The sequence below is a fragment of the Nelusetta ayraudi genome, unplaced genomic scaffold (genome assembly GCF_046127955.1).
Source record: "Nelusetta ayraudi isolate G7.1 ecotype Tasmania unplaced genomic scaffold, CSIRO-AGI_Nayr_v1 ptg000136l, whole genome shotgun sequence".
NCBI classification, from domain to species: Eukaryota; Metazoa; Chordata; class Actinopteri; order Tetraodontiformes; family Monacanthidae; genus Nelusetta; species Nelusetta ayraudi.
The window spans coordinates 5,996,178-6,057,125 of record NW_027466186.1 but is presented as its reverse complement, the minus strand read 5'-3'; the positions used below and the strand labels follow the sequence as shown (position 1 = coordinate 6,057,125).

Here is a 60,948-nt window from a genome sequence, read left to right as displayed (position 1 = left end):
CCCGGTGTGTCTTTATCTGCAAACTCCTGTGTATTACACTAGATGTGTGCGTCCAAGGGTGTGTGTGAGAGAGTATATGTGTGTGTGTGTGCCCCACAGAGCCCTGCGGTTACGCAAAAACATCGATTCAAAACAAAAATAAAATGACGGCCGACTCAAAGGGTTTAAATGCAATCATATTTATTTTGTGTTGCCGTAAAAACAGGCTCAGATTGCAGTGGGCTCTTCACAGAAGAAGCTACATGCTTCACTAAAATGTGAAAACGGAGAATGTTACACACACAAATATAAAAAAATGTAAAAATCAATTCAAAATCTAAAATCAATACCTAATTTACATGATTGCAAAATTCTACATCACTACGGTTATTTTAAAAAATATATTCGAAAATCTTTTAGGAAATAAACTTACTTGGGGAAACAAATTCTCTGATTGGCCGGATTTAGAGTAGGAGGAAAAAAATATTTTTAGATTTAACAGGTGATTTTTAGAGCTCTAACCGTTAAAGTATTGCGGTAAAATAATTACGTTTTCCTTAAATAATTTTATTTTTAATAGTAAAAATATTATTTCTAATTTCACAAACAAAGAAAATTAAATTACTTGCTTTAAACAAAGACTTTTTTTTTCTCAATCGCGACTGTCAGTTAAGTGCTTAAAAAATTGTATCAATTAGAAATAATTAAATTTAATAAATTTGAACATAAATGTTTTTGCTAAAATGAAAGTAAAATGTTGCCAAATTCTGTCTTAGAAAAAAATACAGAGGTAAGAAAGGAAATTGATAATGAAATAAAAAGATTTTAAGCAGAAAAAAAGGAAAAATCGGAGCTTATCAGAATTTTACACTTGTGTCCTGATCGGTTACGACCCAGCTGTTTAATTATGTAGTTAATATAGTTTATGTTGCACAATATATTAACTGTAAAAATAAAACCTAAAATGAAAAGATGCATAAAAATGAATAAAAAAAAAAGCGCTAAAGAACAAAACTTGTGTGCATATCTGCATATCACGTTGGTCAACGGGAGGTCGACCAATCAGCCTCCTCAGTGGGTCTGCAGCGTTGCTCAGTGGAGCGCGACGAGCTAATGCCCCGCGTTTACCCATGAAGCCCTCTGTTGTGTGATTGACTGCGAGGCAGCTGGAGGGGACGGAGGCAGAACAACAGCAGGGGGTCCAATCAGAGAGGACAAACTCTGCTGCAGGTCCCTTCATTACCGTCCCGCAGCACCGACAGAAAAACACAAACCCAGTGTCCACTCTGAGGGTTCACGGCCAGCCCAGTCCAACTCCAGTTAAACCAGTTCAATCCCAGTAGGGGGCGCAGCAGACCTGCTCGGCTATTCCAGAATATGCCCAGCTTCCAAGAGAAAAAAAAAAGAAAACGACCAAATCTAATACACATTTCTAAAGTTTGACACAATAATTTTCTTCGCAGGTCACCGTCCAACAGTGATGTGAGCCCTGCTGGGAGACGGGATGAACTCAGGCGGCCTCCTGATTACCTGGTGGCTGCTTACTGGGAATAGCACCCTTGTGATTGGATGGCAATACGAAGCAGGGGTCAAAAAATAAGATGGGAGGTGTGACAGCCGTGGCAGACTGACTGGTTGTTCTCCTGTGCTGAGTCTTGAGGCTGGAAGTGCATGTCGCTGCTGCTGCTGCTGCTACTTACATAACAGGTGTGAGTGGAAAATAACAAGAAATGAATCACTGTGATTCGGCGAATCAGTCCCTGAGTCACTCTGGTCCTGTTGTCAAGAAGATACCTTGTGTGGGTTTTTTTTTTTTCCCTGTCCGTCTATGTGATACGAGTCTTTTGCAATAGCTTAGCGGTGTAGCTTTGTGTCGTGCTGTTATTCACAGTCTGAGCGTAGATTGATTGTGCCGCGTGCGTCCAAGCCTCATCTCCTGATCGTGCCAGCAAAAAAAAGAGGTTGGAGGTCAGCTTGGCTGAGCTGAGCTGGGCTGGGCTGGGCTGGGCTGGGAGCGTCATGTAGCCTGCAGGAGGAGCAGAAGGAGGAGGAGGAGGAGGAGGTGGAGAGGAGGCCCGGCTGTCTGCAGCGAGCCGGCCCCGCTCCGAGACTTCGTCCCTGCAAGTGGAGAGGAGACACTAGCGTGAGAGTGAACTAGATCACTGGGATCTGAGACCAGGGCTGGGCAAACTTTTAGACTGGTGGGGACACAATGGGTTCTAGAATTTGCCAGAGGGGGCTGGAGCAGCAGCAGGTGGATGGATGGAGAGTTTTGGTGACCCACGCTCGTAGGAGGAAAAATATATCATGGGATATGTTTTGAAAACGCGATTTAATGTCAATTGAAAATGAACAAAGGAGTTACAACAACACCTGCGTGTCTGCAGCTCCACGGTGTTTAACGCTTTACTGAAATGCCTCTTAAAACACTGGAAAAATGGATGAAACTCAGCTATTTTATGACTTACTAACTATCAGTATCACTTCTTCAAGTTCAGTGGACCGGATTGAAAATCTTAACGGGCCACATATGGCTCCCGTGCCATCTGGTTTAGTCCTAGACTATGAGGAAGTCCAACAGTCGTATTGCGCATCACAACTTTGTGGAAAGTCCCAACTTCTTTTTCTCTCTTTCTATAAACAATGTTTCAGAACACCGTGGGATGTTTTCCGAGAGATATCGGGAAATCCAGGTTTTGTTGCAGTAAGATGTAACGGGTGAGTCACGACTTCAGCTGAAGAGAAACACGTTTTCATATCAAGTATATTGCAGTGCAACAGACCTTAGGTCATTATTGCGAAACGGTGTTGCAGAAATTCACAACATTGATCACTTGTCGTACAGCTGCCGACACAATGGCATGTTTGTGTGGCTACAATCCTCTCATGCACACAGACGGGGAAGGAAACAGACAAACAGAACAGCCTCGCCGCACTCTTCATTTGCTCTCATACAGTTGCCACTTACCCTGGATCTGTTTTGAGCCCTCTGACGCTGTTATGGGGGAGAGAAGAGAGAGAGAGAGAGAGAGAGAGAGAGAGAGAGAGAGAGAGAGGGAGAGAGTGAGGATCAGAAAAAGTTGACGGCAAGTTGCTGATTGCACACTTTTCCCCACATTCAGCTTCCTCCGCTGCTTTGTGGAACAAAGGAAGCAAGAAACAGACAAATGACCGGGGGACGCATTTACCATTAGTCAAAGCCTAACGCCGTGAAAAATGAGCACTGACTGCCTGCGCAACCCCAAATCTGTCCCCTATGCAAATTCCCTTAAAGGTCGGCCAGAAAAAAATAGAAAAAGAGAGCTTGGGAAGCACGGCAACAGGAAAAGATAGTGTTATGGAAATTAGAAGGAGTGAGAATGATGGAGATTATACAGAGGAGGGATACAGGAAATGAAAAAGAGGGGACAGGGTTCGGGGTGCGTGTGTGTGTGTGTGTGTGTGTAGGAAGGAGGGGGGTGGGGGGGGCGGCACGAGAAAATTCAAAATGACAGGGCGAAACCACGGAGTGGACAGAAGATGAAAGGAGGAGCGGCGGAGAGCCGAGTGAGAAAGTACGGTTGGAAAGATTGAAACAAGGTCAGACAGACAGAAAAAGAGAAGCAGAGAAAGAGTCTGGAAACCCGGGGGAGGAGGAGGAGGAGGAGGAGGAGGGTGTTTGTGTCTGGGCGTCACTTTCTCAGCAGGGGGCAGGGCGGGGGGGCTAAAAGGGAAATAATGGAGGGAAGGGCGGATGGACGGACGGACAGATGGATGGAGGGATGTCGTGGATGGGGGGGGGGGGTTGGGACGGAAACAAGCGAAAGGTAACGAGAGGAGAAGAATAAAGAAGGGGAGGTTTTAGAAAATCCCTGAGAGAGAGAGAGAGAGAGAGACAGAGGGACAGAGAGAGAGAGAGAGAGGAAGGCGAGGCTGCAGCCGTTATTAAATCGATCCCGGGCCTTTAGCCCACCTCTGACACTGCACGACAACACACACACACACACACACACACACACACACACACACACACACACACACACACACACACACACACACACACACACACACACACACACACACACACACAGAAGCAGCAGAAGGCAGCGTGTATTGATGTCTCCAGGAAAACCACAGCCCACAGTGAGACGCTGCAAGATGGGAACCAGGAACTAGACACCACCGAGTCGCGCATTCCTTTAAATAATCTGAGCCGAGCGCCGAGAATTATTAGCATTATTTGTTTTTTTGTTTTTGTTTTTTCCAGGTGGAGTCTGCGGGAGCGGAACGCGTGGCGCCGCCAGACATGAGCCCCTAAATGACTCGCAGGTTCGGCACAACTCACAGCCGTCCAGGGCTTAACGAAGCATCAAATAGCGCGCTGGGGTTCCGGGCCGCTCGCCCAGCTCCCGGTTCCCTTCACAGAGCGCAGGTGGCTGCGAGTGGACCAGGCCAGGCACGGCAGAAAAATTCACCGAAAAAAAAAAATAAGGTCCTCGCGTAGTGAGGAAGATTTCATAGGAAAATGTAGGGGCGAAAAAATAATGAATAAATAAAAATTAGCCGCGAATCGAAGAAAAAATTTGTTGCGGTAAAACAAAGGCATGAAAAAGGAAATTGACGTTTTAAGAAAATCTAATAATTCAATAATTTAATTTATATAATTTGGAAATTTTCGGTGAGATGGAAATCAAACGGCGCAAAAAACAGTTTGCTCAACATTTTCTGTGTGCATTCTGAGTGTGTGTGTGTGTGAGTGCGACGCCGCGCCACTGTTTCCCACCCGAAAACCCAAAAGACGTTAAATGCCTGGTGTTTACCCAGCTGTGTGTGACACGTGTGTTGTGACCTGCCCGTAATCACATCATTTGCGGGGAGAAGAAAAAAAAAAAAAAAAAAGAGCCAGAAGAAATCGGACGTTTTTTCGCCCGCCGCTTCGTGTCAAAGTCATAATTTCGGTGCAGCTGAGCTTCGCCACAAAATGGCGTCGACGCCTCGGCGGCGAGGCTGCCAGGGAGCCGGCGAGCCTCGCTGCGCTGCACTGCAGTGCGCACGCACGCACGCTCGCACGCATGTGCACGTGCATGCGCCTCTAGTCTAGTCTAGTCTAGTCTAGTCGGCAGAACGCCCCCCCCCCCTCACCCCCGCTGCAGAGACAGACCCCCCCCCCCCCCACCCCCTCCCCCACCACCTCCTCCTCCTCTCGGCCGCCATTTTAACACATACATGTGCGAGCTAATGCTAACCAACTGCCAGCGCAAGAATTTCACGACGACGACGACAGCAAAACATACACAAAAGGAAACGGTGGCAAAAAAAGTGCGTGCGTGTTGGCCGCACATTGTCCAGGAGTCCGAACGGTTGACGCGTGTGTGTGTGTGTGTGTGTGTGTGTGTGTGTGTGTGTGTGTGTGTGGGGTGAAAAACCTCGGACAAAGCGGCCACGATTTTTTTGTCCTTGTGAGGAGGCGAGTTCAGAAGGTACAAAAGTGCTTCAGTCAGAGCGGAAGGAGGGGACGGAGGGGGTGGAGGTGAGGGAGGTGGAGGATGGGGGGTGTGGGGGGAGGGGGGGGTGATGCCAAAAATGTCGGAAAAAGAGAGAGAGAGACAGAGAGAGAGAGAGAAAGGGGTGGAAAATGGTGAAGTTGTGCAAAGCTGGAAATGAACGCGGCCGACTGGTCTCAGCAGGAGGGAGGGGGGGGGGGAGGACGGGGAAAAGTAAAAAAAAAAAAAAAAAAAAACGCAGAGAAAATGAGGGGAGAAAGGAGGGAATCAATTAGGGAGGGAAGTCGGCCCATAATGGCTGCTCACAGTGGGACGGCGGCGGCGGTGGTGGTGAAGAGGGAAGACGGAAGAAGGAACGTGATAACGGGAAGAGGACACGCAAACAGCGGCGGAGAGAAAAAAAGGAGGCACAGACGAACAGACGGATGGAGAGAGAGGTGAGGGAGGGCAGGCAAGAGAGCGCTTGGAATATTCAGTGGAGGGGCTGCGGGGCCGAGATGTCACATGGCGCCGAGTTTGCCGACGCCGATTCGGAGCCTTGTTTTCTGACGCAACGCAGGCTCAAGCAGCCAGCACCTTTCAGCCCGGCCTCGCTTCTTTTTCCCCCAGCGCCACTCATGACAAGCTGTGACATCACCGCGCGCGCAAAAAAGAAAGAAAGAAAAGAACGAGAGAGAAACACGAAGCCAAATCGGGGGGGGAATACAAAAAAAACATGAAGCTGAATCAGAAGCCGGCGCTGCCTGGTTATCACACGGCTCCGGGTTTGTTTGCTAGCTGCCAACGAGCAGAGATCAGGTGGGAAAGCTGAACTGCAAGATTAAAGGACCAACGACCTGCTACCTGCTGCCTCCCGCAGTCAAGAGGAGCAAACAGATTTGGTTAGCGACTATAGATGCCTATCGGTGCCAGAGGTGATGTCACCTCATGTGCTGCTTCCGCCACTGAACCCTTTCAAAAGTCATTCAGGAAAAAGTGAAATCATTTTGTCCTCCACAAAAAGAGAAAAAGCCCTCACGGTTCAACTTTTAAAACATAAAAATGCAGTGGAGTCCCGACGAAATGAGCAAATCTCTCGGCCGTCAACGAGGACGGCGGCCGACTGGGACCCCGAATTGTGACTAAAATCCAGCTGGAACCCGACTGAAAACACTTTGGGGGGGGGGGGGGGTTGGCAAGATGGATGAGAAGGATTTCAGAAGTGAGATGGGAGCCGTCCAGCTGCTGGGCAAGGTCACCTGCCTGCCTGCCTGCCTGCCTGCCTGCCTGCCTGCGGATGAACACACTCCTTCACACACTAGCCGCGTTTCCATTACGCTAAGAATTGTGCAAAACCCAAACATCGCAATAAAAAGCTGGTCATGGAAACACCTAAAGTTTGAAAAGCCTCTCTGATATGGCTAGAAGGCTTTGGCGCTCTCATGAGGTGGCTTTTTCAGACGTGCTGATATAGAGGTTTATCGCAAAAGTGTCATGGAAACACTTTCTTTTTTGGCATTTACATGTCAGCGGACGTGACGTACTGGGTCACGTGACCAGTTCCCTTCAAGCGAAAATGGTGCGTTATGTTTAGACGGAGGAGGAGACGGAATTTTTTTTTTTTTTTTTACAAGTAAATAAAGAGAAAAATAGAACAACCATTCTTGACAGCATCAAAATGCAGATTCATATAAGGAATTATTTCCCTTCATTCTCCTCACCGTGGGGTCTGGCGGGACGAGATTTTAGGAGTATTACGGCTTATGGCCTTCACACCATTTAATGGAACCACCTGAAAATCACAATTGTACTTTGTCGAAATTTTTAGAAATATCGCTTTTATTTTGCGAAAAAGGTGTAAAGGAAACGCTGCTACAGACTGGGAGAACCGTGTGTGCGCGCGTGTGCGTGCGTGCGTGTGCGTGCGTGCCTGTGTGTCTCGCTGACCTTGGAGCAATGACAGCGTACCTGACGGAGCCCCTCACCACCACCGACCTGCCCTCCAGGCCAGTGTGAGCCAGGTGTGTGCTTTGTGAGTGTGTGTGCGTGTGCGTGTGTGTGTGTGCAGTGCGCGCGCTGATAATTAATTTCCAGAGCCACAAAAGGGGGGAAGCTCCACGTGGAACTAAACCTTTTAATCACACTGGCTTCTTTCTGGGCAAAGAAAAGGCGGAAGCTGGCTGGAAAGAGGTGAAAAAAGATTTTTTTTTTTTTTTTTTTGAAGTTTAGATAAGAGACGTACCTGGAGGACAGGCAGCTGCCATCGACCAGGAGACACACACACACACACACACACACACACACACACACACACACACACACACACACACACACACACACACACACACACACACACACACACACACACACACTCTTGCTGCCACGCTAGCTGTCAGATAAAAGGCGAGCTGGGCCGGAGGAGGAAGCGGAGAGTGTGTGAGGCGTCACCGCGGGTGAGCAACATATCAACAACTGGGGTAAAGAGACACTAATGGACAGTCAAAAAGTGTGAGAGGGAAGAGTGTGAGACCCTCCGACTCTCCTTCAACACCCCCCCCCCCCCCCCACCGACCCCCCCACCCCCATCCATCACTTCCCCCTCTCACACTGGAGGAGGAGGAGGAGGAGGAGCGAAGGTGCGAGGGCGGTGGTGGTGGAGTCGCACGAGGGGGCGGAGTCAAGCCTGGGCGGGGGGGGGAGAGGAAACGCAAGAGAGTGCCGCGGACAGTGGTGAGATTAGTTTTGCTCCAGTAGTGAAAGATCATAAAAAATGAGGAAGGGAGGAGAGCGGCGAGGAGACAGGGAGAAGGGGAGGATTAGTGCCACTTCAGGAGCGATAGGAGGACTAGAAAAGAAGGGAGCGGGAGGCGGCAGGGACGGAAGACAAAGAGAGGGAGATCCCGAAATTTAGTTCAGGATTAGTTTTGCTTAAATAACAGAGGAGGGAAAAAAAGGGAGAGAAAAAAAATAAGAAGCGAGAAGAAGAAGGAGAAGGAGAAGAAGAAGCGGTGGCTGTTTGAAGTCAGCGAATCTTTGTAGATAAAAGTCCCTCTTAGTTAAATGAATGGGCTTTAACAGTAAAATCAAGTGTGTGTGTGTGTGTGTGTGTGTGTGTGTGTGTGTGTGTGTGGAAGGGCTGAGTGTCTGCACACTCCAGGTGCTGTCTTAAAAATCCTGATTGTTTCTGGCTCGCCGAGGCAGATCGGGGGAATTCCGTCGGAAGGTCAAGACAACATTAGCATTTTGCCGTCTAATTAGCGACAGCCGTGTAATTAACATATTCAAGGAAGCCGTCAGCCTTCACTCTGGTAATAACGCTGCAAATTACTCAGCGTCTCGCCGCCAGAACAGAGATGGCATTTAAGAATTCACTTGAGAACCGGGCGGCGGCGGCGGCGGCTGTGGCAGCGGCGGCGGCTGTGGCAGCAGCGGCGGCGGCTGCTTCACTTGTTTCACTGCTTTGATTTTTTTCCTTCCTTTCTTTTCTTTCTTTTTTTTTTTTTTTAACTCCCTCGCTTCGTTAATTTTACGCCGACTGATTTGTCGGTTGCGAGCGTTTTCCTCGTGCAGAAAAGTGTGCATTAGTTCAGGCCGGGGCTGCAGGCCCTCCCCTCCCCTCCCCCACCCTGCAGATAGAACCAGGATGGGAACTGGGACAGACGTCTCAGACACGCATATGAGGGCATGCACGTGCACGAGCACGAGCACACACAAGCAAGTGGCCGCGGACCGCCCGCCAGCCTTGCGCGCACACGCGCACGCACACGCACACGCACACACACACACAGACGCACATATTCTGACAAGTGCGCAGCCATTCCCACAGTGAGCGGGCAGCATTCCCAACCGGAATGGGCAGCTCACTGGACTGGAAGACTAACATTACTCCAGGCGCACTCTGGATTAGATCAACGCTGGGAATTTTACACTAGGATGGAGAGATGGAGAGTGAGAGAGGGAGGAGGTAGCAAATGAAAGAGTGCAGAGGAGGAGAAGGAGGAGGAGCCAAAGCCCCTCGCAAGTTCCACGACGGAGCAGCAGCGTGGGTTTGTTTTTGTTGCGGTGATAAAAAAAATAAAATAAAATAAAATAAACTGTGAAAAAGAAAGTTGTTCAGTCACTCAGCCTCGACATTTAAATAGAGTCCCGATGTCGCTAAGAAGCGAGACAGGGACAGGGGGGGGGGGACTTTTTCTTTTTTTTTGTTGCAGTAAACATGAAAGGTGCAGCAGACGAATGGAGGGCGTGAACTCACTGGACTCGCAGCACACGGTGACACGCAGCTTCATGCATGGCAGAGGAGGACCTTCATCCGTGGGCAGAGCTGAGGAGAGGACGACAGAGACGGAGACTCAGTCACAGCTGGTGTTGCCAACTTTCATTCAGAAAAACAGGGGAGGCCTCCCTCCCGCAGTGCTCGCGGCCATGACCATCACAGGCCAGTGGCTCGCCAGCAGAGGTCAAGCACAACTTAAAATAGGGGTTTCAAACAAGTGTGCGGTTCACATAGTTTGCAGTGCTTTATTATCAGTAGACATGAGAAACGAGCTGGCTGTTTACATTGCATTGAAATATTTTTACACAAAGTGCGGGATGGATGGCTTTTTGCAAAGGAATGAAATAAATAAAGCTGAAAAGAACAAGCGATCTGATTCACCGCCTACGCTACGCAAGCTGCGCAGCCAGGGCGCAGTTGTTGTGAATGGGCTGTGCAAAGGTGCCGCCTGCAGCTACTTAGTTTACGGTTTTGAATGCAAACTCTATGGAAACAAACATAAGTTTGTATCCAAAATAAATTTACGTTCCAGACAACTCAGTCCCGTTTTGATCCGTTTCGGGACCCCATTTCATTGTCAAACACGGGACATCTCTGTATTTCAAGGGACGGTTGGCAACCTTAATAACAACTTTATAAAGAGACCCCGAGATCTCCTGCTTGGAAAAACAACAACACTCCGACCAGGTCAAACGCTCTCTTATTTCTTAGTCCTGCAAGGGAAAACTAAAAGGCTTCGACGGCGCAATAAAGTTATTTTCCTGTTTTCAACGGCGCCTCCTCACACAATTCACGGCGCCGTTAGAGAGAGTTACGCCTTCCCGCCGTGACACCCAGACCAATATTTGCCACTTATTGCACAGCTAAATAAAAACAATAAAACAAACGGCCGAGAGGGCGGCAGTAACCGCATGCGACCGTGGCGGCGTGGCTGCAGCCGACGGGCCGCCGCACAGGAGCGCCGGGAAAAACACGAGTTTAATGACCAGACTGTCAGCGAAAAAACAAATCAGAGGGGAAATCTGTTTACGTCCGAGTCGGGATGTTAATTCAGTCTCCCGTTTATATCTATGATATTGGTTGCTGGCGGCATTATTAAAGGTTAAAGGTTCAGGCTATGAGCACCATGCATCTACGGTGGCTCAGAGGACTCACAACAGGTTGGGGAAAGCAAAGACTAGAAAAAAAAATAAAAATAAAAAAACAGGAAGTACTGTTACTTGAATGCAACATCGATCGCAAAAGGAAAATAAATCTGAGCCAAAAGGTGCAAAAGTTTCCAGCAATGTGAAACTTGCTCATTTGAAAGGAAGAAAAAAAGTGAATTTCTTACTTACGCGAGCAAAATATTGCGAACAGTCTGTTGAACCAGATCTGCACATTTATCCGTGCAAACATTTTACAGTAAATTTGAACTCTCTCTATGTTAAATCTGAACTTTTAAAGAGGAATAATTCACCTTTCTAAGTCCACTTTTATGCAAAAGCTACATTCGCATAAGATTGCTTACTGAAACCAGTCAAACTGGCGACTTGTCCAGGGTGTCACCCTGCCTTCGCCCTATGACAGCTGGGATAGGCTCCAGCAGACCCCCGTGACCCTGAATAGGAATAAGCGGGGTATGGAAGATGAATGACGAATGAATGAAAGCAGTCACATCCTCTTCTGTCTGTCAGGGAACTTTCCAGAAATGAGAAAACGACCATCCTTTCCTTCGCCCTGCCCTTTATGATGTCACAAAGTGCAGAAGCCACACTGATAGTGCTCCCAGGTGGTTGGTTCCATCATGTCCCGAAAGCAAACCATGCTGCCCTGCAAGCCGAGGCTCCAAACAGAGGAGAAGAGCTGAATATGATGTTTCCTGGAGAGCCTCTGGATGAAGTCTGAGAGAGCAGAAAATCAAAGATCTGAAAGCGAGCAGCGGGCAGGGAGCAGCAGGCAGCGGGCCACGATGGCAGCGATGGCGACCATCCCAAGGTGTTTCCTGTCGGTAGGTGTTGGGGGGGGGGGGTGACCGCTGGGCGCGGACGGACAGTGCGGACCGTCAGTATCATGGCCCGTGAGAGCGGCGGAAGAGCTGAGCCCGGCTCAGACTGAGCCAACTAATACCATTAGTGTTGCTAATACTATTGTGCAGTTCACCCGGGCTAATGCCATTAGAGGGCCTCCGGTGCCGCCGGCCCATTCAGCGCACAATCCCCCGAGCCAGACGTTTGGAGCAACTTTAGGGCCTTATCTTTGATGTGGACAAAAACACACACACACACACACACAATCGCTGGGAGCCCGATGTGGCCCGGCTAAGGGGAGGGTGGGGGGGTTGAGGGTAGAGGGCTGGGGTTGGAGGGGGTGGGGGTGGAGGAGGTGGAGGGGGCGACCATTGTTGCTTTCCTCTGAACCGGCCAGGACGACCACAATAGCCCAGTATGTGTGTGTGTGTGTGTGTGTGTGTGTGTGTGTGAGATCGTGTACATGTGTATGTTCTCTCTCTCTCTCTCTCTCTCTCTCTCTCTCTCTCTCTCTCTCTCTCTCTCTCTCTCTCTCTCTCTCTCTCTCTCTCTCTCTCTCTCTCTCTCTCTCTCTCTCTGTCTCTCTCTCTCTCACAATGCTCCATTGTCCCTCGGACAGCAACAGTAATTTATGTAAAGATTCTTTCTTTCCCTCCGTCTCATCGTCCCTTTTGTCGCTCCCCCTTTTCTTTTCCCGCGGAGTGGATTCCTCTCATCCATCCCCCCTCCCCCATCCACCCCCTCCCCTGTCCCGTACTGTCAGACTGTGTCCATCTTCTGCTCCTTCTCTCTCCCCCACCCACCCCCCCCCCACCCCCCATCCGTCACTCCTCCCCTCCTTCACCCCTCCGTCCCGTATTGATCTCCACTTCTTCCCTCCCACACTTTGCCGCCGTCCCTCCGTCTCTTTGTTGTCGCCCGTCCACGCCGTGTCTTTCACTTGACTCTTTCATTCTCTGCCTTGTCCTCATGCCCTTCCACTCTTCTGGGGGCCGGGACGGAACGCCGCAGAGTTGTAAAAACGACACAAAACAAAAAAAAAAGGGAGAGGGAAAAGTAACGAGCAGCTCAAGGCGTTCTGCCTCAGCATCTTCATGAGGTTTTCCCTCCACATTATTGTGTGCGAGAACAATTATCTAAAGTCTCGTGTTAAAATTCAGGACCTGCTAAAACTGACGCTCGGCCGTCGTCTGTCTTCCTTTCCTTGCCCTTTCTCTCGGCCCCTCAAGTGGTTTAAAGTAAGTGAAGGAAGGAATTGGAAGGAAGGAAGGAAGGGGGGCATTAAAAAGGTGCAGTGAAGAAGGGCGGACACGGCTGGAACTGTGCAACACCGAAGGCAACGTAAAAGAATGGGACCGTCTGCATGTCTTTATTGAAGATTAATGCTGCAGGGCGCAAAGCTATTAGCCTTTAAAAACACTGGCGAACAAACTCCATGTAACACAGATGTTTGCCAAACACCAAATAATAAATGCGTCTTCTGCCTAGATTGTTTTGCTCGGCTTCCATTAAAAGGGCCCTCAGGCAAATACGCGCTGTTTTAGTGGGAAGTGGGATTTTTCTGAACAATTAAGGAAACCCCAACTTTGCATATTTAAAACTTTTCCCTCCAGGCAAAAATATTAATGTCCAGGGCGCCGCTTCTTCTCTGCGACTCCTCCGTGTCTTTACAGAGGGAAATTAATCTTCAGCGGCTCCAACAATAATAGGAGAGGAGTCAGCACTTGTGAGCAGTTGAGACACGCAACAGCTGCAGCCTCACAAGGCCTGGAGGTAGGCTATTTTCATATCACAGGATAAAACATGAGTCATGTTTGAGTAAGAATTCCAAAAGATCACCTCATGTTACTCACATTGGCTCTTAAAAATGTTACAGGATTTTTTCCATTTCTTCAAACAATCTGGACAGAAATTGCGTCCGCACGTTTTATCTTGGGGAGATTTTGTGGCAGCTTGTTCACTTGTGAGAGCAGCTCAAGGCTTTCTGCCTCAGCATCTTCATGAGGTTTTCACCGCACATTATTGTGTGCGAGAGCAATTATCTAAAGTCTCGTGTTAAAATTCAGGACCGGATGAATCAACTTTTCTGCAAATTAGCCTTGAATACTCAAACAAGGAGTCTTTACAAAATCAAACAGGCAAGCATGTTTTTTTTTGAAAAATGCCAGTACAATTAACAAATTACTTGGAAAACGAATTTCGGGAAAAAGCACCACGGCCCAGTTTAATGTGAGACAATATTTTCACGGACGGGCATGAACGCGCGATCGCTGACGGGGTGGGGGCAACTCATGTTGCTCGCTAGCTTGCTAGCTTGTTGGTTTAATCTCGCGGTAATGTATCAGGTAGACCGAGACAAGCGCCTTGACATGCGTCAAGAGTTGAGCGTTAGATGGACGTAACGGAGAGAATCCGGTCATTTTTCAAAATAAAATTGTTCACTCAGATAATGAATGAAACAGGATTAATTTAACAGAAGTTAATTATTCTTTCTGTCCGGCCCGGTACCAAATGACCCATGGACCGGCCCGGTGGTTGGGGACCACTGATCTAATAAACTATTTTTTATTTCTTAGGGTTTTAAAGACATGTTTCTGAACACTGGTCTGGTTAAACTTTGCCACATATGGTCCACAAGACAAGACAAGACACACACACACACATTCGCCTTTACTTACAGCTGTAGTAGTAATGACGGCCTGGGAGAAACTCAAAGCCCAGCGAGAAGGGGGTGAACCTCTGGATCTTCTCGGAGAAGCGCACCGGGCCGAAGGGAGCGTCTGGAGTGTTGCACTCCCACCTCTTGATGGCGCCTCTGGTTTCCACGCAACCCTGGAAGGAGGCCTCGGCCACCAGGTAGAGGGCCAGCGTCTCCGGCTGGGCGGCGCCCGAGCTGCTGCTGCTGCTGCTGCTGCTGCTGCTGCTGCGTGGGTAGTGCGGGCAGTAAATGTCCAGGTAGTCGTTGAGGTTCACCTGGACGGACAGATCTCCAGCTGTCAACCTGCGACAAAGAGAGAAACCATCTCACCATTCTGCAGGGAAACAGAGCGCGTGGCTGTGGGCGAGCGGCGGGGAGGTGATTAAGCGCGGAAGACGTAAGGAGGCAGATGACAGGTATCCTATAATTACTCAGCGCCTGGAGCGGTGACACTTGAAGCAGATGCATCATCAATATTACACGGAGAGATAACAGAGGGCACTGAAACAAAGTTGTGCAGCTCGGAGGGAATGAAACATAAAATTTGTCACAATGCAATTATGCGAGTGTTTTACTTTCGGGTAGAAAGCTGAGCAGCGGAACAGCTTCTCGCTTGCTAATTAAAACCACTGGGGGGAACTCGGTGTAAAATAACTCTGTACACAGTACGCAGGATAAACACAAGATGTGTACAAACTTGGAGACGCGCACGCACACGCCCTCGGTCAGGGCTGAATGGCTCTCGGCGCTGCAGCCACGCCGGCGTTATTAGAGGAATGCAGCGGCAGAAGAGGAAGCAGCAGCCTAATGTAGGCTGCCACATGAGCGGACGAGTGGAGAGAAAGCGGAGAAACAGCTGCGGGACGAGAGAGACGGTGACTTTGACGTGAAGGTGAACTCTTGTGCGAATCACAGCAGCAAGAGAGAACAATGACAAATGGACAGAACCAGCGCGAGCAACATGAGTCAGAGTCCCGCTGGAGACGACAGGAGGAGGACACTTGTCGAGAGAGAGAGCGGCGTTCCACACAGGTGAGAGCAAAGAGGAGGAACTGAGAACAGAAAAAGACAAAGAAAGGTAGAAGTCGGATGAACAGGTGGGGAAGTATTGGAGGGGGAGAGAAAGGAGGAGAGTAAAGAGAAAGGAGTTTTAATTAGTGACCCCTGAGAGTCCGAGTACAGACGCGCAGAGAGGAGAAGCAAGGAGGGGAGCAGACGGACTTTAATTGGCCTCCACTTCGCACTGGAGGGCAGGAAATGAGGAGCCGAGAGCGACTCGCACACAAAAGTTCAGGTCCATCAGCGAGAGTCTTTATAGAGGGGTGACAGTGTGGAGGAGAGGAGAGAGAGGAGAGGAGTGCTGGGAGTCGGCGGAGGAGAACAGGGGACAGGGAGGGGTGGGGGGGGGGGTGCTGGAGTGGTCTGGAGAGGCGGTCAAAAGAGAAGAGCAAGTGGGAGTAATGGGAGAAAGAGTGAGTGAGTGAAGGAGGAGGAGGAGGAGCAGCAGCAGACGGACACCAGGAGAGTGTGACGCTCTGCTACCTCTGGAGAGATGAATGGAGCGATGAGAGGGGAAATGACAGGAAAATTGCTGGTGGGGGGGGGTGGGGGAGGGAAAAATGAACTGGAATTGAAATCCACTTCCTGTTAACAGGGAAACCTTAAAGACCCCACATTTTTGAAAAATTCCCATCACTTTTCCAAGCCGTACGTCTCTCTCTTCCTGTCAGCCAAAGTCTATTTTACGATCGTCAGCCGGCTCCACTTGGGAAGACATGCGGCAAAACGCGCGGCCCTGCAAATCAGCCCCTCGCTGACATCACAAAATATAGTTACAGTGACAGCACAGGGCCGTTCCAGCAAAGCATCAGTTTTAGCAGGCAGACGAAATGCGAGGCAATATTTCTTATTCATATTTGTTTGCAGTGAGGCCGTAAACTGTGGGCTCATTGTGCTGTTCATTAGAAACCTTAGTAACGCACTCTGAGAACACCCTCTGGTTTCCTGCTGCCCATATAGGGAGGTCTATGTAGCCAAATACACCACGCACTCACCAGCCCAGTTTAACAAAGAAAACTTTTGGACGCCACTCTTGAAATAATTAAATACATTTATACACATACTGTACATGCATTTTTGTGATAGTTACATATTATGCTAAAATAATACGATAATATCGGCTCCTCTGGCCACCGTGAACACAATGCATGATGGGATATATTGCCGGGATAGTGACCATCGGCTGTACACTACTCTGAGCGATGCAATGTGGGCTACACAGAGTGGACTATATGGTGAATACCTGCACCCCTTATTAGTGCTCGACGAAGCGAGAGCCTTTAACTGTGTGCTGAAAAATAAGGATGTGCTTGTAAGACCTTTAAATGTGAGAAGCGACGGATGGTGTGTAGATAAAACCAGAGACTTGGAGTGTCAGCGCGTCGTGTGTGTGTGTGTGTGTGTGGGATGTGGGGGGGTTCAGGTGAGGGGGCGTGGCCTTGCCAAAGCTGCTTCCTGCTCGATAGCGAGCGCGTGGGATTGGCAATCTATCAGCAGTGACGGGACGCCATCGACCAGGATCCCCGGGTGAGGACGGGGCACAGGTATTCAGCCGATCAATGTTTCTTCACTGGAGTGTGCGCTGTGCTTGTATGTGTGTGCGTGTGTGTGTGTGTGTGTGTGTGAGAGAGACAGAGAGAGGGTGTGTGTGTGTGTGTGTGGGAACACAGCCGATAGCTCTATTACCTGTGTGCGCTAATTACCTGCCCAAAACCCCCTGAAGGCATTCGGCTGTCTGGTTACGAGCACAAAGTCTTGCACGGGCGCACGTTTGCACGTGCACACTCCACTACCTGCGGTGCATTCTGGGGCTGCAACATGTTTATGCAGGTGCGCCAGCTGTGTGCTGCAGGTGTGTGTGTGTGTGTGTGTGTGTGTTTGTGCGTAGCAATAGACGAGCGCCGTGTCAACATGCTCCGCCCCCCACCACCCCACCCCCGCTGTGCAAGTCACTCACTCCCCCCTCTCATCCAACACAATATGCATTCCTCCACCCCTCTTCCTCCACTCCTTCCCTCCTTCTTTCCCTCCCCTTCTTCCTTCCTTGCTTCCTTTCTTCCATCCTATCTTCCCTTCCGTCCCACCCTTCCCCCCTTCCCTACTATCCTTCTTTCCTTCCTCAGTCCCCTCTCATCCTTCCTTCCTTTCCTCTCAACCTTCCTTCCTCCCTTCCCTCCCATTACTCCTTCCTTTCTTCCTTCCTCTCTTCCCTCATTTCCTCCCATCCTTCCTCCCTTCCATCCGTCCTTCCACTCTCTTTCTTCTTCCTTCCCATCCTTCCTTCCTTCCCTCCTTCCTTAATTTCCCCTCATCCTTGCCTCCTTCCCTTGCCTCCTTCCCTCTCAACCTTCTGTCCTACCATCCTACCGTCCTCCCATCCTTCCTTCCTTCACCTCCTTTGCTTCCTCCTCCTCCAACACAAGCTGCAGCTCCTCCCCCTCTCCTCCAAACCCCCTCACCATGCCCCCCCCCCCCCCCCCCCCCGCACCCCAACAGTTACAAAGCCGCCGTGCTCTACGGATGTCGAGCTGTCATTCCTCCTTCCTGCCCGTCGCCTCGGCCCGGCCCCTGCTGGCGCTCGCCGACGCCCTAATTACACTCCGCATCCTTGCCGAGCCACCGCCACCGCCACCACCACCACCAAGCAGACTGGTGACAGCACAAGGGGTATGATGGGAAAAAAAATAATAAAAAAAAACCCCGGTGGAGTTGTCGGGTTGTGAAAGAACTGAGCAGCCAATCAGCAGGAGGGTCCCCTGAAAGCGGAGCAGGGGATTGGCTCAGGGTGGAGTGGAGCGCGTACGCACAGGCATGCGCGCGCACACACACACACACACACGTACACACGTACATTTAAGCACATGTGGGCGTGAATTCACACACACATAAACACGGGTTTGCGCGCACACACACACTGCAAAGACATGAAAGTAATTCAGGAGAATAAAACATGCTCTAGCCTTCGTGCCAGAGGGTGATCATGACACCCTTCTGAGGACTGGTGCAAGCTCTTAGCTGATAAAGAAAAATCTGGTCCAGGAGCAGAAGGAAGAAAAAAAAACCATGCTGTGCTCCTCAGCAGAAACACTGAAAAAGGCTCACAGTGTTTTTTCCTGTGTGTGCCGGTGTGTAATTATAGAAAAGCTCAATTAAAAATTCAGAAACTGAGGAGAGGTGTTGTGGCCCACACTGATGTGTAACCAAGTGTAACCAGCAGAAGCAGAAGCCCATACGTGCGCGCGCACGTGCACGCGCGTGCACACGTGAGTGCGCAGACTTCTAATGAAATGCAGGGGTTGAGGGCTGGGACCTTTGATCCTTTAATATGAGAGAATAATTAAAGGAACAAAAATCCCACAACACGGCTGGGGGAATACAGACGAGATGCAGGCCGGCGCACGGCGGCTGCATACTGAGCACCGAGCTCACGTCGCAACGTAAACAGCCGGCGACGCTCCCGCAATTCGCCGCCTACTTTCACTATCCAAAATGCGGCGAGCGGTGAGGTGTGAAAAAAAAAAATAAAAAAAAAATAAAAAAATGAATTCACCCGTGCGCCGGTTCGCTAAGCAGCCCCGCAGTTTGTCCCGCCGGCCGCCCGTGACGACGACCCAGAGCAGAGGCAGGAACGAGCCTTGACGGAGCGCCACTTTGTTTTTTACTGGAGGAGCCGAGAGCAAACTGTGCCCAGGACGCCGTCGCTGTGCCTCGGCTGCAGAGCGTGACCCAGCCTCGGCCACGCTGGGCGCTCCCACTAATGCGGAGCTGGGCAAACTCTTTGACTGGTGGGGCCACAATGGGCTCTAAAATTTGACAGAGGGGGGCCGGAGCAGCAGCAGATGGATGTTTTGGTGAGCCATCTCATAGGAGGAAAAAAATATATGGTGGGATATGTAGAAAATATGATTTAATGTCTACTGAAAATGTACAAAAGCAAAGTTGCAAAAAAATATGTCTTGAAGCCCCACGAAATTTATCTCTTTATTGAAATGACTCTTAAAACACTGAAAAAAAGAAGGATGAAATACAGCTATTTTATGACTTACTTACTATTAATATAATTTCTTCAACTTTGGCGGGCTGGATTAAAGAGCTTAATGGGCCGCAAATGGCCCCCAGGCCATATTTTGCCCATGCCTGGGTTAATGGCACATCTGCAGGTTGGGAAGCTGGAAAACACCGTTGGCTCTGATACTGAAATAATGACAGTGAAAATAATATAACTTATAACTCTTGCCGCCGTTGGGTTAATAAATCCGACTGTGATGTAAAGTGCCCCCGCAGCCTCGAGTTCAGGTAGAAGCAGGTATTGCAAATGGATGGATGGATGGATGGAAAGTGCAGGTGAAGCAGCCAGAAAAACTGCAGATTTGCCAGTTGGAGGCGGGATCCAACTACATCCGTGTGCAGAGGATTTGCACTGAGTTCTGGTGAGACCTCAACACGCACGCAGCCCAAATCCTCCCAGCGACCGTGTGGAAAAGAACGCCGAGGCAGTTGTCAAGGGCAGCAGTGGATTTTAAATAGGGGTCTGACTAGTAGCAACTGCTAGTTAAGGCTGTAATGACTAGAGTGTCGCCGCCACAGCCGACCACATCGGCCCGGCGCCCCACTCATTAACCTCTCTGCTCCACCTGCTTTCTGGAAGCCAATTAATCATTCCTCCTTTTGCAACTTTCTCATAATGAATGAACGAAGCGGTGGAATATTTATTCATTTATTTTTTTTAGAAAGGCCTCCAAAAAAGTGAAATGGTTGGCGGGTGATTAAACAGGGACTTTTGGAAGGATTGATGTAAACCCGGAACTGTTCTGCGGGGAGTAATAACTGACGGAAAGTTTGAGAGACGTTTATGACAAATGGAGCCTGGAGTCGGCTGAGGGAGAAAGTAGAAACAAAGCAGAGGAGGATGAGGACATGTTTCCTGGAGAGCTCCAAAGGCTTTGCAGACCAAAGGCGAGCCTCCTGTCAGAGCAGGAGAGAGAAAACAGAAGGGAGCCATGCACATGAACGTTGGTTCTGCAGCCTCCAGCAACGAGGGTTTCGTCGTCTGACCACTCGCATTTCTCAGCGCCCTTTCTTCTGCTCACCATTTCCTCTCTGCCGCCAGCGGGGTTTCCGCCTCTGTGTTCGAATGCATATTTTAGTCCGGAAATTGCGGCATTTTGGGAGAATTATTTTCTTTTTGTTTGGCGATCATTTGAGTTAATTCTTGATTGATAGAAAAAAACGAGGAAACACACAAACCTCAAATGATGGCTGCTTGTGCTGATGTTCGCTTTAACGTACCGCCAACGTGGCTGGTAGCAACGACAGCCACGTACACATATGGACCAATGAGGAATCCCTAATATGAACCAGTCTAATCACTGGAAAAATAGTGAATATGTCTAAAAATATCAAAGTGTAATATTAAAGCAGCTTTGAGTTACACGATGACTTACACGTCAACTTAGCATGCCACCTCGACAGTCTGTTACAACCAGGTTACAGTACACTGCTCCTTTTTTTTGCACCAAATGCTCCGACCAGTTTGCAACGCAATGCAATTTGCATATATTTTTTCTCAAGATTTGCTTCACATTACGACGGAAACCAGGCTAATGTGTTGATGTTCAATAGAGCACAATTGGAGCAGCCGCAACACACACACACACACACACACACACACACACACACACACACACAACACACACAACACACACAACACACACACACACACACACACAAGCTGTGTTACTAGCTGTTACGCCCCTTCCACACCAGCACAAAGCCCTGCTGTGCCCAGACTCCAGTGTTGTGTCTAACCTGGTTCTTATTCCTCTTAACGCGCACAAACAAGGCCTCCACCCCCCCGTCACTGACCATCTGGGGACCCCCCGCTACCCCCACCACCACCACCACAACCACCAGCAGCACCCCGACTCCGATCATCCTGCCTCCCCAGCTGGCCAAGAAAGAAAAATAACTAAATCCCCTTTACCCCCCCCCCCCCCTCCCTCCCTCCCCGACCCCAGACCGTCTCCGTTCGCCAACCTTTAAGACTGGACTGTGAGTCAGAGGGGAAGGAGGGAGGACGGAGTCGACGGCGCTGCTGCTGTTGCTCCTTCCTGCTTGCCTGAGTGCCTACGTGAGCGCTGGCTTCCCTTCGAGGCCGGCAGGAAGTGTTTGTCCTCTCTTTTCCAACGACACCTTATCTCCAAAACACGGCGGATGATCCTTCCTCCGTCTGCGCACCCCCCAGACCACCTCACCCCCACCTCCTCATTTCATTCGCAACCAGTCTGTAGCTGCGTTTCCATTGCCCCTAGCATTGCTCAAAACCTAAATATTTCAATAAAAAAAAAAAAAACTGGTAATGGAAACACCTAAGCTTCAAAAAACCTCTAAAATATGGCTAAAAGGTCTTTATGCTCTCATGACGTATATAGAGGTATATCGCAAAAATGTCATGGAAACATTTTTTTCGCATTTACACGCCAGCGGACGTGACGTACGGGGTCATGTGACCAGTTCACTTCGAATTAAAAAACGCAAATTGTTTTGTACCTCCATCCCCCTCAAAGTGGGGCCTCGCGGGACGGGATTTGACGAGAATTACGGCTCATTTGCTGAACACCATTGAATGGAAACCTGCAACTCGCAATTGTACTTTGTCGAAATTTTTTAACTATTGCTTTTATTTTGCAAAGTTGAAGTCAGCGGGTTTTCTTTTCAATGCAAGTTTGGATTCTGCATTACGGACTCCTGCTTCGCGTTGACATCCGTTGACACGCTCAGAAAGAAAGAAAAGGAAAAGGCCTGCAATTCCCGCTAATAAGACACAGGGAATTGATAAAAATTGGGTGCGGGTGTTCATGCTAGTGCGGCCTTGATTAGGTGACTGAGCTGCAACTTTTGCGGCCCTGAAGAATCTGTTCGGCGACCGGCAGGCGCTTTGCAGGACTTTCAAACTGCGAGGGTCAGCAGAGCCTCTCTGGCGGACACTTGCATTTTCCATCAATTTGCGCACACAGATAAAACACCCAAGGAATACGCGCAATCACACACACACACACACACACACACACACACACACACACACACACACACACACACACACACACACACACACACACACACACACACACACACACACACACACACACAGCCTTCGGCCCTGGATGATTCCCGGCCCAGGGGTGAAAACAGACCCTATTTTCTGCCTGTTAGCGGCAGCAGGGCCCCTCTGAACATGTGGCTAATGTGTTTGTGCGGCCAGTCTGAGGGACTCAGCAAGCCAGACGGAACACATTGTTGCGGCTGTCAGAGGCGAGGCGAGGAGCGGAGTGAGGCGTTCCATGGGGGGCGAGGATGGGGGGTTGGCGAGGAGATGGATCCATCGGAACGTTTTGATACGGCTGCAGGTCTGCGGGAACTCGTCCCTTTTTTTTGTCTGTCGTGCGCAGCAGATGCAGTGCGCCGCCGTGTGTGGTCCGGTCCGGTGCCCTCCTTCCTAAAAATAAGCTTTCCAGTGATTTCACTGGGAGGTATGAAATTACCGTCGGGCCATATAAATGGACGAGAGCACAGCCTTGTGAGTCTGCGTCTCCTTTTATATTTTCCCTCCCGCACGCTGATGTGTCGGGCCGAGCGGCGGCAGCAGCAGCGGCTAAAAGCGTCGCCCGGCATGACTTTCTCACCTGCTCGGTCGGGGTGGAGGTAGTCACACTAGTGAGAAGAGGGTGAGGAGGAGAGAAAAAAAAAGGGCACGAGGGCGGGGGGAGGTGAGGTGAGGGGGTGGAGGTGTGCGAAGAAGAAGAAGCAGAAGAAGAAGAAGAAGAGGAGGGAGTGCACGGGCGTTAAAAAAGGGGGTAAATCAGGTCAGACGTGCCGTTACCAGGACGACAGCCAATCAGGAAGCGGTATTGGAGCCAAGCCGACGCCCCACCCCTATATCCATCCATCCATCCATCCATCCATCCGTTCCTCCCCCCTACACTTTCTTTCTCTCCCCCGCATCCATCCGCTGGACAGCCTAAACCTCAGAGTAATGAATGCTCTCGACGTCCCTGCAGTCTAAATGGAGCTGCTGCAGTGTAAATACAGGGCTGATTTGTCGAGGTGCCAGGCTCGGATACATAAACCTGAATTTAGCTGCAGTGCCTCAGCGCTCAGCCACGGCAAGACGGATGGAGGAGCGGGAGAAGTGGGGGAAGTGGGGTGACAGCCAGGACGGGTGGACGCAAAGAGGGAGAGCCATGATTCAAAGTGTTGAGGAAATCTATCAATCTACGGCGTCGCTGCCGAGCTTCTCCGAGTCAAACTCATTCATAAAGCGCCCCCGTGCACCAAACCTTGCTTTTTTTTTTCTTCCTGGCGCTGAGCAAGTGGGAAAGAAGATGGGTTTATTTAAACTGAGAGGAGAAGAATGAGCGTTAAAGCAAATATCTGTGGCTGATTGATGGCCAGATGGTATTTGTCGAAAGTGAAAAATACATTACGTTATGTTATGTTCAAAAAAATGTTTCCATCTTCAGAAATAAACCCACCGCACTCGATGATTACGTTACCACAATGTATGTACTTTCTTTTTGTTGGTTTAAGTTATTTTTCTTGGTATAAACTGTGGTTGGAAATTCCGATTTTATTCTAATTTTTAAAAAATGCTGTTGAAATTAAAAAATTAAAAAATAAAAATAATAATCTATTTTTCATTTCAGGAAACCAGCTTGGCTCAGTGGTTGAAAAAAAAGGCAAAAATCTATTTTCACGTTTTTTTTTTTTCGTTTTCATGCGCTAATTCGCTAGATGTACAGAGCAAAGCAGCAAATTAAAACCAGTGCAAATGTGACTCGTGTTGGCTGTGGTGTAATTATCGCTGTATGCACAAGGTGTTATTTCCTCATAACATGATGAAATATTTCATGTTACACAGAAATCGTCTTTTAATAGTGACTCGTGTTTGATTTTGTAAAAGAGTTTCCATTCACAGTATCAACAGGACGGACAATCCCCCCCACCCCCCTCACCATCAGCTGACACATGGGAGGACCAAGTTAATCGGATTTTGCTAATGCTTAAAACCCCCCCCCATAAAAACAGATAGTGTCATATCCAATTTTCTTCAATAGGTGACAACTATTACATTTTCAATTAGGACACAACCTTCAATACAAATGTGAGAAGGCTCCAAACACGCAGACAAACTTCTTTGCGTGTAACTTTGTATGTTTGTGGGCCCGTGAAAACTGCTCGCATTGTCAACGCTCAAGTCTCAAAGTTATTAGCTTCTTATCACAGCTGCCTTATCGCAGTGCGCAGCCCACATCCTCCCCATATATATATATTATCTGTACCACACTTATCTGCATCGTGGCCTTTTGAGCGAGGTCCACCTGTGTAAGTGGGTTAAGGAGGAGCGCCCGCCCGCCCGCCCGCCCACACACACACACACACACACACACACACACACACACACACACACACACACACACACACACACACACACACACACACACACACACACACACACACTGCATTGTGTTAAAGATGTCGACCCAGCAAACGCTGAGACATTTTTAAGAGAATCCACAGAATCTATTTATGTGGGTCACACTCCTCCTTCTCTCTTTTCCCTCTCAACTCCCTTCCCCTGTTCCTGATGTGAAGGTCAACCGAGGACCCGGTGTTCTTCCCAGGTGCGCCTTCCCTCTCCGCTCTTCCCCGCACGCCCGATTATTTTCCTTGGCTTTGAGAGGGGAAGCGGAGGGAGAGGCCAGGTGGACGGGCCTGGTGCCGATCCTCCGTCGGCCGCACGCAGACACGCGCAACGTGGAGAGAACCCGGCCTGGTGCAGCCAGCGGGCCTTGAATTATTTAGACGGTGGGGAAGGAGAGGGAAGGAGAAGATGGAGGTGGAGGCGGCGATGGTAGCAGAGACTGGTGAGAAACGCAGAGCCGGCGTCTCTCTAAGAGTCTGTGGTTTGAGAGTCACCTCTATTGTGTTTGGACAGTCAATTCCCCAGAAAGGAGCAAACTCCGCTTTTGAGAAAGGGACTATAAATCAGACCTTTGTGATGTCACAGAGGGCACCGACACCTGTCCCTGGTTAGTCCAAACACCCCCGCGTGCAGCCGCCTTGTTTTCATCCTCTTTCCAAACACATGGAAGGTCCCAACAAGGCATCAGCCTCAGCAGGGGAGGAGGAGCCCAGTGTTTCTGCAGCGGGCTTCAATCAGCGGGCTAAATATTGTGTTTCCCGGAGAACCACGATGTCCTACGGAGCTGGCGAGCTGTCCGAGGCGGCGCAGCTGGAGGCCTCCGGACGACGAATACAGGACCTTTGAAAACTTTTTCCTTCCCATCTTCAAGGAAGACTCGTTTCCTCCTCGCCCACTTTCCTCCTCCGTTTCCTCCTTCACTTCCTCCTCCAGCACCATTTGCCCGCCGCCCCTCCCCCTCCCCCACACTCTGCCAATCTTTCTCTATGTTTATCTAAGCACTTTCACGGTCACTGCTTTGGAATCCCAGGAGTATAAACTGGCCTCCTCCCCTCCCTCCCCTCCCTCCCCCCGCCTCCACTGGCAGCAGATCCATGCCCCCTCCTGCCCCCCCTCCCCACTTTCCATCTTTCTCCGTCACATTGGTTGAGATTCATATCGCTGGGCGCGCCGGGGGTATGGAAGGTCCCTCTTATTCGCCCTGGAGGCAGCCAGCTTTGTCCTGTTCTAGTCACGCACAGGCAGCCGGGCCACCGCCACCCCCCCTTCTTTTTGCGTGCTTTCACACCAGAGGTGGGACCACTTGTCCAATATCAATCCCCGCCGCCGGAAAAACGTATAAAGAAGTCAAACAATCAGATTTCTTTTTTTTTCAAAGGAGAATCCACGGTGGGTTTTGGGAATCTGAACCCGTGCGGTGCGGTTCTTCAGCCGCGCGTTTGGATTAATGCGCCACGATACAGTGAAGAAGTTCACGCTGCGGAACATTTTCTTTTTTTGAGGTGCGGGGGGTAATGGGCGGGGGGGGGGGGGGGGGGGGGGGTCGGGGCTGATGTAACGAGATGCCATTCTGTGCACGAGCAGCGAGCCGGACGCGGCAGGAATTTCTTGGAAAGGCAAGTCGGGTTTCCACAACACCGGCGGAGGGTTCAGACACAATGAGAGGGAGGGAGGGAGGGGAGGGGAGGGAAGGGGAGGGGAGGGGAGGGGGATTGGGGGGATTTGGGGAGGGGGTGGAGGAAGCGGCGAGGGTCAGTCTGAAGAGGCGCAGACTCACACAGCGCCAACGACATCCCCGACACTGGCCCCCGGGATTAACTGATTAATTTGGGATTAAAGATGACTGGTCGGTACTTAAAGAAATGAACCGCGCTGACCCAAAATGACGAGATTAGCACACAGAAGGCAACACCGTGGGTGTCGTCTCCAGGGCCAAGTCCGGTAATAAATCTGCTGCTGCAGGTCCACTTGTTTTGCCATCCAGTCTCTGATTTGATGGGAGGGGTGAAGGGAGGGGGAACAAGAAAGTATGAAACAATTTTTCACTGAGTAGCGGGGAAAAAAAATGTCAAATTGATTCCTCAGACTTCCATGACGAGGCATTTGTCACAGGGCGTATTCTGCGGGAGAGCAGACTGATTAATTTCACAATCATAAACATGGGGCGTCTGCTCGAGTGTTTTGAGAGGCGCGCGGCCACGGAGAACTTCATTTCCAGCTGAATGGCAGAGCAATGAGATTCATGAGTTCTCCTGCTACAAGGCCAAAGCTGTGGAGATTCGGGACGAGGCTATTTCCTCCTCTTCTGTTCAGTGCAAAAAGTGGAAAAAATAATAAAAAAAAAAATGCTCCCACTGCTCGGGATGCTCTCGGACTGTAAATTGCAGCCATCTGATCGTCTCTGTTGAATTCAGCAAAATGTGCTTTTTGGATAGTGACAGAGGGGGCGCTCATTAAAAGTGAGTAACAAAACAAAAAAAACCCAACAACAACAGTTCTCCTTTTTGTACAGTAAGACCAGTATTAAAAGTCCCAACTCAGCATTCTAATGTTTCAGCAGGCTGTCACTGCAGCGGATGGGAGCAGCTCCCTCATCCTGGAAAAGCAATATGAACCATAAGGTGGTTCAAAAAAAAAAAGAAAGAAAAATATTAAAGTCCGGAGGGAGGGAGGGAGGAGTGGAGGGGGCAGGTACAGCACACAGCCGCGTGTTGATCAAAGAACAGCTCCAGTCAAAGAGGGAAAAAATGGTTCACTTTCAATCACAAATGTAAAAGAACTGATAGGAACTAAAATGTCGAGAGGAGCGGAAGACAAAAGACAGACGAGAGAAGGAAGGAACGCAGCCGGCCGAGCGTCGGGAGGACAGTGATCAAGCTGCGCAGAGCTGCACGGCCCACAATCATGTGGTAGTGGTTATTGCTACAAAAATAACACATAGCGAGGGCATGCATGCGCGCGCGCGCACACACACACACACACACACACACACACACACACACACACACACACACACACACACACACACACACACACACACACACACACACACACACACACACACCTCAGTGTCTTGGCCTCGAAAGAGCCGAGCCGAGGCCTGTTTGAATAAGCCTGCGAGGCCGCATTCCATTCATGTTTCATCCCCCTCCTTTTTTTAAACTTGGATTAAAAACAATCTGATTTATTTTTACACGTAGAACCGCACAGAGTACGCTGGCTAGGTCACCGTCAACGCGCACACACACACACACACACACACACACACACACACACACACACACACACACACACACACACACACACACACACACACACACACACGCGTGCGCACACACACACACACACACACGTGCGGGCACGCTGACACGAATCAGCAAGCAGCATCGGGTCGAAACAGGCTGCGATTCCTCCGAGGGTTCTCCCCAGAGTCCGAGCCACTGTGTATGTGTGTGTGTGTGTGTCACACCTGTATAAGAGCCTGCATCCCTGTGTGTGTGAGGGGATGGGCGGGGGGTCCGAGGGGACGCAGGACAGGGGGGATTGCTCCTCCTCACGCCTGCTCGTGACAGTGACGGTAACTCCTGATGGCACCCTTTCTTCCCTCCATGCCTGCCTTTCTCTTACCTCATCCCTCCATCCCGTGGGGACGTCCCGGAGCTGTTTTGGGAGTTGAAATCTGTTGACTCCTTCCCTTCGCATCCTCCCCTTAGCGACGCTCCCCCCACCACGGCTCTAATGTTTTTACAATCTCTGGGGGTCTCGCAGGAGGGGGAAGAAAGCAGCAGGAGGGGGTTTGTGGGTATAGTCCTGTGGTTGGTGTGTGTGTGTGTGCGCGTGTGTGTGTGTGTCCCAAAAAGACGAGAGAAGTGTGTTTGGTATGGTTGGGCTTTGGGATGGAGACAACGCTGCAATACTTCTGGGAAGCGACGCCAAAATAATATTTGTTTTTGTTCCGCCGCAGAAAGTCTGTGCAAATAAAATACATTCTCTGGAAATTACAAAATAGTTTGAGCATGAACAGTGATTTTTTTTTTTTTTTTTTTTTTTCCCTCCTGGTCCAAGCCGACTGTGGAGCTGTGCAATAAAAATGAAGTTTGAGGGTTTACTTTCCTTTACATTGCTTTTTTCGGTTCAATGAGGAAACATGAAAGACGCAGCCAACAGGGCGGCGACCTCAAACGTGGTTGACACAAGAGGAATTTCACCATTTAGCCAGCGAAGGAAATAACTTGTAAAAGCTAATCAATAGAAATACAGGCTAGAAATGTTGAGAGGCCAGGAGGAGAAACTCAAACCCAAATGTTTCTGCACTTTATTTTCCCTTCCCCTCTTTACTGCAGTGATCCCTGGCATCTGATGTGCTGAGCCCATCTGGATCTACTTTAGCATTCAGGTCCCTTCAGCATGACGCTCAGCAACGTGAATGAACATTCCAGAAATGTCTTTTATTAATAGGAAAAAAAATAAAAGTAGTATTTAACATTCTAAAGAAAAAAACCTATATGCCACCTGACATATATTGAATATTATCCCTCTGTTGACAGCCGTCCTTGGCTTCCGAGTAACAAAAAGTTTGGAAAGATACAAAAACAAGGTGTTTTTGTGTATGGGGGGAGGGGGGACGTTGCCCTCAGTCTGAGACACATATCAGCATCCTTTGTGACATCACAAAGGGTTCACTTCCAGAATTTCCAAGGTGAGCACACTCGCTCTAAAAAAAAGCCAACAATGCAATGAAAGTTGGACTTGTGTTTTGTAGCCTGTGTCTCCATGTAGGTGGCTTGTGAACTGCAGCTCTGACCATGTGGGCCAAATATGCATGGGAGCTTCTTTCGTACGATTCATCAAGTGGCCAAAAACATAAAGGGCCCTGCCACTCCTCAGCGATCAGGGTTCGATTGCGAGCCCGTGAAGGAGCAAAGAGCTGACGATCTTCAGCGGGCGAGTCGGACGCGAGCTGTTCCCCATCTAAGAGCTACAAATTGCACCAGTGAACATCATCCCACGGCTACACGGAGGCAATAAAAGGACTTTTGGTCAGACGCACCTTTGGAGAGGCGAGGCATGATGGAAAACATGTCTCAGCGTTCTCCCCGGCAGCCGGGACCTTGTTCAGTACAATAATCCAGCTTTCTGCTACAGCCTTTCGCTCTGCCTGGGTCAATACTAATTCAATTTCTCTCCCGGGGAATTCCCAGGTTGCCTCTTGGCAGGATTTCTGAGCCGAGTGGAGGCGCATTGTTCGAGGTGCTCGACTTGTGTTGCGTGTGCGGTTTGCCCGTCTCCGGTGCAATCTGCGTGCGCCGCTGCTATTTCTCAGACTCAAGCAGACAATGTGAAGGCTGTGCCCAATTTTTTTATTTTTTTTTTCTGTCCCCCCCGCTAAGTCGACGCCGTTTCCCACGTCAACATGTTGACATATTCTCACGCCAACATTTAATTGCTATTTTGTACTTGGGAGAAACACGGCTTGGCCTGGCGCCTACGACAATGCCCTCACTATGCTCGCCCCGGGAGTGAATGAGCGCGCTCCCGCTCGCAGCTCGCCCGCTCGGAGGCCAGGAACCCCGGTGCCCTTCGCCCGGGGTGGCGGCGGCGGCGGCGGTGGTGGTGGTGGCAGCGGCGGTGCCGAGCCTCATTTCATTCCACAGCTGCTCCGCCTCACTTGCAGACATCCGTACCACGCGACTTATTACGGCTTAATGCAACCTCATGTTGATGCATGTGTGTACACAGAGGGGAAAACGGGGGCCGACGCGGGCGGGGAAATTGGGAAAGAGATGAGTCCACACATGCAGTCTGGCGATAATGCGAGGAGCCGGCGATAATATCTGGCTGTTAAATTGGTATTGATTGACTAAATATCCTGACCGTGAGGGGAGAGAGGGGGCCGTCCTTTCATGCTCGCCCGCTTCGACGGCTCCGAGCTGCACTGTGACTATCTGATCCATTTTAATACAGACATCCTCACCGCTAGGCCTCTGCCCCCCAAAAAAAACTCATTTTCAACACAGTGTGCTTGATTCTTCTTCTGTGTGTGCACGGCCAAGATTGTAAATATTTTTTTCGGGTCGCGCAACTATGATGCCGGTTGCAGTTCCCCCGGTTAGAGTAATACCGGGGAAGGAGGATTACCGATTTCACACAGATACGCACATGAAAAAGAGGCGGTATCGGAACGGTCAGTCGTAAACCCGCGCCCTTTCTTTTTTTCCAGAAGCGTTCATCTGAAAATCTCCATAAATTGAAGGCCACGTGATACCACCGCTGCAAAAAAGGCTCGTTGCGCAACGTGATTCTTTATCTACGCACCCCACCTTTAGGGAGGAGGGAGGAGGAAAAAAAACAGCAACGTGCATGCAAATAACTGCTCTCCGCTACGTCACAACATGCTCCCTCCACCACCTCTGACACTTTAGTTGCACCTAAACTCAAGCAATGGAAGCAAAACAATGAGCAATTATGCGGAAAGGGAGCTGGCACAGTGGTTGGTATGTTTCCCACAGCTGCACATCCGGAAGCGAGGCTGTTTCCAGTCAACAGCGGCTACTTTCACTGCGAGCAGGAAAAATTACATCCAAAATAATATATATAGTGCATATGAAAATATTAATCAAGAACTAACCACATGAAAGAGTGTGAGAAGATTGAAAACCTCAGGTATCCTGACGCAATCCCGGCCTTGTTTACCAGAAGCAAAATTTATCACACTGCATCTCTTCCCAGGGAAACAAAAGAGTTCTCTCTGTACGCAAGCCAGCAGGTCACACAAAGACAAAGACGCACACACACACACACACGCACGCACACACGCACGCACGCGCACGGGCGCACACACCGAGACACCTCTCGCAGAGCTATTGTTCAACCAGAATGAACTCCAACGGACGCCCCCGTGCCAACAAATGTCAATATGCATTGTTTCCTCGCCGGGGGGGGGGGGGCGAAGACGCTGGAGTGTACACACAGTTAACTGGCTCGCAGTTTACCTTGCAGATAATTCACGCTCCTCCGCCCCACAAACAAACAGATGGACAGACAGACAGACAGACAGACAGACAGACAGACGGACAGATTTTTTCTTTTTTTACAGAGACAGATAAGCCTGAGCACAATCGCGCCAATCCATCTACGCAGAGCCCAGGCAGGCCGTGCAGCGGCAGAGGTGAGGGAGACAATGGGCTCTGACACAGAGAGACACAGGGAGAGAGAGAGAGAAAGAGAGAGAAAGACACTGATACAGCTAGATGACAGATGAGGAGAGACGTGGAGTGAGTGAGAGGAGAGAGAGAAAGAGAGGGAGAGATCACTTTGTTAGCAAGACTGGGAATAAAGTGGTAATTACCTCACTGTGGGTTTGTTGATTATAGTTCAGCCAGGTTCTCCATGTTAATCATTTACCAGGGGAAGACAGAGATTAGTGCAAAGACAGACACGGAGAGCCGAGATAGCAGACAGTACTGGAGAGTGCGTTCATTTGCATGTGCTCGCACGTGCACGCACACACACTCGACGGGAGAGCTTTATGCAAACTGTCCGAGCGCTGGGGGAAAAGAAATTAATGGAAATGCATTAAAAAACAAATCAGTCTAGAAGTGCAATCATCTTGCAAACACTGTACGCGTTAACTTTGCCCTATTTGCACTGTGTGTGTGTGTGTGCATGTGCACGCATGTGTGTGCGCGAGCGTGTGTGAAGGTATGGCGGCGTACGGGCAGGCTGAGATTCACCTCGGTATTTAAACTAGATGGCCGATCGCGGGTGCGCACACAGAGGGAGGCGAAGCGTAAACAGAGCGCCGATTACAAGCGAGGACTCTCGAGAGGCGCTTTCAATAAAGATACAGAGAGCAAATACAAATATTCATCTCGTCACGCACCGCTTAAAACAGGCTCCGCCGCCTCTCGGCAGCCTCGCAGCCTCTGTCAGAGGAGGGGGGGTGGGGAGGTGGTATGGCGGAAATAGAGTCTGGAGTTGTCTGACTTGCACAAAGTTTCGCAAACGTCAAAAGGTCTTGTATGATGCAGGATTCCATTGACCAATATTACTGTAATGTTACAGACGCGTTATAACAATGACGCGTCTTAGTGAGTAAACTCCCCAGAAAAGAGAAAAGGTCATCCTACTCATCTTTCTAAGACCCAAAGCCTCAAACATCAAAATCCAACCTCTTATTGCACTTCTGGAAATTAAACCTTGGTCCCTGAAGTCACAAAATGACAAACAAGAACAAAACATCAGTTATAGCAGGAAGTGGAAACCAAGTTTAACTCAGGAAGGCCTGTAAACAGACAGCAAGGAATGTTGTTTTATGATCTGCAGAGATCTTTGGACAATAAATTACACGGCTTACAAGGCTCAACTTCTCAAGTGGAAAGGTAAAGATAGAAAACTTGGATAACGTGACATCTCTAAAGTTTTTTTAGGTAATTGCAAAAACTCGGGAGATTCAAGTCGCTTTTGATCCAGACTTAGTGTTGCACCAAGTCTGTCGCGACTGTGCAAGAGGAAAATGGCAGGTCGAGGTGCGAGCTGGGAGAAAAGGGGGGCACAAAATGGCGGCGACTCATTTGTTTTGGGGTTCAAAGTTTGGCCGACATTCACTCTTTGACTTTAGTCTTCCCTCAGCGAACGGGCTGACAGATCCTGAGCGACTTTACGAGGATGAGCGCCGCACCGGAGGCAGAGGCTATTGTTGCGCCGGGTTGAAAAGAGCCCCGTCGACTTGTTTGGTCCGACGAGTTTTTAAAACACACCCCGGCACGCAGAGAGAAGTTTCATTTACTAATAAAACCCGTTTGAGCTTTGAAAGCCTTGTGTGGGCCGGAGCCAGAACAGAATATTTTACTAAGCTTCAATTGCTCCAGGAAGTAAAAAAAAAAAAGAAAAAAAAAAAAGAAAAGAAAAGAAAAGAAATATATATATATATAATCTTCTAATAAGGAACCAGTGCTATTGCTGTGCGAGAAGAGCTGTAATAAAATCGACAGCGATCGTAAACCCTGCCCATAAAAATCATAAAAGAGTTCAATCGAACCACTGGAGTGCCCGACTCGGCCGTGTCCGACAGCGACCCTGCAGTCAAGTCCAGCGCCTCCCATTTTCCAGAGGTCTATTTTTCACTCTGCGGGGCGCTAAATGTGTGCCAGTTAAAGGGCTTCGCCGGGCCTTTGTTGCCGCCATATTAGACAGTAAAAGTAGCCGAGCAACAAGGCCCCTTAACTCCCCGATTCACGGCCCCGGCCGCATATAAACCAGGAGCGGAGGGCTGCGGCGGCGGCAGAGCCCTCCGTCATCTGCGGCAAAGAGAAAATTGGGTCTCCTCACCTGCTACCGCGGCTACAAGAGCGGCTTTGCGCCTCTTTCGGCTACATTTTTTCCGCGTGACAGGTGCAATGAAGGCATGAACAAACTGGTTCTCGGCTTCGGGAGCATTAGCCCGGCCTTCGGCGGCTCCCTGCGACCTTTTTACGAAGAGACAGAAACGAGGATCGCAGCCAAAACAGCGTCCGCGCCTCCGTTGTGCAGAAATTACGCAATATGATAACACGAGTTAGTTCTCCGGAGGGGCAGCGTTGGCAAATTCTCAGCGTTGGGCCGGCAGTTGTGTATTTTGCAGACGCACCACGGCTGGATTAGTATGAAAAAGTCACGAATATGAAACAACAGTTGTTTTCAGTTCAATATTTTTGCCCTACGTTCCCTCTCCAGGCTTCGAGGAGGAAGCCTGGCACTTTAAATACACTGGTCGTCAGCTCTGTCCCACTCGAGGGGACCAAACGCTATCTGAAGAGAAGAAATTGTGCCGTAAGACGCTGAATCAACACAAGTCGTGTCCATTCAACAATGTGAAGGACACCAAAGCATTTGCAACATTTATTTTCCTTACAAACACTCATCGTGTCCTTTCTCGATATTACAGTGTTGACATGAGAGGCTTAAAAAAAATCCCCCTTGCAAATGATAAAACCTCGTGCTTATATTTAATTTCAGCCGACACGCTTTCCCAACACTGGACATACGTTGCCAAAAAATGCCAAAAGTGCCGCGGAGCCCTGAAGCCCGCAGTGCGGCGCAGTGCCAACAAAAGCCGCGCTCTCCTTTCTCTCTGTGCTTCTTCTTTCCTTTGCCAGGCTACTCTCACAGACCCCAACCTGGCTGTCTGGCTGTCTGGCTGGCAGCTAATAGAAAATATGGAATGGGAAAATGACTGAAGCTCAACTAATCACACCACCAATATCCATTACTGGGAAAGGGGGAGAGTCGCGAGAGATAAAGGGGCGCGAAGGAGGAGGCGGGCTGGTGGCGGTGGAGCGGTGGAGTTGAGAAAAAGAGAAGAAGGGGAAGTAACAGGGGAGCTAACGAAGAGTGAGGAGAGGAGACGAGAAGAGGAATGGAAGAGAGTCGGGCCGGTAAACCCGGGGGGGATCCTGGAGCGGGCGCAGCATCGCCGCAGCGCTGATAGCTTTGTGATTGGGCGGCGCTGCTGCTGATGAGAGTGATTCTCTGCCACAGTGGGTTCCCCCTCTGCCACGATGCTGATGGCATTGTGATTGTGTGTTGTTTGCAGCCAAGTGTGTGTGTGCTGTGCGGTGTGTATGTGTGTGTGTGTGTGGTGGGTGCTCGCTACAGTCTGTGACCATTCATGCCTGAACCTCAGGGGACGGGGGTGCTCAGGGGGACTCAAAATGTGCTTCCCCCCCAGTGCTTGTCTTTTGGCTCCCATCTGCAGCTGCAGGATTTGGGTTTTACCTGCCCGGCCACCACTGCACACAACCAGGGGGGCCTCCCTCCGGTTACAGGGTGCAGCCCCGGCCAAAAGAGGCACCTGGGGATTGTTTTCTTTTTTTACTTCCAGGAGTTTTAGCTTCCGGGACATTTTGTGCATGTGCCAATGTCAAGTACAAGGAGACTAAGGAGAAATGGAAACGCACACGGGTAGGGAAGCAGTCTTCATTTTTGCAAACCAGGCCTGGAGAAGAGTGAGAGTCTGGGGAAAATAGGTGGGTTTAGTGCGTTGCATGTGTGTTATTTCTGGGCAGCGGCCCTTACAGGCCCTGCAGGATTTCCACCTGAAACCCTTCAATTAGCCCAGACTGGAACACCTGGATCAGCAGGTGAGTCTGACTTTGCCTCGCTAATGGCCCCAAATCAGGCCATTGACTCACACGCACACCTTCCCATTAGGCTGCGCACACATTCGCCTGCGCGCAGCACCGCTTTATCCCTTAAACACACGTCCTCCGTCCCCGGGCATTCAGAATTAACAGCTTGAGGTGAAATCACGGGCGTTCCGGAGGAGCGCGGCTGCGACGTGGTGCAGACAGAGAGATGATAGAGAGGGTTCGCTGTGATTAAAGATAGCCGCACCAGGAGGTCAAACGAGCGCTTGACATCAATTTAGAGCCACGGTTCAGGCCTCGTAATTGGAGCCAAGCGCCAGAGTCGGTGGCGCTGGCGTCTGAGCAAGAAGCAGGTTCCAGGACAAACAACAGTCACAGTTTGTGAAGCACAAAGGAAGGAGAGCATAGCAGAGATTCTTCCAAACCTACCGCAGCCTGAGTCACTTGGCAGGGATTAGAGGGACTATTGTGCAACACACACCCGCAAACAATAAAAGGGCGCAAACTTTGAAACCTGGTGTTTGCGTTTTGGTGTCAAGTGTGTTTGTGAGCAGCGCGGCGGCGGAAGCAGGAAGTAAGGAAGGAGGGAAGGAAGGACGGAGCTGCTCACTCACCTTGTGTTTGTCGAGTTCCAGTACACAACGTGTCTCTTGGCCGCGGCGGCGGAGATGATGTTGAAGAGGAGAACCGTGGCTGTCCACGCGGGCACAGCTCCAGGTGTCCGCGCGACGGAGCCCATGCTGACGTCAGCGAAAGGAGGGCCGGTAGTGGCGAACACAGGTGAGGAGTTAAAAAAAAAAAAAAACAACAACAAAAAAAACAAAACGAGTTTCCTGCAGCTGCTTCAACAACTTGTGGAAGTGACGAGAAGAAAAGTTTGCGTGTCATCTGCTGCAGAGTGACATGACGCAGAGGAAGCGCGCCTCCGTGAAGACCCGAGTGAGAGTCACAGGCTGCACACCGGTAGGTGTGTCCCTGACACTGGAGCCATGACGGCTTGTAGGACTCAAGCCTTAGGGAAGATAAAGGAAATCAGAGAGAAACTCGAGACGAGAGTGTCCGACATACAGTATCCAGCTGGAGCGACAGCGGACTCTGCCAGCTGGTTTGGCAGCAACAGGCTGCGGGGCGCTGCAAGGGCGGCGCCCAGTGTCCGAGGGCGGTGCCCACAAAACTTTGGGCCAATCACAGGACACGGGTGTGGTGGTTGTGGGTTCGCTCTCTCTCTGTGTGTGTGTGTGTGTGTGTGTGTGTGTGTGTGTGTGTGTGTGTGTGTGTGTGTGTGTGTGTGTGTGTGTGAGACGGAGGAGCGTGGAGTTAAATCCTTGTGAGGTGCGCCGACTGGCGTGGAGACTCGGTCTGTCACCGTCCTACTTCCGCCCCACCTTCGCCCCTCACTGTGCCCCCAGGGGCGGAGCTACGTGGTGCTCTGGGGTGGCCGCCGTTCCCACCCCACCACGAGAGGGGGGATAATTTAATAAAAAACAAGACAAAAAAGCCGCATATTTATATTTAACTTATATTTCTGACTTGATGATGATCCTTGATTCTGTTTTTGGGGAAACAAAACACTTAATGTAACCCTAGGGCAGTTATATAGGTTTATTATTAATATTTAACATTCGTGAAGAGTTACTGTTCTCTAATTCATAGCAATGTTTACAGGCCACTGAAAACATCTCATTAATTAACAACCACAGTAACAATTAGAATAATAATAGAAACATTCATGTAGACATTTCAGCTATCTATTGCCACTCCAGTGTGAGTTATGATTTTATCCTGGCCGCCACAAGGAACCCCACTACCCCCTCAACTTTTTAATCAATTACATATGTATTTATTTATTTTTTATTCATATGCTTTCGACGGATTATTAATTGTCATCTAATGCCTCATCTGAGGCATCTCAGTGAATGGCTCACAAGCTCTCCAACAGCAGAGAAGGTTCTGCAGGGTCGCTTCATTCAACAGGTACACTTTCACATTTTCCTCCCAGGACAGTGTTCCAATAAAGTCCCTCCAACAGCAGACACGGCAAAATGAGGCGTTCAGGGACCCCAACACACAAGATGAAACTGTGGGTGAGCGACCCAGCATGCAAGTGCTGTAGGTACAAATTTAGATCTGCCAAATATGGCTGTGTGTGTGTGTGTGTGTGTGTGTGTGTGTGTGTGTGTGTGTGTGTGTGTGTGTGTGTGTGTGTGTGGTGATTTTGTGTTGATATTCATTCTTTTTTTTGGTTGTTGTCATCCTCCACAGGGAAGGGTGTAGTGACAGTAATCACTGCGCCTCCATGGGTGAGAGCCACTGGTGGTCCTCTAATTATCTGATCTGTGTGTGTGTGTGTGTGTGTGTGTGTGTGTGTGTGTGTGTGTGTGTGTGTGTGTGTGCGCGCGTTCCTCTCCTGCTCCTCCGCTCACACTCATTCAAAGCAGCATCGACGGGTTATGAGCTGTTCCCACTGCACGATTGGATATTCCCTTTTCCCGAGACCACCCTCCGCTGTCCCTACCTTTTATCCTCTGTACGTATTGCGTGTGTGTGTGTGTGTGTGTTAGGACTCATTAGCTCACTTCCTGGAGGTCCCGATCATTAATTTCCCATGATGCCTCGGTGCTCCTGTGTGGCTAATTTGTCCCCGGTGAGCTAGCACTCACTTAGCAAACGTGGAGCAGGCCACAGAGGAGTAAGTCACTCTCCAGGGGTCTCTCTCTTCCCTCCTTTTGATGGATGGAAAAGGCTCAGACGGTCCCTGACAAATTTTTAGCACGAGTGCCAGAGGTTAACAATACTTTGAGAAAATTCATCTTGCTCCCTCTCCCCACCTCATTCTAACTCTGTTTGAAATTGTCTGCACAATGTAACAGTTTAAGTATTCAGCGGCGCCTCTGGCCAAGTCCTCTGTCTCCGACTTTAAATTGAGAAGTTTTGGACCGCCACTCAGATTAGATTGAAGGAAAAAATTTGTCTCTTTTCCCCAATGGGAGCACAAATTGAAATCAGTAGTTCCAACGCACTGATTTGCGAGCAATGTTGATTACGATGCTGCAGTTCCTTTCTTTCTTGTTGTGAAAATCTGTTGTGGCCAATTTTCTTATAAGGGAAGTTTGCTTTGACAAGTCTCAAAAGTTTCAAAGAAAAGGACAAGAGTTTCAAAACATCATATTTCTCCCATGACGGCTTGTTTGCACCGGCTGCCTCTTCTTCCCAGCAACAATCTGAGTGACCGGGCACATCATAAATCTAAAAATAAACAAACAAATAAATAAATAAAGCCCTCTCCCTTCTCCCCTTTATCTCAATCGGTCTTTGCGAACCCACTGATTACATAAATTCTTCTAAAATATACATGAAGAATGACGAAAAAAATGCATATGAACAAGGCCAAATACCTGTTAAAGCCGATGTTTCAAAACATAACTTAGGGAAAATGATGAACAGTGAGTGCGAAAAGCTGTTTCTTACATGTAGGTTTTGCCCTCCATCTGAGCTCCTCACCACTTCACAACAGTGAAGTCACAGTGAGAAACACAGCAGCATAATTTCTATTTATTTTTTTTGAATTAGCAAATCTATTTGAATCTTGGGAGAAATTTTTTATCCTTGAAAGCTTGAAACACAATTCATAAATAAGTGAATTTGTAATCTCAGCAGGCACAGTGTTTGTGTGTAACAGAGTTACTACTATTGTGTACCTTTGCTGTAGGTGTTCCCCAGTCTAAAGTGTTATTGTCAATATTCTCAGTGTTGTGTTTTTTATTGAGCACCCCGCAGGGTTTAAACTGATGCTGTCGGCTGTTTTTCTTTCTTTTTTTTTTTTTTTAATGTGCATATAAACTTACAAAAACTGCAAAAATTATCTTTGCAAGTAACTTGAGATTTGCTTTAGAACTTTAGAATTTGTGTTGTTTCCAATGTGTGAAATAGGGACTGATGGGGATTTCCATTACTTGCAAATGAGAGCCCTTTAAAGAACCAACTGCAAAATTCAGGATGTGGAGTCTCAAAGAATATGTCTAAAATAAACATAATGCACAAAGTTCATGATTTATTATGCACAAACTGGAATACATGATGCAGCCAGGAGCCTCCTTGCTTGCACACCCAGTCAAGGAGTGTGATCGTGCTAGCAGACAGAGGCTGAGGTTTGGCTGCATGCTTCGGTCGGTGGTCTTCTTGTTAACTAGTCTCGGCCCTGTGTGTGGTAGCTAACGCGGCTTAGCAGTGATTGCTTTGGCATGAAACGGTTTTATGTGTTTGTGTAAGATGACTATGTGTCACACTTGCAGTGTAACACCAATTAGGAACAGAGCTCCGTGTTGCCAGAGGGGAATTTTGCACACTGGTTGTTTCAAATTGATCCATAATATATATGTTTTTCACCATTCAGTAATCTACTAAGGGACCGCTATTGCCAACCTGTCGGTATGATTGAATTAGAAATTTCTAGACATCAAGATGGGCTGCGCCTCGTCATTTGACATTAAATGCCAAAGGGAATTTCTTGGAAGGGGGCTGGATATTTCCTCGGTCTCTCTCCTGCACTTCCTCTCCCCATTTTTCTCTCAATCATCACTTCTCCTTCTTCGTCTTTCCCCTTTTGTACAGTAGTGTCAGTAGCCTCTTAATCCTGTTATCTGCTCATATACAGACTGACACCCGAGCCACTCGCCAGAGCTGTGATCACGTAGCAACACACACACACGTAGACACACAATGTGAGCGCACGCTAAGATCCCCGTTTGTGTGTGTGTATAAATATATATATATGTATTTGCTCTGACTGGACTGGGTCCTCTCTGTAAATCCCACTATTTTTGCTCTCTCACTCTTTTAATCGCCACATGGCTGCACTTCAAGACTGTCCGTCACTTATCGATGGAGAATTCCTTGCTCTTCTTTTGTGTTTTGTAACATCCTTTTTCTCATCTCGCCATCACCAAATCGGCACAATGTTGTTTAACACTTGCATCACTCCCCATTTGGCGCAGCTGCTTTGTTCTCTGTGGCCCGGATAAATCAAACTTGGACTTGACCTTCAAGACTACAGTGAACTGGATGACAGAGAACCTTTGCAGGCATTTTGTGTGTGTGTTTCTGTTGTCTCAAGTCACTTTCAAACTGTATCGCTTACAGCAAAGGAGAATGTACAAGGCAATGACCAATGCCAGGATTCTGTTGCGTCGTTGTTGTTGTGTCCTATTTCTCTTTGCTTCTTTGCACTGTTGCCTGAGGGTCACGACAACATGATGCTGCTGATGCCTGGTGCGTCATGCAGATGAACTAATGTGTCTTTATGTGAACTGTACCAGGTTTGTGTGCACAGGTCACAGTAGTTCACTGGCAAGCTTGGGAGAGGGAAAGGGAATGAAAAAGCACTGCAATCTAAAATGTAACCTCTTGATGTCGCTGTTTCCTTTCCAAATCTCCAAAAAATTACATACTTAACCTTTAAGGGTCCTGGTTCAAGCAGGCTTGTCCATTTTATCATCATGTGATGCTCGACCTGGATCAGCAGCCGCCCCTTTGTCCACTTGAAAAGGTGGATCCACTCACAGTTTCATGATACGGTTGCAGTGTGGAAGCAGCCGCTGTGCCAAACTAGGAAGTGTTATTCTTGCTGTTGCTGATGCTGAAACAGGAAAGTCAGGCAGGAGATCGACGTGGGCGTCGTTTCATTTAAACAGCTGACTCACACTCAACAGCAGTGAATGTAAACAAATGGTGCATCTGATTTATTTCTTGGTTGGTTTTCCTGTGTATTTCTTGGTATAATCAGGCTTGGTGCACAACGCCACCTACAGTGTTGGACTGTGCGTCTATGCAAGAGCAACCTGGGAACAAAGCAACATGAGTAAGATAAAAGCTGACCAGCGGGGGAGAGCGAAGGAGGGCACGTTTCGTCTCGTGCCCAGGAACAGAATGAAACAATCGTTGTCGAGTGTGAGAACAGCCTGAGTCACCCGGGATTATTGTTGTATTCTGTTGGCTGTGTGAAAAATGAACCCGCTCTCCCTGCACACGTGCACTCGCAAAACAAGGTTTTTCACAAACTATTTTGCGGCTTTTATCTGTCATTTTGTGCCTTTCTTCTTCGTGGGCGCACCACTTATTTACAGCGTCGCCAGCTTGAAGGGGTCACCCCTTCAAATGAGTGTATCTATCATCCTCGCCTTTCCCAGCTTTTTTGTGAGAGCACATTGTGTGAGGTTTCTCGCTTGGTGTGTGTACCTCTGCTCTCTTCCTCCCACCCTCCTTCTCTCTCTCTCTCTCTCTCTCTCTCTCTCTCAGCATCTCACTTCCATAATTACAGCTCTGGACTCAAGCAACGATGGTAAATGCTTTTCAATTCCCTGCTCTCCATCAACTCCCCCTGAATCTCCGTCGTTCCCTTTCTCTCTCCAAGCAAATTACATCTCGGTTACTATAGAGACCTGTTTATTGAATGCCTTTTGCTTCACTTTGTCACTCACTCACTCCTCTGCTTTTCCTCCACCGTGTTTACTCTCGTCTCGCATGCGTTTGAATTGATTGTCATTTATTTGTGTCTTTTCTTCTACCTCCTCCTCCCTCTCTGTCTGGACTTTCCAGCTTATTCTTCCTGTGCCGTCTGAAAAGAAAAGATGAGGGGTGAAAATGTCACATAGATTTTGAGTCAGCGGCTGGGCTCTGCTGTTGTTCCCGTGTACCAAATGTAAGCAGATAAAGACGGCAAAGTCTCTTTTGCTGCCGCCGCCGCGCACTATCAATTACTATTGACGGTGTAAGTGGCCCCTGCTGAATACAACAGTCTGAGATGCGAGCAATCTGACTGCGCCTCTTCCCTCTCTGTGCTTTTTCTCTCCCAGCTGGTGATTCTTTATGTTCATCGCTCTTTGCAAACCCGAGGACCTTTTTTCTCCTCAAGTTCCACGTTTGTCACAGAGAGAGAGGAGAACCTCAAGGGTCGCACTCTGGATGATGACAGAAATTCATTCGTAACATTCCATATGTAGAGGAGAGCAAGGAAACATATTGATTTTTTTTTTTTTTTAAAGTAAATGAGTGCATAGTTCCTTTTAAAATCTGGATTTTCTTTCTCCGAGCAAGTGGCAAATGTGAACGTGAATGTTCACAAGAAATATGATATATTGTAAGAGAAACCCTTTTCTTACTTTGAAAAAAAATTATATTGAAGCTAAAAAAGAGGCATTTTAAAACTTGTAAAATTATGGCCTTATGCTCATGCTTATGCTTGTGCGAAACCACACAGCTGTGGTGCAAAGTGCTTGGCTGTGCAGAGAGTCACTTCAGTCGATGACTTCATACACAGGGTGGAGTGTGTCTGTAGTGTGTTCCACTTCATCCAAGAATCTCAGCCCAGGTGTCTGACTGATGACACTTTGAGCCGTCACGTGGCGGAGGAAGTGAAAACAATGGCTCTGTTGTACTCGGGTGTCCTGCTCAGTGACACGGCGACAGCCGCTCAGGGTGCGACGTTGATGCAGCCAACTACATCTGACTATTAGTCATTTGATTTACCCTGCGTGCACCTGCTCCCATTTGTCAATATGTCCTCTGCAAAAAAAGCTCAGTTGACAGTGAAAGCACACAGAGCAGCCACTCATCAAGCCACAGTGTTTGAAATAATACTCAGGAAGAATAAAACTACGGCTACGTTCAAACAGCTGAATTCTGATTTTTTTTTTGTTGTGTGCGCTCGTTCTTATGACACATTAAATGCAACTTCCACCAGTTGTGAGTCTGAACTGAATGCGACCCTGAAGGGACCCGTCTGCACAAAAGAGCTCCTATGGGTGACGTGAGCATGCAGACACGCACTGTATACGGGAGTAAATATGGAACCATCTCGCCTTGGCTTGTGTTGAACTAATAAACTTTCTCTACAACTGAAGTCAGCATCAATAGAGTCAAAAAATTGAAAGAAAAATATAAATAAGAAGGGAGCCAGGTTTTTCGCTGAAGCTTTTCATGGCCATGTCTGTACGACGGAGAGTGGTGGGACGGTGATGTTAGTGGCTTCACTGACACGGACTTCATTTATAATTTCCAAATGACAAGAAGAATGTTTGATTATATCCGTGACCGCCTCTCCGCAACACTCTCACAGCAAGACACTCATCTCTGGCGACCTATATTTGTTCTCTCCTTCGCTGTGAACAATTGATGGGATAAAGTGCTTTATTTTTGCTCTATCTATCTATCTATCTATCTATCTATCTATCTCCCACTCCACTTCCTGTCCCGCCTCCTCCCTCCCACTCGCTGCATGATTGGCCGGTTAGTCGAGTCAGATGGAAGCCATGCGAGGACGCGCTCGCCTGCTCTGCCTCTTCATCCGTCCTTCTTTCCCTCCTCCCTCCCCGCATCCCTCTGCTCCCTCTCTGAGCCCAATCCCCAGTAGTAAAATTAACTTTGAGATGAACAAGGCTGCTGTGCTTTTCACGTGCGCTGCGATACTCTGCCAAAAAACCCAGCGAAGGTTACGTCTTGATCGGCTGCCAAAGGCGATGCCGACATCGTGACTTGCAGCTTTTTACTCGATTTATGCCGTGGTGTCTGTGAGACCGTCCATCCGTGTGCCAAAGAGATTTTCAATTCAAATGCAGCCAAGAAAGCAGCAGCAGCAGGGCAGTCAAATAGCTGCAGTGACCGGCCCTTTACGACACGTCGAGGGTTGAACGCTATCATAACACATAGATCCCTCACCTGTGGGGCCCTGGATGAGAGAACCAGAGGTAGGAAGTAACCACTGTACTCAAGTAGTACTCATGTATCTGTACTTTACTTGAGTATTTCTTTTTCTGACCACTTTTTACTTTTACTCCCTTCATTTGTACAGAAATATCTGTACTTTCTACTTCTTACATTGGAAAAATATGCGGGTTACGTTTGTGTTTAAATGATACATTTCAGAACCTGTTCTCTCTTACTTTTACTTGAGTAAAGGAGATGAATCAGCATTTTTACTTTTACAGGAGTATTTTTTACACAAGTCTCTGTACTTTTACGTAAGAACTGAATGTAAATACTTTTGCCACCTCTGGAGACAACAGAGTAAATGAAGCAGTTTCAGAGACTCAAGTCACGCTGTCAGCTGAACCTTTTTAAAAACAGTTTTCTCCACTTGTAACAGAGCAGTGGACACCAACTGCACACTCTGCATCCGAGAAGCGTTTTTCATTTCGTTGCCACAAATTGTACCTAGTTCTTTGCAGTTGTTGTTGTTTTTTAGGCAGGGACAATTCTTTCTTGCTTTGTTTGTTTCCTTGCATTGATTCATGAGGATGACGCATTGGTGGAAACTCAGACCTGATTTCCCGCAAGTGCGACAATAAAGCTAATCTCCAGCCAGATCTCCATCTTTCCTCCACGCTGCTGTGCTGACAGGAGAGGCTGACTCAGACAAGAGACAGCCCGACACTCTGTGTGTGTGTGTGTGTGTGTGTGTGTGTGTGTGTGTGTGTGTGTGTGTGTGTGTGTGTGTGTGTGTGTGTTTTCCACCTTCACAAAAGCCGCGTGATTCTCTACATTTAAACGTCTCTTTGCGAGGAGCCGCATGAAATCTCGCAGACACCGGCGTATTGTCGAGTCGGTGTTGGCACTCGCAGCCTCTCCTCATTAAAGGTCAATGTTCTCTGCTCTGTTTCCGTCTCTGCAATCTCCCACTGTCACTGTGTGTTTTTTTGCGGGCAGCAATCTGATGGGTACTTGGCAGCCGTGCTCATGTGGTAGGAACTAAAAGCAAGTTAATTGTTCCCCGAGGAACCATTCAAGCAGACCGGACCACTTAGAATTATAGGCCGAGGATAAAATGCAGATTTGAATTTCCCCCTTCCAGTCTGCCGATGACTTCCCCCCCCCATCAACGATTTTTTCCAGTGAGTTATTGCTGCGGAACCAGACGTTTGCCTGAGTGTGTGTGTGTGTGTCCTCAGACCCCCTCCTCTCTGCCGCTCCTCCGCCACAGTGTCTGACGGGTTTACAGTGAATACCTGCAAACATTTAATTAAAAGGCAAATGTGCACATTTTCCAATAACCCCGCCTCCCTCGCGCACTGTAATTAACTCGACACACACTTGTTCTTAATTGCACTTGCAGGGGGCAGAAGATGAGGCAGCGTGCTCAGCCCATAGCTAAGACCACATTATTACCGCCATCAAATACAGCTCTATGGCAGAGCGCTGGAGATATATCTGAACAAGGGGCCAAAGTAAAAGTTTTGAACCCCCACGTGCGGCCCTGCTCCCTGCTAACTTTAATAATTAATTGACATTTATTGTCCTATTGCTGGAAGACGGAGGATTATCAGACTGTATCTCGGGCCGCGCTCACCCTCCCCTCCGCACAAGGCGGCTGAAAGTGATATCTGGTAATGATTGCCCTCCCGTTCTCTCCTCTCCCTCGCTGTCTTTCAGTAAATGAGGGAAAGTGATATGGTTCTCTAATGACCGGCGTGAATAATCACCCTCTAAATAAAGACTCTGTTTGGTGCCAGAAATCTCCCGGCCAGTTCTCTCATTAACTTTCTCATCCTCTGGTGCACGAGCTGATTAACACACATGTGAATTTGCCACCTCTGACTTGACATTATTTTGTTCTCTCTTCCAGCGCCGCTCCGTCACTCTTGTCCTCTCGCTTCAGACCAGATGGCCGTAATTTATGTGTTTGTCAGTTTCCACCTCCTCAGTCCATTACAGCTGTTGGCTGTGTGTAATTTTTTCTCTCTCTCTCTTCGCAGATCAGAGAGGAGCTCAAATTGACATCCATTTCAGCCGCACGTTTAGCTTTTATATCCTCCGCAGGAGTGTGCGTCAAGAGAGACCGGAAGACTTGAAAGAGCAGGAGAGTGCTGGGGAGATAAAAGAAGGAGAGTGAGGAAGGAGAGGAAGAAAAAAAAAATCCTCCCTGTCTGTCCTCACATTTATTTTGTGCTTACTAAACTTCTTCTACTCCTTCTCCTTCTCCTCCTCCTTCGCCTCCTCCTTCTTCCTCTTCTTTTTTGTGCACTTTGGGTTTCTGTTGAGGAGCTGAGTTATTAAAACGCCAACCTTTCCAACAAGAGGCAATAAATCAAACTAAATATCCAGGGGACAAAGAGAGGGAGAAGGAAACATGGAGATGAAAAATTGGGAATGCAGAAATCTAGGAAGGGAGATTTGATGAGCTGACGGCTTGGGAGAAAGAGAGGGGAAGCTCAATGAGAGAGCTGTTTAAAAAGCCATGTGAGATGAGATGAGAGAAGGAGGAAAAATTATGCAAAATCTTATCTGGTCGGTCTGACGCCTCTCCAAGTTTGATTATAGTCACACAATCCGGCCAATCAGGGTTAATTCAGCATCGGTGCCAAACGGTTTCTCCGTCAGCAGCTCGCATGTGGGGGGAAAATGCAGCATCACCACCGCAAAAGGCTGAGCACCAGTTGAAGAAAGACACGAGTTGTTGTGGTTATCGTTGATGGACTGCATATAAAGTTCTGTATACAGATCGTAAGCCGCATATCATCGGGACGGTGGTAATTACAGACGAGGAAAAACAAAGGAAAACAAACAAAAAGAAAAACATGAAAGTCCTGGACGTTTAATCTGAATTGTCAGGAGTAAGAACACTCAAAAAGGGCAAAACACCGAAGGACTTTGTGTGGAAGAAAGAAAAACATAAACGAGGAGCAGATTGAGAAACCACAAAGAAACCACAAAAACAATTTAGACAAAATCTCCCAATTTTGTACAAAATATGAGAGGGCGGTTCTTACACTAAATGGTTCGAATCTTCATTGTATTACAGAAATACGCAAAAGATTCATTGTTGGTGTACCAGAAATGAGCATAATTCCAAACAGCGGAACTTCAGATGCTGTGAATCAAAGACTGCAATTGGAGTCTCGCCAGATTCAGATCTGAGATTTTCTCACTGCTAATTTCCTGCAGTCGTGCGGCTGCGAGCCACTCTGCTAACTTATTGCGCAAGATATTGCAGGACTATAAACACCACTCGAACACAAAGTTAGTGACACTCACAATGTGTATCTTATTGCCATGAGTTGGTTTTGTTTTTACAGTTAATCTTTTTTCATTAAAAAATAATAATAAAAAGACTACACAGGATGATACATCATCATCCTGCAAAAAAGTGCATGCACTGCCTCTGGGCTAGATTTGTTTCTCTGCAACAGGTGCCTGGAGGGCGGAGCTCCGTCCGACAGCACCTGGCCTCCAATTAGGCTGAACGAGCTGCACCTGCCTGCGCTCTTGCTTTTTGTCTGGCCATGCCACAAAATGTCACGCATGCTGGAACTGAACCCAGGATCTCAACCTAACCTGGCTCAAAAGCCTTGACAAATTTACTGATGTCACAATATGGTAATATACTTTTTTTTCTTTTTTTTTTTTTTAAATCCATGTATTGCAAATTTACACACTGAGGCTTTAAAGAACGATTCCCTATTACGTTTTCTAAAGGAAGGAACCACCTGTTTTCGGAAGGATGCTTCAAAGCCTCAGGATTTTCATCTTTACTCGGCACTGACGTCACTTCAATATTTTCGGGATGCGTTGCAACTGTTGCCGTCTGAGGATGTCACCTTTGAGGCGTTCAGGAAACCTGATGATAAACAAATAAATGATACATTTACAGGAATCCGAAGCCAAATAACTCTTGGGGTGCGACGAGCGCAGTGGAAGAGCATTAAAACCGCCGTGTCGATGCTTAAGTGGCCGCGACAGACCTCTCTGCTTTGTTTACTCTTTCGACTCTGAAGAGGAGGAGCGGGAGGACGAGGGGAGGCAGCACGTGCCGGACACTGAGAGGCTGAGTGGTTAAACGCTTTCGACCCTCTTAAGTGGCTGTGTTTTTTTTTCTCCTCTCCTTCATCCCCCTCTTTCCTCCATTTGTCTTTAAAGGCCTAATTTAACAAGAACGACATCAATCATAAGTCAGACCCACAAACACGCACATGCACATGCACTCACACGCACGCGTGTGCCCCGGGTCTCCATACAAAACCGCGTAATGTACAGCAGCGATGTCAAATTCAAATACACAGTGGGCCAAAATGTAAAACTTGGACAAAGTCTCGGGCTGACCTTGATATTTATTGAAAAAATCTTCCTACAGGCTTTAACAGTGAACCTTTTTATATGAACCCAAACGGGTTTTGCTTCAGCTGAATATGGAACTGGTAAAGCTTAACTCCATATTGCACACATGCAAAATTGAATTTCAAATGAAAGAATAACTCGAAATAAATAAAATGTGAAAAAAATTGTCTTACCTTTTTTATGATTTGCAGCCTTTCGGATTTAAATTTCAAGAGTAACCTTTTTCCTCAGGCTAATAACACATTTGAAATTAAAATAACAACAATAAGCAAATCAATAATAAAAACAAAAAGCAATAATAGCAATAATCATAATATTCATCAATGAACATCCTGTCCTGATTGATGCACCAAAATACCAGCGGAGCATTCTGGGATTTGAAGTGTTTGCGGTGCATGTGTTGTATAATAGCGGCAGGCCAATTGTAGCAGTGATTTAGTATTGCCCCGCAGGCCAAATACAAATACACTGTGGGCCAAATTTGGCCCGCGGGCCAGAGTTTGACACATACGATGCACTGCAATAATGGCGCCCAGTGTCTTTTTAGGAAGGCGCGTGAGTCTCTCTGCGTAATAGAGATTCAGGAGGCGAAGTCGTATCGAGAAACGCTCTGGTCTCCATCGTTCAGCCCACCGGCTCGTGCGACAGGCTGCCTTTCAAAAGAGAAAAAGCTTGTCTGAGGGTAATTCTGTAATTTATTTTTCTTATCAAGCCTCTCGGGGTGTTTGACTTCCTATGAAAATAGAATTTTGTAATTACCCTGCTGAGAGCTAATTTAAGGTACTCTTCACAAGAGACACCGGCTGATCAAAAGTAAGATAAGTCGCGGGTCTTGGCTGGTGACAGCCACAAGTTACAGATGTGACAGCTGGTCGCGTTCAAAGGTACGCACGTTCTTCAGCCCGTAATTTGGTGTATGATTATTATGATCGTTCTCAGGGATGCACATACCACCTGGAATCAGACTTCCTGCTGAAGGAACGGCCCCTGCTCAGTGCCTAGTGCAGGGAATTGGATTGAAACGCCTACGCTGAGAAAACAACTTTAAAGTCCTAATGAAATGTGCTCCCTTATTCGTTTTTTTCTCTGTTTTTTTTTTACGTTCTCCCTCCATCCACTGTAATTAAATGCCCCGCTAGTCAGCACTCTCAAAATACAATAAACAATTTAAATAATGACTTCCACCCCTTGTATCCTTTCATTCGATCACAAGTGCAGTTTCTACGCTCCTGCTCGCATGTTGGTGGGTGTGCGAGAGTTTGACCCCGGACGCTGGACTTGAAAAGACAGAGACGCGCCAGACTGGTACGAACAAAGGCAACAACTGTGTGCGCATGAAAGCAGCGTAATGAATAATGGAAAAGATCAGTGGGGAAAACATTAGTCTCAGTCTTGGGCTGTTGTTTGTTGCGCTGACAGCATTCACCATTGTATTTTTCTTTATTTTTAGAACGCAAAATAAAGTATTATTTTCATTTGAAATGTATTTTTTACTTGATTCATTCATGTGCTTCCAAGATGCTGGCTATTGTCAGATTCTCAGAGACAGTCGCGTCATGAGCTCAGTGACACTGTACAGTAACTGTGCTGGATGCTGTATTATCTGTATGTTTTCTATTTAGTGCATTTTTCGATAAACCTTGCTGAGACAAGGGTTTCTTCCTTTAAAAAGCAGTGTCAGCGTATCAGCCTCAGACAGACAGAGGGAGAAAAAAGTGAGTCTTCAATTGATTTTTTTTTCTTCAAACAGACGATGCCTCAAATCGCAGTACACAGGGCGGCCAAACAGGAAATGAAATTTATCCTCGACAACCAGCAGCTCTTGGGGGCACATTGATATTTGTCTGCTTTAATTGCATGTGGTACTTTACCAGAGCTCCAGCCTGTGTGTAAAAAACCCAGCAGATTGAATCAGGTTCAGGGTGGAATTATCCTTTAATTCGGACATAATTGTTTCACCTAGGCTTATCTCCTATTGTTTCTCTCCCCCAATGTTTTTCCAACTATCTCCTGTAAGTAGGACTCACACACTCACACACACACACACACACACACACACACACACACTACCACCTCAAATACACAGAGGCACTGCCACTATACGCTTCTGCTAATTGAATCACATATTACATTTGCAGGCAGATTCGTTTAGCCTGACAGAGTGGCGGCTGTAAGAGGGTCGGTGTGTGAGCTTTTTTTCTTTTTGCGTCTGTGCATTCTTCAGGATGGAGAACCTACGTATCAATTATTCATCTGGTGCACTGCTCAGTCAGATAGTCGTGAATCCATCTCCCACCACCTCCTCCCCGTGATGGAACACGCTGTGGTGGTTTTTCTCCACAAGCTCAAAGGCCAAGAAGATGTGTCGCGCCACAGGGTTGCTGGTGGAAAGATGGTTTTAGAGGTTTTCTCTCTTCAAAAAAAAAAAATCACAAATGTGATTGACCCGTATGAATTGGGCATGTCTTGGTCTTACAACCCAGCCTGAGCTCAGTGGCTAGATGTAGCGTTTGGATCCACCCTGTGCAATGTAGACGTTAGAAGACTCTCGTTGGCTGCAATATTAGACAGCTTGAACCAACGTTTGCAAATTTGTTTAAATTCTGCTCACATTTGCGAACACATCTGTTGAAAACCACCAGACATTAATTTTTCAGCCTGGCGTAACGCAGCTCTATTTTGTAATGTTGTTTGGCCACTGACGATGTTATGTTCTCTGGAATATTCCTTAAAAGTGCAAACAAAAAGAAAAACTGGCACATTTATACTGATAGTACATTTCATTATCACCAGAGTTGAAAATTCTGACTTACTGGCCAGCTAAGTCAATGACAACGCTCCCGTTTAGGTTGCAATGTGAGGGGAACCTCGACTGTTTTACCCGCCACTCGGTCTGTTTATGGTGATCCACAGTATTGTAAAACATCTACTTGCACATATGTGGTTTTACGCTTTGGGGCACAAACAAACATTCTGTGTTGCAGATACCAGCAAGACATGCTGACAACAAAACAACAGAGGCGTGCATACGGCTTTTCCTACTTGCTGCTGTCAACTCTATGGGATGTAGTTTGCAGCGCCACTTCTGGGGTAAACGTAATGCATTATTAATTGGATAGATGAAGGTAAGTATTGTTAGAAATCGAGCGAAGCTCGCGGGCCGATAAGCCTCCAAGGTTGAAACTGGGCTAGAGCCGCTTTGCTCATTTGCACAAACGAATGCATGGTTATTTCCATTCTGAAAAACGCGGCATGTGCGTGATTACTCAGCGCCACGCTGTGCACGTGTGAACGCTGGGAGCCAAAGGTGAGAGAACTGACACAGACCTCCCTCGGATCCACGCAATGCCTGTCGCTAATTGTTTTGTCCGTCCCTGTGGTCCCGTGACAGGAGAGGGATGCCGGTGACGGCGCTGACAGGCTGCTCCACAGTCAGAGAGGGGGAACATGGGGTGAGCCCAGGAGGACTGAGAGAAAATAAAGAAGAAAACAGTCAAGAGGACTGAATGTGTGTGTGTGTGTGTGTTTGTGTGTAAAAAAAAAGAAAGAAAGAAAGAAAGGAACAGACAAGGAAGTGGAGCGGTGAGAAGGCAAGATAAGAGGAGGTAAGTGCTTTTCGCTGCTGTGTCCACTGCATGTAGGAGGAGAGAGCCGAGACGGGGGGAGGAGGCACCGGCCGGCTTGGTGAGACAATAAAAATAGTGCTGACATTGTTACAGTTAATGCACGTGTTTGTCAGCATGTTACGGAGAGGCAGGAGCGGAGATAAAACCCTTCCCGGAGCAGTGATAAACAGAGGAGGAATGATGAGAGGACGGGGAGCGGGAATCAAAGTTTAGCGCTGAGGGAGGGGGAGGGTGGTGGTGGTGGTGGTGGGGGAGGGAGGGAGAGAGGGAGGGAGGGAGCAGGCGCCGGTTAAGGCCGCTCTGATTACAATACTAGGTGTTTAATCGTGGCCATTTAGTTAACCGCTTGTCGGGATCGATGGCGGGGAAATCGAGAAGGAGTAGAGGGGGAGATAAGTGCGGGATGAAAAGTGGCAGAGGAGGAGCGCCGGCGGGGGAGAGGAAAAACCTGGTTGCCACGCAGGGAGGCAGGAGGGGTGAGGAGGGAGGTGGGGTGAGGAGAGCAGAGGGAGAAGGAGCAGGCTGAGGAGAGGGATGGAGGCTCGCGATGATGGATGCGTTGCTCTCGTTTCGTGCCCCCTAACAAAGACTCTAATTAGTGTTTGTGTAATTCCACAATGTCTCCACCGCCTGCTCATCTTAATTAACTACATCCATCTTCCCCTGCTTCCATCCATCCCTCTCTCTCCCAACTCCCCTCCCTCCGCCCTCCTAAAATAACACACTGACTGTTTGAACCCCACCTGGACCAGACCTGCTTTTACTCACTATCTCTCATCGTGCCCACTTTTTTAATATATATATTTTTATATATATATTTCTCATTCCTCTCTGTCCTTTAGCTATGTGCATCCTGTCGTTACCTTACGGGCCCCATCTCGCCTTCTTTCTTCCTCTCTTTCTTTTTTTTTTTACCATCCTCATCATAATAAAAATAGCTTCTCAAATTTCGAGATGCTTGGCTTGTTTTATAAGGCCGTCCACCCAGAGCGAGTCTGGGGAGCTCTGTGTTGTGACAGCTCATTTAGTCATCCCGGTCATTAATTTCATCAATGGGCTCAGGAAGTAGCACAAACACACCAACACAAGGCTCCTCCATCCAAACAAAAGGCACTTTTGCACCCAGCTGCACCACTCAGACTTCGTTAAGGCTTACGATTAGACGGCGGGTTGTTATATGTGTAGCTGTTCACTTCTGTGGGACGACTCCAGGATGATGAGTAAGCTTGCTTTTTTGTCCATTTTAGTCTTGATTCTTGAGGTTCATTTGTCAATTTCAATTTCAATTTGCCTTTTTTGGGGTTGTTGTTTCCCACGCAGCTTACATATGGAAGCTCAGGCTTAATTATCTGAAGAAGTTTGCTACGTTTGATGGCTGACACCTTTATTCAAACTATGTCAATGTCTGGTGAGATCATCTAACAAAATACCAACCTGACAAATAGCTGATAGAAGCTGCAATAAGGGGATTTCAGCACAGCTTCTGTCAGCTGTCACGTCACAGAAACATTTTTCACCTTCTCCACCTCTTCTTTCCAGAGGTTCCAGCACACAGATGGCACAAATTAACAAGACAGCGTGGCTCTGCCTTGGTGACATTGTTGCCAGTAAACAAACTCTATATTGACAACAGTCAAGGAAAACGCCTATGCTTTTTCGCAGTGTGAGCATTACTCAGGTTGCGTTTTTTACGGTCTGACTGCTCAGTGTGCGCACATCAATCAAGAGCCCTGCCATTCAATTATAAAACACTTACTTAGAAATTGTGAGTTGAAATCGGAAATCGGCATTTCTTGAATTGTTTAGTCTGTGCTCAGTTTAAGGTCGGCTCCACAGGGGGGCCGACTTGAGCAATACTTTCAACAAGTCAACTCAAACTTCTGCCAGCCGTGCTTTATTTGTACCTCGACACTTCCAGCCGTGAAGTCGGAGCTGACCGACTCCTCATAAATGCCACTCTATTCACCGCAGCCCCCGTCACTTCCTGCTTTGCGACACAACAATAAAAAAAAAAGGAAGTTCATTCAGTCGCTCTGCAAACTGCGAAACAGTGCATAATCACCTTTAATTACACCCCCATCGCCACCAACAGACAATTCAGGAGCCACTCGACAACAAAACAAGGCAAGGAGGGAAACAGCACAACAGTGGCGCAAATTAATTTCCCGGATCTGGCTGCTCTTCAACAGTATGAGGGCCAATCGGGTTTAGGGGACAGTTACGCAAGTGGTGAATGGCAGCGGATGAGGAGAGACGGAGGCGAGAGAGTGAAGTGCATTTACAGATGGGCATGACAGGACTGTTGACGACCGGTCTTGCATTGTGTTATTGTAGAGAGCCGCAGATGGATCGGAGTACCTGCCATCATTTGGCCCCGCCGTCTGAAAATGGCTCTCCTGCCTTTCAGCCTTTCAGCAGTCAGTCAGTGTGACAAAAGACTGCTGGGAGTCAGAGCCCCTGTTTCACAGCGGCCCATCTCTGCGGTGCCATGCACACACATGTGATTACACACACACGCGCTCACACACACGCACACACACACACACACACATGCGCGCGCACAGGCACGCTCGTAAATATTGTGTTGCACACGCCGGTGCCCGTGAACTCAATCAGGAGAGGTGCAGGAGGGCTCTTAACGCTCGCTGCTGTGCAAATCTGGAGCTGCTGAAATGTACAAAAGAAAATCTGTTCTATTTATTCTTAGTGTTTTACATATTTGTGCGAAAATATAACTGTACATCTATATAAATATATATACATGTATGTATATATATATATATATATACATGTACATACATTTATAGATGGCCCGGAGTGTGAACTACCCGAGCCAAGATGTGCTGAGAGAAGCACAAATGGCTTTTCATTCCCTTTCAAACGGACACCAAAGATCCATTTTGCACCCATAATGCACCATCACAACACAGAATGCACCCCCCCCCCACCCCACCCTCCACCGCCACCACCTCCACCAGCACCTCTAAATATTCCAGCCGCCTTCGCTGGCCCAGATAGGCATCACGCCGGCCAAACGGAGACGAGGCGAGCGCGTGGCCATTGACGGCAATTACAAGCCAATCGGCTCCCACCTCCCGCTGAGGGTCAGGGGTTAATCTAGCGGGGTTTCACCTGACAGCACTTCCTCCGAGGGAGCTGCGCAGGTGGATGAGGGGAGGAGGCGGGGGAGGAGGAGGGTGAGAGCGACGGCCAAATAGAGTTAGAGGGAGGAAAGGGGAAGCAAATGGGGGGCAGAGATAGCGGGGACTGAGATGGAGAGAAATAGAGGGAGAGGGAAAGAAGAGAAGGGGGGAGGCCGGTCGGCCGGTTCGAATGGAAGAAAAGACTGTGGAAGGCACCTTCATGCGCCAATCTCACATCGGCTTAGCTCGCCGGTGTGTCTAACCTTTAACAGCAAAAAAGGAAGAAATGCAAAGAGTGACCTCAGATGACAGCGCAAGTTAAATCTCCTAATCTGTGAGCCCGCTGGGCTCCACGCGGCTAATGGAATGTAGATGTCGCAGGGGCATCTGGATTCTGCCGCCCGCCTCGCAACCTTTTGCGGAACGTCTTCCTCGTGTCGCTCGGGCTGTGCGTGTCCCCGCCGCCGCCGACAGCAGGAAGCGGTCACACCAGCCGGCAATGCGGACGTGATGAGCGGGAGGCAAAGGATGTGTTACTGTACAGCAGGGGTGTCAAACTGAAATACACAGTGGGCCAAAATGTAAAACTTGGACAAAGTCGCAGGCCAAAATTGATATTTATTGAAAAAAATCTTCCTCAGATACAACAGTAAACCTTTTCATATGGACCCAAACAGGTTTCACATTGATCTGAATATGGACCAAGCAAAGCTTAATACTATACATTAAATTACTTAATACTTTACACATGCAAAATCAAATTTCAAATTAAAAAAAATCATTAAAATAAATGAAATGTAAATAAAAATGGTATGGCTCTTTCTTATTTGCTATCAGCTTTCCTATTTAAATTTCAACAGTAATGTTTTTCCACGGGCTAACAATAAATTTAAATATAAAATAACAGTAAACCAATGGAAATAATATCCATATATAATACAATTGAACGTCTTGTCCTGATTGACGCAACAAAATATTAGTAGAGCGCTCTGGGATTTGTAGTATTAGCAGTGCATGTGCTGTATAAAACCAGCGGGCCAGCTCTAGCAGTGATTTTGTATTAAATAATGCACACACACACACACACACACACACACACACACACACACAAAACTTGAGATAAGATAAGTTGATTTTTCAATACTGTATATTTCAAATAAATTTTGGTTTATGTGAGTAGGAAATAGTGGAAATGAAAGAAATGAAAATTTCTGAAAGAAATGTAAATTTATCGGTGGGTGTTTGAAGAACTATTAGCAGTTATTTTGGGGCCAAGCGCTTCAGGAGGCAGAGAAGGCTCAGTCAAGCGCTGTTAACAAGAATCCAAACTTACTGATCACAAACACGTGGGGGTCCAAACACAGAGCAACTTTACAAATCCAAAATACTTTAAAGGGGTTTAAAAATACAAAGATACTTTGAGGACATGAAAGAAGTGGGTAAAATTCAACACTGTCACAACAGCAAACACACAAACACACTGGCTACGCACTAACCCCGCACCGTGAGGAGTGATTGGCCCGGTGAAAGGAAAAGCTCCAAAGCAGCACATGTGTGATCCGGTTGTGTTGCAGAACGGTCCGGGCGTGACCACTGGGAGGACGTTGAAAATGAGTTGTGGCCGATCGCACGTCTGGGCTCCCCAAAGTTTTAAATCAGTTTGCAGTAAAACACTTCTTGCTCGCAGCCAGCCTTAAATACACACGTGTTGGCAGGTTAACGAGGGTTAACGAGGACCAGGAGAGACTTCTCAAGGTAACCGGAGGAGGAGGAGGAGGAGGAAGAGGAGGATGAAGAAGAGGTGGAGGAGGGAAGACCGCAAGCAGGATGCAAGATGAGAGGAGGAAATACTAAACAAAACAGGAAACCAACAAGAAACTGACCGCGAAATGGCATCCAAAAACCGAAGCCGTGGCCATTTCCAACCTCAGGTTGGGCACGGCGTATGAATCATGAAAGGGTAAACATGGAAACAGGAAGCAGTCCTTCTCGATCATTGACCTATTAGGCTTGGCAGTCATCTTTAATCTGTCGGGTAATTTTATTTAAATGAAATTAGTTTTTTGTTTCCTCTCTGCTTTCTGTCCAGGTCTTCATGAGAACGCAGACTAAATCAAGGTCCTTGCATGTGAGTGTGTTTACAGAAAGAATGAGGGATAGAAATTTTGGCAGGGACGCAAAATAAATTTAGGTCCCCTTCTAAGCCTTTCAGACTCATCTGAGGTGCTTGATTCTCCACAGAGCGGCACGGCCTAAATTAGTGAGAGGCAACTTATCAGTATTTTAGTTTTAACAAGCAGCCTCAACTGATTAAGGGGAAAAGAAAACACATCTTGGCTGGGTTTCCATGACCCCTAGAATTGTGCAAAACCTAAATATCGCAATAAAAAAACTGTATTGGCAACAGCTAAATTTGGAAAAACCTCTCAAATATGGCTAAAAGGTTTTGACGCTCTCTCATGAGGTGGTTTTTGACACGTATCAATATGGAGGGACATCACAAAAGTGTCATGGAAACAGTTTTCGCATTTTCACATCAGCGGACGTGATGTACGGAGTCACGTGACCAGTTCAATTCAAGAGAAAGTGGTGCGTTATGTTCCGACGGAGGAGGAGACGGAATATTTTTTACAAGTAATCAAAGAGAAAAATATAACAACCATTCTTGACAGCAAACAAAATGGAAATGCAGATTTATCGCAAAACATTTTGTACCTCCATCCTCCTCAAAGTGGGGCCTCGCGGGATGAGATTTGTCAGGGAATTCGGCGTATGCGCTTCACACCATTCACCGGAAACACCTGCAAATCGCAATTGTACGAAATTTCAGAAATATCGCTTTTATTTTGCGAAAAGCTGTCATGGAAACACAACTAGTGACTCGTCACTTTGAGAGCCACACGCTACTTTTAGAATATATTTTTAGATTATTTTTTTTTTACATGAACAAATGAATGAAACAAGTTTCTCTGCACTGGACTGTCTAAATGAGTGACAGAGCGAGTTCCAGTGTGTTATTGGGCGCCGACCCGCCTCCGTCCTGTGGCAGCAGCACTGACACCAAAACTTCTGAGGTGGAGGTTAAACACGTGAAATCATTTTTTTTTTCTCCAACGGCATTTCCCGTCGAACCTGCCAAATATTTTGACATGGAAGGAGAGAAGATCAGTGAGCCGCCAGATCAAACGGGGGTTGCAGTGCATGCAAGTGTGCAGACTGTTTGAGAGAGAAAGAGAGAGAGTGTGTGCATGTGTGTGTGTGTGTGTGTGTGTGTGTGTCTGCGTGCATGCGCGCACGTTGAAAGAAGCAGGGCAAAACATACTCTGCAGTGTGATGTTTTCTACCAAACTCTGCTCCATCCTCTTCATACAAAACAGTGATCCAAACTCAAAGCAGTGTGTTTGAGTGTGTGTGTGTGTGTACACGTGTGTTTTTTTGTCTGCTGCCACTAGCAACTAGTATTCATATTCTTTCACCTACCTTCTTTCTCATCTTGCTGTCTTTAAAACATCACGACACACACACTCTCTCTCTCTCTCTCTCTCTCTCTCTCTCTCTCTCTCACACACACACACTCTCTCTCACACACACACACACACACGCCGATTGTATTTGTCTTTATCAGTCCCTCCATTTTCCCCTCCCCTCCTTGTGTTCGCTCTCCTACGTTCAATATTTCATGCCGTTGAGAGCGGATCTATTCTGAGCTCTCTCTCTCTCTCTCTTTCTCTCTCTCCCTACACATGCCCTCTCCCTCCTCTCCTTCCCCATCCCGCCATCTTTTCTCTTTCTTCCTCTCACCAACCCCCCCACACATCACTCTTTCTGTCCTCTCCGTCTCTCCGCACCTCGATAAATCTCCCTCCTCCTCCTCCTCCTCCTCCTGCTCTCCACTTCTCATTGCTCTCCTAATGTTCTGCGGCCCATCCAAACTCTTTCTCCGAACTCTGACTCACGCTCACTCCGTTTCCTCACCCCAACGCCACCTCCCAACCCCCCACCCCCCCACCCCGTCCCTCCTCCGTGGCCGTCTGCTTTGCGTGACTGTTGGAAGGTATCGGCTCGGCTCCTCCATCCCTTAACCCCTCACGCCTCCCCTCCATTCATATTCCCCCTTGGCTTCCATTCCAACCAAAACACAGAGAAAGCCCTGTTCTTTCTTTTTGCACCTCTCTCCCCTGTTTTCTTTCTTTCAGTTTTTTTCTCCTTCTTTTTTTGCATCCCCTCCCCCACCTCCTCCCTCCGTCCTGCCACCCCGTCACCGTTCTTTTGCTCCCGTCCAATCTTAGTGCCACCTCTCTCCTCCTCCTCCTTTTCCTTCCCTTTACTCTAGCATACTCAGCTCCTCCTCCTCCACCTCCCTCCACCCCCCACACATCCCCCGCCCCCACCCCCCGAGCCTCCTCCTTGCTCTTAGCCCCGCACCAGTGTTGTTTTAGGCACAGCAGTGAAAGGTAAACAGAGGGATTGAAAATTCATGTCAGTCAGTCGGGTGAGAGAGGGACGGCAGGGGAGGACGGGGGGGAGGAGAGGAGAGGGCAGCGGAGGTGGTGGGGGGTAGTGGGGGGGTGGGAGGCGGTGGGGTTGGGGAGGGGGGGAGTGTCAGTACAATTTACTAACACAACAGTGAACAGCGAAGCGGGCCAAGACACAGAGCAAGCGGGAGGCGGAGTGAGAAAGAGACTCCTGGTTCAAGAATGCCATTGAAATGCAGCGCACACACACCAGTGTACGGGGGGGAGGAGGGGTGAGAGGTAGGGAGGGGTGTGAGGGGAGGGAGGGGAGAAAAAAATTATACAGTGTTTACTTGGATATTCACATGAGTTCTGTGTAGGTTTGAGCGTCCCGCTGAATCCTTGTCTACACTCTTTACGTCCTGCGGCCAACAAGGCCACGCGAGTCCTATAGGGGCCTAATATCCAATTATCAGTGTTGGGGGGAGGGCTGCGATTAGATTTCGGGGGCCGGGGGGGGAGAGAGGAGTC

The 60,948-nt window shown here is 48.2% G+C and overlaps 1 protein-coding gene across 2 annotated transcripts; it reads right to left on the bottom strand.

Annotated features, from left to right (window-relative positions):
- Nucleotides 1-465: 465 nt before the first annotated feature.
- Nucleotides 466-37,216, bottom strand: efna4 (ephrin A4). Of its 2 annotated transcripts, XM_076012748.1 has the most exons (5): nucleotides 36,705-37,213; nucleotides 14,405-14,727; nucleotides 9,697-9,765; nucleotides 2,948-2,974; nucleotides 466-2,097 (listed from the first exon to the last, which is right to left on the bottom strand). In XM_076012748.1, the coding sequence occupies exons 1-5, from the start codon at nucleotides 36,827-36,829 to the stop codon at nucleotides 1,997-1,999; spliced, it is 645 nt and encodes a 214-aa protein (XP_075868863.1). In that variant the 5' UTR covers nucleotides 36,830-37,213; the 3' UTR covers nucleotides 466-1,996. The 2 variants fall into 2 exon arrangements, with proteins under 2 accessions (XP_075868863.1, XP_075868864.1); XM_076012749.1 differs by lacking the exon at nucleotides 2,948-2,974 and having other exon boundaries at nucleotides 36,705-37,216.
- Between the last annotated feature and the right edge of the window lie 23,732 nt (nucleotides 37,217-60,948).

Excerpts from the sequence above, each read along its gene's own strand:
- efna4 (XM_076012748.1), bottom strand. The coding sequence starts at position 36,829 with ATGGGCTCCGTCGCGCGGACACCTGGAGCTGTGCCCGCGTGGACAGCC. Across the intron at positions 2,975-9,696 it reads CACCGTGTGCTGCGAGTCCA|CGTCAGAGGGCTCAAAACAG; the intron begins GTGAGTTCACGC and ends CCCCCATAACAG. Across the intron at positions 2,098-2,947 it reads GGGCTCAAAACAGATCCAGG|GGACGAAGTCTCGGAGCGGG; the intron begins GTAAGTGGCAAC and ends CTCCACTTGCAG.